A 72,089-nucleotide genomic window follows, 5' to 3' on the forward strand; every position below is an offset into this window, starting at 1 on the left:
GTTATTTATATATCTTACCATAATGTGTATCCAGCAGATATAGTTAGTACTTATATATATTACAATGATAAGTGAAAACCAGTGTTTTTCTAGCTATACTACAACTTATTAGCAAAGGTAGTGCTGCTTACCATATCAACCCAACTAATTGCAAATACGTATATATATGTACAACAAAATGAAACCACTTATAGGGTGGTACATATTAAAAATGGACTGAAACGAAAATCTTATAAATTAAAAGATAATTTATTGACTAAATAGCTGCGCTCTGTATACTACTATTATTCACCTTTAGGTGGGCACAAGAAATTCGTCTTTTATTCGTATATGCCAACTTAAATCGGCCTGGAAATACAATGCATGTACATACTGTGACATCACGCAATGATCACCTTTGTTCAAATTTGTACGTACACACTTGACATTGTTTAGCCATTATATGCTAACAACAAAGTAAGGAAATATTGTAGTCGATTTTATATATCTTCAAGGGAGATCCCGTTGTTTTTGTAAAATGTTGTATAAGTGCACTTGATTCCTCATAAAGACTATAAGAACTTTCAAAGAAATATTAATACAAAGGAATAAGCCATGAAGATAATTTTGTGTCTGTAACGTAACCTAAACAGTATTATGCCTTAGTCATACTGAGATCTATAGATCTAACATATATGCTTTGCTGTGATAAAGACAAATAGCATTGCGGCTTGTAATGCCTCAACAAGATTTCACTTTCTTTTTGCGAAGTAGATCGATGCATAATGATAAAGGATCCTGAAATTAATAGAAACAGACAATACCGAAAATTATGATTTGATGGGTGAAATGAAATAAACATATGAACTCGCTTTTAGAAATAAGATTTAATCTTATAACTTGATTCACATTGATTTATTAAAAATACAGTATTCACAAAAATAGTAACATGTATCACTGCAGATTCCACTTAGTTGGTTGAATTGAAATCATTCACCCACACACGCAGATTATTAAGTGCACTAGTTGTTTCCACCAGTTTCACTAATGATGAGGAATTAATCACATTGGCGTTATGCTGGCCACCAGGCGGTCACAGACAGGTCTCAAATATAATAAAATAGGCTTCAAATAACGGTAGGAAGCTTAATAGCAGCGTTTTACCTTACAATAAAACGCATATTAAGCGAAGTACCTTATTTGAAGCCTATAGTTTTTAGGCCGCCAGTGGCTAAAGTACTTCGTTGCAATAAACCACTTTACTTTTATTACACCCATGGAGGGTAGGTTTAACTCACTAATGTATTTTATCACCTTCACCATTCAGGTTGCAAAATCCAACACCTATACACTCCAATGTATACTGGTATGTCCCTGTTTTTATTTAAAATGTACATAATAAAAATAATTATTGCAACCTTTTAGTAAATTGTACACTTATTGCAACTTTGTCTTGGTTATAATTTGAGAACCAATGAGGCAAACGGCGCCCGCAGGCGCCACCGCCCGGTGGTGAGGGGATAAAACTGGAAAGGTAAAACTGGTGGTGGGGATAATGGCGACTACTGTCAGCTAATATTTGAACCGCTACGTCATCTGTTAACAGGATTGCTCTCTCAAATATAATAAAATAGGCTTCAAATAAGGTACTTCGCTTAATATGCGTTTTATTGTAAGGTAAAACGCTGCTATTATATCTAGTCTGTGGATTTTTCTTTATATAGAAAAATAGTCTAGCTGTGATTTATAAGAGTGACATCAGTATACACTTACTGAGTCAGAGCCAGTATTGTAATTAATACTTAATAAAAAATAGTCACCGTCAATAAAAAAGTCATACAAAAAGAAGGCTGCACAAATATCTGACACGCTCTTATGGCTATAAGGCTTACTGTCATGCGGACCGTACGCGCGGTGCGGTACGCGAGGCGTAATTCGTCTGAGTCAATGGTTACGTGCACCGTGTGCAAACACCATTTAAAAATGATATTTAACACGAGAAAAAGATATATAGTTTGTTTTTATTACATGTCAGTAGGTATACATATAATATAAAATAATTACTCTAACCGAAAATCGAAGCGATTAAACAAGAACTGTAAAAAATCCAATTAAAGCATTTATTACTCAGAAAATTGTCATACAGACCAATTTATAGAAAACATACTATCACAATTAATAATTTCGCCATTTACCTAAATAATATCTTATATACAATAATGATTATAAGAAAGGCATCAATTACCCTACTTTCGGGAAATTATCCCATTTATCTTACTGGTCACACTAGCGTGCTGATATATGAACAATAATCAAATCGTGATTTTACGTACTTTTAAGTCATAATTGATAAACTTACCTGTGAAAAGTGATACCGTCTTTTTTTTTTCTTTTTATTAGTGTCATTTTTACACAGTTTCACAACGCATGTAGGCATTTTTCCGCATTTTTCCTTAACTGTTTTCGCCACTGGCGCCTCGATCCAACTGACAGGAGATTAGTGGATGAGGTCATAGACAAAGCTGTCAATGTGGATCATGGAATCACAGTTTTTTAGTACTGCGTGTTACGTCTGGCTATTATATCTAGTCTGTGGATTTTTCTTTATATAGAAAAATAGTCTAGCTGTGATTTATACAGTGTTGCCAGTTCGGAGATTTTCCTCCGATTTTCGGAGAATTTTAGCCTCTAGCGGAGAATTGGCGGAGATCAGGTACGATCGGAGAATTTCGGAGATTATGAAAAGGTCCCTAATTTTTTAAAGTTAAACCGCTCGGAAAACCTGAATGCATGAATTAAATATTTCAAATATTCTCAATGTTCTGTGCATTTCTGATATAAAAGCGTTAAGAAATAAAAAGTATGTATTCACTATAAACATTTTTTTTGTTTATAGACGGTCAACCAAATCTTGGCAGTAAAAAAGCCGGCCAATTAGTAAAATGTATCCTAAACATTGAAGTTGGAGGAATGGAATCATCGAGGAACTGCTGGCGTCCACTAGGCTCGCCGAGTCGAGCCTCGTTAATTCGTTTTCTGCATTTCTTATGAGACCGCGTCCATTAAAGCGGAGGCGGAAACAGCCGCGTCGAGTCGCATTCAAAATGTATGAGGACTCGATGTGATGCGGCTTGATTCCGCCTTAGGCCGGCAACAGACAGTCTTAGGCACGCCACAGACAGTCTGAAAAATTCATAATCTGAATTTGGATTTGTATGCAACCTGTCAGTTCAATTTGACAGATTTGTCAGTTTGAACTGACAAGTTTTATACAAATCCAAATTCAGATTATGAATTTTTCAGACTGTCTGTGCTGTGGCCTGCTTTATGAAATCAGATCTAGTGCACGGATTTCCATACAATTCACAACTGTCCGTCTTAGTTTTTAAGATTATGTTTTTTTTCTGATCGATCTGACAAATTGCGAATAATCTTAATTTTCAATGCACTCGATCTGATTTCATAATATTTTGATTTTTTAAGATTATGAAATGAAGACTGTATGCAAACTGTCAGTTCAAACGGACACTGACAGATCTGTCAGTGTCAGTTAGCATACAAATCTTTTTTCAGATTATGATTTTTTCAGACTGTCTGACTGTTTCCGGCCTTAGTGGATGCCAGGCTTAAGACGGAATCGAACTGTGTCGAATCGAGTTCTCATACAATCGAATGCGATTCGACGCGTCGCTGATGGACGCTATTTCATAAGAAATGCAGAAAGAAGCTTAGAGGGTGCGCTCACGGGCGACTTTTCGAAGTGACTTTTTTGTCGCGACCATGGGCTAGTATGAAAGTGCGCTCATGAAGCAACGCAACTTTTCATACAAATACGTAGGTCGCCGAGCAACTTTGTCGGCCGTGGGCGCGCACCCTGAATAGATAATATGTTGTAAATAAATAAAAAATATTTTTTTTAGCTCTGTCGGTGACACTGACAGCTACAAACTGCGCAGCTATTAAATTAAAATGCGAGTACAAAGCTTTTGCGTGTAAAATGTAGTCGGTGAACCAAAATTTGGCACTAAAAATTGGCGGAATATTTGAAATGTTAAAAAAGGGGCTCACCGGCCAATTGTCTTAATAAAACGCGTGCCGGTTAGCCAAATGTTGGTACAAAAAAAGACGCGTAATTCAATATGCCCCTATATTCTGGGTCGTTGATTCCATCAACGTTAAGGTTTCGAAAGGCACGCGCTTTTTTCAGACCCCCCCTCGCCGAAAAAAAAACTGGTTCTTGTATACGTTACGGAACATATGGATTGCAAAGGTCTGGCGGAGAATTGGTTGACATTTCGGAGATTTTTGCGACCGACTTCGGATAAAATCGTGGTTCACAGCTGGCAACACTGGATTTATAAGAGTGACATCGATTGACTTTTTGGCGGGAAGTCAAATTGAGCGGGTGATTTAATTTTCTCCGATTTTCAAAATTAATTTTCTCTGTATATATTTGTTTAGTTTAGGTGTAAATATAGATAATTTTGTACATATAGCATAGTGTAAATAAAAATGGGTGACGAGAGCTCCGGGGGCGAGGCCCCCGGTGAGAAAAAACCTGATAGGGAGCGAAAGAAGAAAAGAAAGTTTGCGGCTACCACGGCTACTACGCCTGAAACGAAATATAAGTTATATGTGAAACCAAATTACAAGCGTCAATTCCCGGACAATCAAACTACCGAGTGTGTTGTGTATGTAGAATCACAAGACAACGACAAAATAGGCAATAGGAATCCCATTGCTCTAACCAAATTGTTTACGGACAATGTAAAAGGCATAATTGGAGTACACAGAGTAACGCTCCGTCTTGCGTGAGCGACGGGCGACGCGACGCGACGCGACGCGATGCGACGCGATGCGACGGCGATGGCTCAAGGTCATCGCGTATCCATCGCGCGAAACTTCGGCACTAGCATTTTGGTGATTAGAATCACAAGATTCGCCGACTTTCACAATGTGCAAATGGTCTAGCGGGTTTGACTTCTAGGTGGAATCGTTTGCGCCATGAGTGTCGTGAGTTCGAATCTCGGCTCACGCAATCTTTTTGCATTTTTATTTACTTTTTTTCTTTTATGTTCTACTAGCTTTTGCCCGCGGCTTCTCTTGAAAGACGGACAAACAAACAGACACACACACACACTTTCCAGTTTAATCAGTATGGATTATTTGATTTTGTTTACCTGCTTATTTCTTTCTCTAAGATTCTACTTTCTTATTTTTTTTTAGAACTCCGGGTTTTATACTAACAAGGAAAGTTTTAAGTAGCACACAATAATACTGCATTTTGTTTTTATTAACTTAATGTTTATTTTAATCCATACTAATATTATAAACGGGAAAGTGTGTGTGTGTCTATTTATTTGTCCGTCCTTCACGGCAAAACTGAGCAACGAATTAACGTATACTATTTACTTATAACGGATGCTATTTACTTAATGTTGAAATGAAAAAATGTCATACAGTGTAACCCAGTGTTTTTTAATGCTGCCATCTAGTGTCGACTGGCATAACCACTACACTAAGAGCCCTTATTCCTTAGAGCGTTCATCAATTTCGTGAAATAGCCATTGATAGATGGCGTTGGCGCTCGGTACGCGATCCACCGGTAACGCAACACACAGGCAAGAATGATCTTGATAGTTTTGAATTTAATTGCTAGTAACAATTCTTTTGGTTTCATGTGTTAACTTTTTTGTAAAGTTTACAAGAGATAAGAATATATTATTATTATATGGTACCTACTAATTGTAAGTAACTTAAAATAAACAGTTTCAAAGAGCTGAGCTGTGTGCAAAAAATTACATGTGTTATTGGCCCGGCTAATGAGATCAAACATGGTCGAGTTACGATAAGTAGAATAGCAGTTCTGTTATTCATTTCCTGACTCGATCATGTGACCTTGGACATCATCGAGATCGACGCTGCTCATCAGCCCAAATGTAATAAGCCCAAAACAAAGTGGAGTTATTATGAGTAAAATAGCAGTTTTGTTGACCATATCCTGACTCCACCATGAAAACCAGAACCTCATCCTGGGGGCCGGTTTTTGAATCTCACATATGGGATTTGTCACTAAAATACCGGTTGAAAACAGTGAATTGCTTAGTATTTTCAGTGACAATTTTCTGAATTCGAACGCGTGAGACTCAAAAATCGGTCCCCTGGTCCCGAAATATAATAATAATTCAAACTCTCATCAGATTTCAAGTAAAATTTCTTGGATAAAATTGCATGTGTAAAAATCAGGCGGACCGTATGCCTGTTTGCCACCAACAGGATCAAGATTTGTTTAGTCGCAGTACCTATACAGCACTTCTCAGAACTATCTAGCTGCTTACGCTTACGAGAGCACGGTGCGCCGGACTATCGAACGTAGATCCACGGTCTATGAGCGCTGGGCGCAGACTGAACTGGGTGGCTAGCCGAATGGCACAATCGCTCACGAAACGCTCACGAAACGAAGCGCTAGTAGATATCTATCTCTATTCTCTATCGCGCTTGCGTATTGGCGCGACAGAGCCAGCGGCGTATCGCTTTCGTTTGGCGTCGGAGAAATGCCATTCGGCTACGGGGCCTGAGCAGTGAGCGGGCCCGTGTCAGCAGTGTATTTTATTCGAATTTTATGTGCTTTAAAAAATATCTATCGACACAAAGGTATGTCTTATACATATGTATTTTTTTTTATATGGCAACAAGAAGTTCTGGTTTAGGATAATATTATTATTTAAGAGTTACAATAAATGCAGGAATCGCAGGAATTACAATAATAGAAAATAAAAGAAACAAAAATAAAACTGCAAAAGCACGCCTCAGCCGAGGTTCGAACTCACACCGCTGGCGCGGCGTCCAGACGTCGAAAGTGTCGAAACCGCTAGGCTACGAGCCCGTTGTAATAACTAGTTAATTTTGTGATCCTATTCACCAAAGTCAAGTGCTAGTACATATATCGTAAGGTCATCGCACTAGTGTTTCATATTTTTAGTTCACACTTAAATTTTAATATTTTACGCAGACAATCTCGTATCACCGTGCACATAATCAAAGGCTGTCAATACAAGTTACAAAAGTTGTAATTTCCTTACTTTTTAGGCACATTACTCCTTTGGTCAACTTATGTTAATTTGAATATTTTGAATTTTTATTATAAGAAAATATAAAGAATGAAATGTGAGACTAGTAATCAATCGTTATTTCTCTAGTCCGACCTCTCTACGTATTGAATTTGCTTCTAAAAATCAAATAGCTTGATCGCGCGCCCATCGCCATCGCATCGCGTCGCATCGCCGTCGCGGGCCGTCGCGGGCCGTCGCTTACGCAAGACACTCCCATATGAACACAGCGGTTTGATCGCATCGCGTCGCATCGCGTCGCTTAACATTCGCATGTTCATCGCTAGTTCGTCGCGTCGCATCGCCGTCGCGTTCCGTCGCCCACCTAAGACAAGTCCATAGAGATAGAAGGTTTGATTTCGTCGCATCGCATCGCATCGCGTCGCCGTCGCGGGTTCGTCGCTCACGCAAGACGCAGCGTAAATGCCCACAAAGTGGGCATCACTTTTAAAAAACCCACACCAGCAAATACCTTCCTGAAAATGGACAGTTTTTTAGGAAAGCACAAATTAAAAGCTTTTGTCCCGGCGATGCTCACGGAGGCAATTGGCGTTATTCGATATGTACCTAAAGAGATGAGCAACGAGGAAATCTACAAAAACATCTCCTGTGACACGGAGGTCATCTCAGTCAAGAGATTCATGAGAAAAGTTGACGGCAAATTAGTACCCCTGGGAACGATTGCCGTTACTTTCGCTGCTACAACTTTACCGCAGTACGCATACATGCAGATGTATAGATACCCAATATCCATGTATATACCACCGCTGCTGCAATGTTACAAATGTCTGAAATTCAACCATTCAGCAAGAGTCTGCAGAGGGGAACAAATGTGTTCATCTTGTTCCGGCCAACACTCGTATAAAGAATGTGAAGTCGATGAGATCACGTGTATAAATTGTAAAGGAAATCACCTGGCGATCTCCAGAGATTGCCCGATTAAACAAAAGAAAATGGAAGAAAAGAAAGCAAAATATGAAAACCTCAACCGGAGTTTTGCCACTGTGGTGAGTACCGCACCATCAGCCCCAGTAGTAAATAATACAAAAGTATTTCCTAATATGACCAAACCCAATAAGACAGTAGGCGCAAGCCAAATTTCACCAAATTACGAACAAATACTGAATGACGACATTATCATGAATGCTTTTATTAAGTCCTTGGTCATGCTGGGAAATGACGGATCTGATACTCCAATTAATAATAAAAGAATACGAGAAGTGTTAAAATCTAACTTATTACATTAAATCATGGACACCTTTTTACATCTAGCACAGTTTAATATTCAAAGCTTATTACATAAGAGAGCCCTATTAAATACATTTCTTACAGAACAACAGATTGATATTTGTTTATTAAACGAAACATGGCTTAAAAATACATCCACAATTCCTAACTTTGCTCCATACAACTTTGTTCATAAAAATTCTAAAAATACTAAGAATGGAGTTGGTATACTTATAATACAATAAAACTTACAATACAGTATCATAAACACAACTTTTTATGAATGCATTCAAAACATCTGTGTAGCTATAGAAACATCTATCGGTAAGCTTTACATTCTTTGTATATATTGTCCACCAAATGGTAGTAGGTTTGATGTCAATAAGATGAAAAAGATATTACTTGAAACTCCAAAGCCATGTCTCATTACGGGCGACTTTAATGCTCATCACATATTATTTGGCTGTCAATCAAATAACAGTAGAGGCAATAGTTTATACAAAATAATAGATGAATTTGATTTTTGTATTTTGAACGATGGCAGTCCAACAACAGTGCAATATCCAAATAGGAATTCATCTGCAATTGATATAACTCTTGTCAGTCCCAACATAGCTCCACTCTGTGAATGGCGAGTTCATGATGACCCGATGGGCAGTTACTGTGACGGAAAACGTCACTGGCTGATATCTCTCAATATCTCAGTAAAGGTGGGATCGAGTGTAGTGGGCTTTTAAATGAAATTCAGAATACTCACATGGCTTTTATTGCCTGTATCGCTTTACATGAAGGACCATGTACATGGTCAAAGTAAAAACATAAAATTACATTTTATAGATTAAAAATGTCGTGCTCGGCCGAGTGGTGCAGCGAGAAGGGAGAGAAGAAAAAAAAACGTTCAAAGACATTATAGAGCATCTCGTCATAGACTATGTAATGTATTACTTAAGGGCTACACACACTTTCTGACACTTCCCCTTAGGCCTTATAGTAATAAATGATTCCTGCTATTCAAATTTGAATAAGTCCAATAATACATTATAAAAATGTCATTAAAGAATAATAGACTCTACAATATAGAGACGTTAAAAAATTATAAAGCTCTGCAATATAGAGGCATGTTAAACAATATTTATACAACTCTGCAATATAGAGACGTGTTAAACATTTTTGCAACTCTGTAATCTAGAGACATGTTAAATAACATTTATACATATAAGCTTAAGACAATTTTTGTCCTCATCATAACAACATTACGCAGTCAAATATATTAAGTTAGATAATAACTATACTGAGACATTATTTTCAATTATATTCATATCAGAAATGAAGCTACAATGTTTCTGCACACATAATGGCTTGGTCAATACATCAGCTATCATCTTGTCAGTTGAAAGGTACTTTACTAGAATACAATCTTTTTTAATTAAATCTTTCACAAAATGATATCTGATATCAATGTGTTTTGTCCTTTTGTGACAAAATTCTTTACATTCTAATAGTCTTTGAGCACTCTGGTTATCATTATAAACAGTACAATTTATAGATTTCTCTAACAATTCGGTAAGCAAATTTTGAATAAAACAAACATCTTTACAAACATCACCTATAGCTAGAAACTCAGCCTCTGTCGTAGACTGTGCGACACATCTTTGCTTCCTCGCCTCCCAAGAGACGGAGTCAGAACCAAGCTTTATGACAAAACCCGTATATGATTTTCTGTCAATAAGATCATTACCATAGTCGGCATCAGTAAATGCCTGTAAATTCCAATTAACACTTTTTATATAACATAAACAGTAGTTAATTGTACCAGCTAAATATCTAAGTACACGTTTTGCCGCTATCCAGTGTGATTTGTCAAAGTTGTTATTAAACTGGCTCAGCTGACTACAAACAAAGGATATGTCTGGCCTCGTGCACACAGATAAGTACATTAAACTACCAACAAGTTGCCTATATTTATATATCTCATCTTGTGCACAAACACTATCGTTTTTAGGAATACTAAGTTTACAATTTAAAGCCATAGGCGTTGCAACCGGTTTACAGTTTTGCATCTTAAAACGAATTAATATTTTCTTAATATATTCAGTTTGATCTAAACACAAAGTACCTTTTGACTTATTTCTTGTAACTCTAATGCCTAAGCAATTCCTCAATGGACCCAAGTTCTTAACATTAAATTGTTTCTCTAAGATATTCAACAATTGAACCTTAAATGAACTATTTTTAGAGTAAAAGACATAAAAATCGTCTACATAAAGTGCTATGATGACAAAATCATTTTCAGACTTTTTGGTATATATACATGGTTCGCATTTTGACTGATTAAAGCCGTTGTTTACAAGTACATGATTAACTTTTTCGTTCCACATTTTACTGGCCTGTTTTAAACCATATATACTCTTTTGTAGCAAACAAACTTTACTATTATTTCCATTACAAAAACCTTCAGGCTGTTCCATGTATATAACCTCATTCAGATCTCCATTTAGGAATGCTGTGGCTACATCAAGATGATCAATTTCTAAATCCATTTGATTGGCCAAGGAAAACAAAATTCTCATAGATGAATGGCGGATGACAGGAGCATATGTCTCATTAAAATCAATACCCTGTTTTTGAGTAAAGCCTCTGGCGACAAGCCTCGCCTTATATCTATCGAAATTCCCATCGGCATCATGCTTTAACTTATACACCCATTTACACTTGATTACATTTTTGTTAGGGGATCATCCACATATTACGTCACACCAAATTTCAGGTTTTTGGACCCCTCCCCCCCCCCTATGTCACGCTTTTTTGTATCCCTTTAACAGGGATTGTCACATTTAGTATGACCCCCCCCCCCCCCCCTTACACTGTGACGTAATATATGGATGACGCCTAGTGGGTCTATCAACCAAAGTCCATACCTTATTTGAAACCAACGAGTCATACTCACATTGCATTGCATTCATCCAATCATCATGATATGGCGATACAATAGCCTCACGATAAGACTGGGGTTCTTCAAATGAGGTACGTTGGGTTAACATTGAAAAATCGTAATCACCATACCTTTGTGGGGGTCGCCTGACACGGACAGGACGATCGGATGTACCAATTGAGGCTTCACCCTCAAGTACCGCTTCCCCTCCAGATGATGCCCGCTCAGACGATGGACAGCGCTCCACGCGCTCATCGTCAGCAGAACTGTCGCTGAAGTCGGGTACGGAATGCACCGCTTCCCCTCCACAAGATGCTTGCTGAGATGTAGGTCGCTCCACGCGCCCACCGTCGGCGAAGTCATCGGAGTTGGGCTCGGTCAGTGACTGGTACTCCTCGTCATCTCCATCAGATCCATCTGAAATTTCAGGAAAAGCATTGTTAGCTTCAACATTGTTATTTTCAGAAATTTCAATACGATTTTCGTGTGTCTCAATATTTTTATTTAAATCATTATTTATCAAATTGTCAAATGAAAACAAATAATAATTATTATTTAAATTACTAGGTCCATTTTTATAATAAAATTTATCCTCTAAAAATGCCACAGTCCGAGACAATATCACAGTGTCAGGACTAGAAGGTTCGCATAAACGATAACCCTTTGTAGTCTCACTGTATCCAACAAAGATAGCCATTTTGCTCTTTACATCTAATTTTTGTCTCTTTTGACTCGGATTCAGGAAGTACGCTGTGCAGCCAAACACCCGGAGGTGACTAAGGTCAACCTTTGACCCGGTCCAAACCTCTTCAGGGCAACGACCTGCTAAAGCAACTGTGGGGGACCTATTTTTCAAATAAATGGCAGTCATTACTGCCTCACCCCAGAAACGGTTGCACAGACCTGACGCTCTAAGCATACACCTGACTTTGTTCATCAAAACCCGGTTAAGCGCCTCACTTACACCGTTTTGCGGTTGACAATAGGGAACTGACTTTTGATGTATAATTCCCTCCTGTTTCAAATAATTAGAGAATTTATTATTAACATATTCACCACCGAAATCGGACCTTAAAATTCGAATTGACTTCCCGAGTTGCTTTTCTACTTGTGATTTAAAAGTAATGAAATGTGACATTACCTCTGATTTTTCCTTCATGAGAAAACCGAATGATTTTCTGGTGTAGTCATCGGTGAAGCAGACAAGATACCTCTTGCCTCCCCAGCTTGGCTCCTGTACAGGCCCAAGGACGTCGCTGTGGATGAGCTGCAGTGCTTCATCAGCCCGCTTGGCCTGTCCTTTTGGGTAAGGTGCGGCCGACATCTTCCCCTCAAGACAAGCAGTGCAGTTATTGATGGCTTCTTCCTGAAACATAATTCCGCATGCATTTTCCCGCAAACATTTCAAACCTTTAAGATTTAAGTGGGCCATTCTTGAATGCCAAAGTTGTACTGGAAGACTGGGAGGTAGAGTGGCCCTCGGTGACTCCTGGCTAGCTTCCAGGAACAAAGAGTGATCCACAGATGAGGTCTTGTTAGTCACACAGACAGGTACATTCAACTTATACAGACCATTACAACAAGTACCACATGCAACGGGGTTGTCTAAATCAGTGGCTTTGCTCTCATAAATGCTACAACCTTTTTTATTAAACCAAACACTATAGCCAGACTCGACTAATTTCGAAATTGAGATCAAATTACATGAAAGTCTTGGCACATACATCACGTTAGACAATGTCAATGGACTCACCTTATCTTTCAATGAAAATTGCAGCTTTCCTATGGCCTCACAAGATATTTTATTATTGTCTGCAACAATAACATTAGACTGGCAAGGTAATGTATCAGATAAAAGATTCTTATTATTGACCATGCTATTTGTAGCACCAGAGTCTAAGTAAAAATTTTCTTGTGGAGTTCTAGCCATAAAAGCAGCGACCATGTTGGTTCTGTCCATGTTAGGGTTAGACGACTTCCTCTTCTTCGATTTGAGCTTGAAGCATTGGGCCTTTGTATGACCTTGGCGCTTGCAGAAATCACAGGTGACTTGCTTTTTAGTAACAAAAGCAGCTGTAGATTCAATTGAAGATTTCCTTGAGAATTCCTGGAGCAGACGGGACTTTATCACTTCACTTTTCACAGTTTGACCTACTGCCGCAGTTGATAGACTTGAAACGACGGTGTCATATTCAGCTGGTAAGCCACTTAATAAGATTTCAGCGACCTCGGCATCCTCAATAGTTCGCCCTATGTCTTCTAGTTGCTGAACGATAGTTATTATGCTGTCTATGTAGCTCGCCATAGATGAATGTTCACTGAATTGAATTCTGTGAAGTTTTCTAAGTAAAAGTACCCTGCGATACAGGCCTTTATCTTCAAATGCGTCCTTTAGTTTGCTCCAAGCATCTGCAGGCGTCGTGCAATTCCTAACATATTGATACAGGTCCTTGTTCAATGAAAGACATATACGTGCCAGAGCACGATTCTGCCGATCGCCATCCGTTTCACGGCCCTCAACGGCATTCCACAAACCTTCTAAAATAAGTATGTTCTTAGTTGTGAACTTCCAAGAGAAGTAATTGGAGGCGTCGCGAAGCTTCTCGATGGACACGTGGTGGTTGAGGTTAGGTTGCCTCGACTCGGCGGCGGCGGAGTCCATTGTGATGTGATGAGATCCAATAGCCCAAACACTGACACTCGATCCTTACGTTTATATTCCTTTGTGCGATTTAATTGTAGTTTAAATTCAGCTCTGTTCCCATAACCTGTGACGGAAAACGTCACTGGCTGATATCTCTCAATATCTCAGTAAAGGTGGGATCGAGTGTAGTGGGCTTTTAAATGAAATTCAGAATACTCACATGGCTTTTATTGCCTGTATCGCTTTACATGAAGGACCATGTACATGGTCAAAGTAAAAACATAAAATTACATTTTATAGATTAAAAATGTCGTGCTCGGCCGAGTGGTGCAGCGAGAAGGGAGAGAAGAAAAAAAAACGTTCAAAGACATTATAGAGCATCTCGTCATAGACTATGTAATGTATTACTTAAGGGCTACACACACTTTCTGACAGTTACCACTATCCAACTCTGGTAGATATAAACGTGAAGCCTGCCATATATGAAGCGCAACCTGTAAATGAAAAATATATTTATAACAGAGCAGACTGGTCCAAATATTATAATTTATCAGAGACATGTTTTTCTCATTTAGACATTGATAATACAGAACCTCTTAATTTGTATAATAATTTTGTAAACATTCTGTATGATATTCGTTCAGAAACAGTTCCAAAAGTAGAGTCTAAACAATCCATGAAAGTCATGAGGAAACCTGTTCCCTGGTGGAACCAAACATGTCTAGAGGCTGTTAATAAGTCTAAAGAAGCCTTAAATCAGTATAGAACATCACCTAGCATTACTAACTTTATAAATTACAAAAAAGTTGATGCACAGAAAAAAAGAATATTAAAGGAGGAACGTGTAAAATCTTGGCATGAACTTTGCAGTACTTTTAATAGGATGACACCGGTTTCTAGGATATGAGGATACATGAAAAAGTTTAAAAGAATTGGCTCCTCCCATAATAGATATTTAAATGATGAATGGGTCCCAGGTTTTTTAGATAAATTATCAGATTCATCTCCATTAAACAAAAGTCATATACATAATATCATTAATCAGTCTCATGAAACTCCCAGTAACACCTATCTATGCAGACCTTTCACACTTAATGAGTTGTTTATATCACTTAAGAGTCGAAAAGACACATCACCAGGTTTGGACAATATATCATATATATTAGTTAAAAAGTTGCATCCTAAAGCTATAGAAATATTATTGCATATTTATAATAAATTATGGGATAGTTTAGTCATTCCAGATTCATGGAAAACACAATGTGTAATTCCCATCTTAAAGCCAAATAAACCAGTAGATAATCCTTCATCGTACAGACCAATTTCATTGTCATCTTGCTTAGGAAAACTTTTTGAAAATATGCTAAAATTACGTTTAGATTACTATGCAGAAACCCAAGGAAAGCTACCAGATGTTCAGTTTGGATTCCGAAAAGGCAAGAGTTGCTCTGAAAGCTTTGTTTCATTTATTAGTGATCTTAAAAAAGCTAAACTTAGTCACACAAATGTTATATGTGTTTTTCTGGATGTAAAAGGTGCCTTTGATAATGTTAATATTGAAAGTTTAATTTATGTACTACATCAATTAGATCTACCTGCTAAAATTTTAAATTGGATATTTGGTTTTTTACACGATAGGACTATATATGTAAAATTCAACAATAAACTATCTGGTCCCAGAACGGCTAACAAAGGAACAATGCAAGGTGCTACCTTGTCACCGTTACTGTACAACCTATACACATCTCAGATCCTTAATTTTGTTAATACATCTCAAGTTAAAATATTGCAATTTGCTGATGATTTGCTTTCCAAAACCAAAATCTAAACTTGGCTGTTGATAATATGAACACTGCTTTAACTCAGTTACAAAGATATTATAGTGACATTTTGAAATTAGAAGTTAGTCCAGAAAAAAGTAAAGTATTAGTAATTAGTAGAGACCCATTTGCACAGTCCAATGTAAATATTAGTTATAACAATAATTCAATTCCTGTTACTGGTCATCACAAATTTTTGGGTGTAATTGTAGATAATAAATTAAAATTTGATAAACACATAGATTACATTAGTCAAAATGCTATGAAAAGCATAAATGTTATTAGAAGTTTAGCTGGAACATTCTGGGGTTCTGACCCAAAAACGCTTAACATGTTGTACAAAAGCATAGTCAGAAGTCATTTTGACTATAGTTCCCTAGCATATATGAATGCAAGTAGCACATTATTAAGAAAATTGGATGTAATACAAAATATTGGTTTAAGAGTTATAAGTGGAGCCATGCGCACCACTCCCATTAATTCAATGGAAATTGAAAATTGTATACCTCCCTTGTCCTTGCGACGACTACAGCTGGCTGAGAGATTTTGTCTGAAGGAGTTGTCTTGCGAGAACCATGTTGTCTTGGATAAAATATTATACCCAGTAGAATTTGCTCAGCCAACTAATATCTCGGCGAATACTCTCATAACAGGATCATTACCTGAAATATCCACAATAATGATGAACACAAAAAAATTGGCAAAAAATATGTATACCAATAGCCAGTGGCCAATTTATCACTACCCATATAATACTATGCTAACTTATTTAAATATTAAGACTCATTTAGACTCTGTAAAAAACAAATTTGATTTCTTAGAATTTTTAAATGAAAAACACGACTTCTATACCATATATACTGATGGTTCGAAAACAGAAAATGTTAAAGCTGCATATTATGACCCATTTATGAAAATAACGAAGTGCATTAGATTAAACAGTAACTGTAGTATTTTCACTGCTGAAGCTTGGGCAATACTAGAAGCTTTAACATATGTACATACTAATGTAAATAATGTAAATATTCTTATTGTAAGTGATTCTCAGAGTGTTTTAACTGCCTTATGTAGTAGTTCCTTAGGTTATAAGCAAAATTATATTATATACCTCATTAAGGATTTGTTAAGAAAAATAGAGAAAAATGTAGAATTTGTATGGGTGCCCTCCCACAGTGGCATAACTGGAAACGAGGTTGTGGATCAGGCGACTCGTCAGGACCACGACCTGGACCTCACAGAATCATTTGAAGTGCCTTTTACAGACTATTATAACTACTTTAGATGTATTTCCAAAAGACTATGGACGGAATATTGGCACTTTAATACCGATGTACAAGAAAAAGGTAGATGGTATGCAGAAATACAAAAAAACTTACCAACAAGACCGTGGTACTATGGTTTTAAATACAGCAACAGAAAGTTCATAACCTGCATAAATAGGCTACGTTTTGGTCATTGTTTGGTTCCAGCGCATCTCAAGAGGAAGAATATTATCACTGATGATAAGTGCACTTATTGCTACAAAGAAAATGCAGATATAAAACATGTGATTTTTGAGTGCGAGTCGTTTTCGTTACAGAGGTTATTGCTTGTCAGTGTGATTAGTGACATTGCAGAAGAAAATTCGTTAAGTGTTCCCCGCCGCGTTCAGGATTTATTATCTAATCCAGTTTATTTTAACCCTGTGTTCAAATTCATTTTAAATACTTTAGAAACTGTTTAATTTTCATGTATTTCATAGTCATAGTTATATTTGTTTTGTAATTGTTAAGTTTGTTAACTCTAAGAATGCGACTGAAGGACTTGTATCCATGGTCATGAAATAAATTAAAAAAAAAAAGAGTGACATCAGTATACACTTACTGAGTCAGAGCCAGTATTGTAATTAATAGTTAATAAAAAATAGTCACCGTCAATAAAAAAGTCATACAAAAAGAAGGCTGCACAAATATCTGACACGCTCTTATGGCTATAAGGCTTACTGTCATGCGGACCGTACGCGGTGAGTGAGGCACATACAAATTAGTTAGTTACGACGTTGCGTGCGTTTAGCATGAATGTTATTAGCCCTAATAAGCTGAGTTTACACCTGCAAGTTATTGCTGCAAGTTTTGAAACAGAGGTATATGCAAGAAAGTGATGCAGATATTTGCCCCTTACTCTTACCCACAAACTACTAAGAAGATGTGAAGAAGATACTGCTCTTACATATAGTTGCAGCAATTGCAGCAATAACTTGCAGGTGTAAACTCAGCTTAAGACATATGGAATGTTGCGTAATCTGTGCCTCATTTTTGACATAAAAAAGTAAATAGGTGAGGATCAGTGCAGGGCAAAGGGGGGCAGGGGCATGGCGGGGACGCAGAAGTAGAGTAGAAACAAATCAATAATTTAGTAACTTTACGTTAACTTGTTGTGCATGTTTACTAAACTCAATTCCATACATAATCTACCAGAACCGTTACTTTGTGTACGTGAAATAACTAAAGTAAGTACAGTATTATACTTACGTGTTTATGTATACGTAGCTATTGGCACCGAATTGTAATAAAACTTAGTATGTTTTCATTCCAGCATTTGTGTGCCAGTCGATCATAATCATGAATAGGGACAAACGGGAACCGGAATATCCTGCAGAGTTAGAATCTCAGTTTATACTGAGGCTGCCTCCCGAGCCTGCTAAGGTTCTAAGCGAACTCTTGAAAACTGGAGAGAATCTCAAAAATCGTTTAACCATACAAATTGAGAACGATATGCGGCACGGAGAAGTGCGGTTTGACCACTGGCTCATGCACGCTAAAATCGTAGATCTGCCCACCATTGTAGAGGCACTGAAAACTATAGACAACAAAAGCTTCTACAAAACTGCAGACATTGCCCAGATGATGATATGCAAAGATGAACCCGATCAACCTTCCACTGAAGATGAATCTCCGTCTAAAAATAAAAGGAAGGACCCTTACAAAGTTGACAAAAAATTTCTGTGGCCCCATGGTATAACTCCACCAACAAAAAACATAAGGAAGAGGCGTTTTAGAAAAACTTTAAGGAAGAAGTTTGTGGAAGCACCAGAGATTGAGAAAGAAGTGAAGAGATTGTTGCGAGCTGACAATGAGGCAGTTAGTGTCACATGGGAGGTCATAAATGAAGAAGATGATCAATCACCTAAACCAGAGCCGGGCCCATCTGTTAGCACCAAGCCTGAAAAGAAGCCAAAGGCTGAGCGGCCAACTAAACGAAGTGAACCAAAATCTACTGCTCCAAATCCTGAATCTACAAAGCTAGTTGATATATTTGGTGGCGCTCTTAGTGACAGTGACTTGGAAGAGGATAACATTAATGTGGAGATGGAGAACTGTCGCTTGTCTCCTTATGACAGCCGGATGTCAGATACTGGATCCATGCATGGCTTGGCCGACATGCACAGTAAGGAATCAGATCAGTTTGAAGCACAAATGTTTCCATTTCCTGAAGCTCCTAAGGCAACTTTCAGTCATGCTTCTACTTCTGGCATGCAGCACCACTCTAGCACCAGAGTTTCAACAACACTGTCCGAAGAGGAGGATGGAGACTATCAGAGCTTACGTGATATGAACAAGGATAATATGAGCTTTAGAATTGAACAAGTAAAAGCAGAACTAGATGAACTGAAACAACGCCGACAGCGAACACAGCATGAGATTGCTGGCATGGAAAACCTAGCTCTACGACAAAGATTCCAAGATATTCTTCATACATTGAATCAAGATATCATGTATAAGGACATGGAGTACCAAGGCCTATTAACACTTCAAAATTCTGAGGTGATATAAATTAACTATTTTGGATCTAAGAATCTTATTAATGTATTGATGTTGTATTTTATCTGCACATATGTATCTACTTATGTGCAGGTTCATTATTAGTGTTTTATGGGTAATAGTTGTAAGAAAAGGTACTGAATGAAATATGAATTAATTGGAAGCGAACGGAAGTACAGGGAGTCAGCGGAGTGCTATTTGAATAAATTAAACTTGAGAAACGAGATGTCAATAATATCATATATTAATATGCTTTCTCTTTCTCTTCTCATATTATTGTCAAGTTCAATACTATTGTTTTGTTTTCATGTTATGTTAAGGTATTTCATTTATTTCAGTATACATGTTTTTTGAATGATAATGTCATGATCATGACTGTGTAAAGATCATCTTTCATATTTTGATCTCACTCATTCACTCAATGTATTATTGAATTATTTTTAACAAATGACAATTGAATTATTATGAAACAATTTAAGATTATTGTGTTAGATGTCTACTTTCTTCAACATTATATTTTTTTAATAGTAGGTCTTTACATTATTATATAATAATAATAGTTTTTAATGCCTGCTATGATGCAGGGTAAACATTAGTAGCTATTTAAATTTTAACATAAGTTGTTGAAACTGTTTTTACCTGTTTTTTTTTCTAAATTATAAATAATCTACCCCACCCAATACAACATTGTGATATTTTACTGTTATTGGGGCATATAATGCACTTTAGACTGGATGCCGGAAAATGCAATGATTTGATAACAATGATAACTGATTGAGTAAAAAAACTAAAAATGTCATTGTAGTTTATTATGTAATGGCTAAGTATGTTTTCTACTTCTAAGTCTGTGTTAGGTTAAGCGTTAAATTTAATGAATAGTTTAAGATACTTCAGCATTATGAAACATTTTATTTTTAATTATATTTATTATAATACTGCATTATTTTACATTACTTATACACATAATTATGTATAACTTATATTTACTTAGTAAAATAAAGAAATCTTATCTCATTTTCTTCCTCATTTGGTTTTTGAGTAGGTAACAGTGTGTCTTGAGATCTTTTGAAAGACAGTATGGTTAAGGTTGTTTCACTTTTAGCATTTAGCACCACCCAGGGATCTTGTCATGGTTGACTTTGAATTTCGGTTGTTGAGCTGATAAATACGCTACGAGGGAAGAGTTTGTTACTAGGGACTCTGTGTGGGTGAAATTAGCTAGGGCATGATCAGGATATTTAAGTAAATAAAGTCTTACATTCAGGATACAGTCATAAAGAACTTTTTCAGTAGAAAGAAGGGACGTAATTTTTTTTTATGGGGCGTTAGCCTTTCTCGCCATTATTTTTTAACATGTTCGCTACAACTACAGTCAAGGCAAGGATGCGAATGTTTATCGTCCCGTAAATTCTACCTCTATTCTCCCTGCGTAAAACAATTGTTTTCGCGCTTTTTTCTAGTGACAGACTTGTTTCAAACGATTGATAGACTGTCAACTAAAATTTTCTATGAGAATTTGCCTCTAAATTTGCGATCAATGTTTAACCCTTAAATGCATGGTGATGTATATATGCATCATATATTTGATGGCCCGTGGCTCGATATGTAGCTATCCAAAATCACATTTATTAATATAAAATTAAATAATATAATGATTTACTATTTATTATTTAAGGATTAAGATGAAATGGCGGAAAAGTGTGAAAAAACAGGACGATGGCGATTTTTAGTATGTGATTTTGGTTGATTTTTTAGGAGTTAGTAATTAGTTTATGTTTAAACATTTTGTCATAAAGGTTTCACAAATAGTGTACCTTTTTAATAGTAGTATTTTTTTTTAATAAAACTTACCAATACGATATATTTATATAAATAATATTTGGCCTATTTAACTTCTAACACTGATTTAGTATAAAAATCGATCTTAAATATTTTTTTTATTATTTTTCCCAGAGTCAGAAAACCATTGTCTATCACATATATTAATATCTCGTTAAAAGAAAAATTCATGCATTTAAGGGTTAGAGTGTGGCTAATGAAATATTGCCCCAACTTTTGGCGGGAAATTCAAAAAATCTAGGGCTGGTCACATTTGGTATAGTAGGAGATATAGTTTTGATACTAGAAAATATTTTTGTTTTCTGTGCACACTTATATTGAAAATCAATAGAAATTGCTAATATATGTACAGAAATTTGACAAAATCTGTTAGCATTTGACGTATTAACCTAAAAGTTTGACGATGGTTATTGGCATTTAAATATTAATAATTAACGTGTATTACAAGTATGGATGAAAAAATTAAAAGTGCCTGTTAGTATGTCTCACCACAGTTTAAATTAGACTACTATGCCAAATTTCAACTCCAACTTACAACATTTGCATTTGCTTGTTTGCTCACAGACAAGACAGAGGCCGAAAGATGTGAAGTCTCCAACCCGCATTGCTAGCCCAATGGAGACTATATAGCCCGAGCCCTCTCAGACATGAGAGGAGGCCTGTGCCTGGGCTGCTGGCAGTGGAACGTATATAGGCTAAATTATGTTATTTATTTTATTTTTTATATTTTTATATCAAATTACTACTGACCAGTCACTTCACTGATTTCTTCTAAATATTGGTTTTTCGTAAGTAAGTCGTTACGTTCCAATATTTTTATTTTATTAATGCTTTCCAGAGCTTCGAGTTTCTCCTTGTCTTTACACTCTTTTCCTGTTTATGAGATTTAAGTTTTATTATATTCACATACTTAATCAAAGTTATAGGCAAATGTTAGAAGTAGTACTTAAAGTATCAAAATATTAATAGAGCACCAACCTACTATATTGTTTACGACTTGTAAACATTGCAGTTTTTCATTATATGCCGCTTCACGTCGACTTCGCTCTTGGTTGTAATTATTTATTAGCTTAAACAGCAAATTGCGGACCTCGCTTGGTATCGTCATTGTTATAATATTTAAGATTTACCCTTAATAACCCGCGAACAATTTGAATAAGTGACATAAATTGACAGCAGACTTTTAGCCTTTTTTTTAAACCATAGACAATTGGTGATACCACAAGGAAATATCTGTCAACAATATTTGGCTAGCCAGACTCTAAGTGTTATGGCTATGGAGATTACCTCTATTCTCCCTGGTTATGGCTCGTCAATAATTCCGCCAACGTCAAGATTTTAGGCATGCGTTTTATGAAGACAATAAAGTTGGCCGGTGAGCCCTACATATTTCAAATTCCCCGCCTTTTTTAGTTGACTGTTTAAATCAAAGAGGATATTTGGTCTATAAAGTATACATACATATTTTTCATCACACCCGCACTTTAAATGTGCTATTGTATGCAGGCGGAGCGTGAGTTATAGAAAAATCGTTCTCCCAAGGGAATAATGAAATTTCTTGTACCGTACTTAACTTTTTTACATCTATTTACATATTTTTTACATTGCGAGTGTGATGAAAAACATTGTGTGTAACTCGGGGAGTATGAATATTACTAACTCGAGTCTTTAAATCGCTCCGGCAAGCCGTCGTGATTTAACTTACTCTCGTTAGTAATATTCAACTTCCTCCCCTTGTTGCACAATGTACTATTATTCTGTGGTTTGAGGTCAGTTTGGCTCCCCACAGACAGTCTTAAAAATTCATAATCTTAAAAAAAACTTGTATGCAATCTGACAGTTCAAACTGACACTGACAAGACACTGACAGATCTGAACTGTCAGATTGCATACAAGTTTTTTTTAAGATTATGAATTTTTAAGACTGTCTGTGGGGAGCCTTTGAGGTACAATAAGATCATTTTGACGTGATAACGTCTAATAACTTGCTAATAACTCGTTACTACGGGCAGCATGCACGAAAAAGATGACGTCATTGTCCCGTTTCCCAATATAGCTTAAGCGCCATCTATTGGCGCGCGTTGGAACTAAGCGGCTGATCGATGCGCTCGGTATGGTTGTAGCGTGTGGCCTGAGTAAAGCACCACAGCTGCGACAGATGGCGCGCCCGTGTTTATTATTTTTGAGTGTTTGTAATTTAAAAACATGAAAGATTGCATTAAAATAAGCATCTTTTATAGAATGAAGTTGTTTGAAAAACCTATTTATTTAGGAGTTAGAGCAGTACGAAGTTGCGAATTTTCCCATAGTATTTACTAAGGCGCCAGAGACAATAAATTTACGATGATTTTTTTTACCAATATAACCTATGTTAATATTGATAAATCATATAGAACACGTTTAAATAAGGATGTTTTGTTATATAAACTTTTTCTTCTCCATTAATATTTACTGAGATATTAGGGTTCTAAGATTAGTAAATGGCTCTAGCACTTTAAAATTAACGCGTGTCTCGCAAACGGTCTAGGATACAAAACACAGACCAACCCCTATAGACATCTATTACAAGACGACTCGCGGTGGCCAGCCTTCCTAGTATTTGCACTGATATAAGCGCGGGCGCTCGCCGTGCCCGATCAGTATCGACCAAGTAACAGACCCGAAAGCAGCGCGTGTTTTTCGCACAAAAAAATTGGAAAAGGGTATTTTGATGCCTTAAAGATGTCCACCTGTAGTGTGAAATGGTGTGGAAAGGTAACAAGAAGCTCAAATTTAAAAACAGACGGCATTACATTCCACAAATAAGTCATATTTATAATTTATTCAGAGCCGGCATAGGTCAACTTACATTGGCCACTTACGCGTCAGTAGAGGGACAGTCATACTTCTGTCCCTTTTCATCTGGCGCGACTGCCCGCCGTCCTTGAAACGGCCAATCACAGCGCGCTTAACACATTCCCCGCCCGCTCCTCGCACCCCAAACACTGGTGACTCGTATCGCGAACCAAATATACAAGACTGCCACTCTATAGGAGGTTCTCTGTGATACAAAATGACGACTTTTATATAGGTATTGGCCCCTGTACACATATGGCCAACGGTTTCACCAACCCCCTTGGCCAAGCGTGTAGCCACTTGACAGTCCTACGATAGCATAGTATCCAAAAAAAAATTCCGGTAGACAGTCCTACGATACCTTACTATCCAAAAGAGGGGATGGAGACACAGTTGATTAAAGTGACATCTAGCGAAATATTGCGGCATTATTTACTTATTCTCTTGATACAATAACGTAGCCTAACTACATAGTTTGCTACAAAAAGTATAGATGGCAGTGTACGCTCGTTACTTAGTGAATGAAAAAATAAATTCGGCAGTGCCTTGTCAAACTCCGCGTGTTTGTGTTTGATTTTGAATTTGTTTAATTTTTTTTGGATATCTTCATGAGAACTGTATGTGTTGGTTGTGGTATCATTATAAAGGTAAAATAGTATATTTCTCTAATACGTAATAAAAAAAGGGGGTCATCGCTCAAAATTTCCTGTAATTTAAGTAATAGTCAAATAAAAATTTCTTATTTTTTTTTTCGATTACATAAGTTTAACCTTGATTTATAGTATATGATCATACATATTTTACTATAACTATAATTTTATTTCAAGTACTGTACGTTCATTTATACCGAAGTATTTTTTTTTGAACTATACCTTGTGTAGTTTAGAAGATACAGACGTTTTTGTAAAAAGTTGTGAATGCGCAGCGCCTGTGCGCGTCGCTTAAAAACCCGGACGGTTGACCGGAATATGGTCGCGCGGGCTGGACTGTCAAGTGGGTAGAGGGCTACTTGGCCGTAAGTTGGCAGTTGGCGCTTGCGCTTGGCGGCCAACCGATTGGTGTCGGTTTTTTGTCCACACATCAAAGGATCTTGGCGCCAATGGCCAACTGCGTTTACACGTTGGCGCTTCATTCAGTTGCTCGTCAGCCGTCAGAGAGGACAGTAGTGAAATATTTACGAAAATAATAAGTTTATCTATGCCAATAATAGTGTAGATTTTAGGAAATAAAATAACCTTGCAAATGTTTAATGTATTTCCTAAAAAAGATAAATGTTCTTATCAGAATATTCAAAAAATTGTTAATATATCAAATAATTTAATTTTACTACGGGGTTATTATTTTTTAATCAAATTTTGCTGACAACGTAAAAGACCTAGAATTTCCTAGCCTTTTCCATTCCACGTCCATCTTTCATGAAGAGCCAATGCCAAGTGATTGGTTCGCCAATGTGTAAACAGCGGCTCTTATCTTGGCCAAGGGGTTTCACAAAGGGTTGGTGCCGTTGGTGGAACCGTTGGCCATGTGTGTACAGCGGCCATGATGTGTGGAAACCGACACCAATCGATTGGCCGGCAAGCGCAAGCGCCAACTGCTAACTTACGGCCAAGTAGCCCTCTACACGCTTGGCCAAGGGGGTTGGTGGAACCGTTGGCCATATGTGTACAGCGGCCATATAGGTTAGGTTCGTTAGGTATCTTCAAACGGCCGAAGGCTCCTATCACAGTATAAAACCAGTAATAACTCTTCTTACAAACTTCACGCCGCGCGGTGTGTCCCCCTCCCTCCCCTCGCATGCGGCGAAAACATGCGAAACTGGTGATTATTGGGCTGGACAGTCGGGGCCGCGTTTGCGCGCTGTGTTGACGTGTTGAGTTCGGGAGAAAATGACGTCAGCACCGAAGACATATTTTCGTTACTGTAGTGTTTATGGGTGTATGGAAAGTTCTCAAAATGCGGAAATGTCATTCTTTAGAATTCCTAGACACCCAGAAAAGTAAGTGGTTGTTATATATTTGCAGTGTTAGGTACATTATTGCTTACGTAAATGGCGTAAAAGTGAGATTTAAAGCTAGAATGACACATTAAAATCAATAAGGATTTATCTGTAACGACATTTAGGTAGATGCTGCGATCTATCTAGCTCGAAAGTTTGGTACCTACTTAAATATTGTGCAAACATCTATTCAAACATTTTATGTAAATATGATTTCGTCAGTATTTAAGAAACAAATACGTACTTGAATCTTTATTAGATAAAAAGGTAGAAAGAGCGTTGGTACTAGCATAGCGCCATACACAGTTACTAATACGAGTAGGACAGTAGGTACCTACGTTTCTAGTTCAAACGAATCTTTTTTTTATTGTGATGGATTGGGTGTATTCTAGAGAAAACATATAAAATGAACACTTAAATTAACGCTTTTGCAATTATTGTTACACAATCTACTATTGCGCGTATGAGAGTAATATATTTATAATGATTTTTTGTGTCTTCAATACTGACTAATGTGGTGTCATGACGTGGTATTGTTATACTAAAACCTACTTACAGTTAATAGTACCTATTAGATTTACAACAACTTACATTGTACGAAGTCGATTATAGTAACGTTGTACAACCCTGCGTGACCTTGCGCAGTAGTAACGACCGCGCCGCCGCTGCCGGAGATTAACTACTGATATATCCTTATACTGTGCTCCTATTCTGTGCAGTTTCTGTAATAAGCGGGGCTCCGTCGATATCGCTTTCTGTCTCTGGCGCCTTAGTAATGCTACGGGAAAATTTTGCAACTTTGCACCACTCTAACTCCTAAATTAGTAGGTTTTAAAAAAAACTTTAATTTATAAAAGATGCTTATTTTAATGCATTCTTTCTAATAAGAACAAAACACTATTTTAACTATAAATCTCCCGTGAGACTCATACATATTTAAAAATATTTTAAGCGGGTTACTCACGTATTAAGTCGATATAGCAAACATGTCGAACGCTATATCGACTTAATACGTGAGTAACCCGCTTAAAATATTTTTAAACAAAACACTATGCTAGAAAGAGTGCGGAGGAAGTTCTGTAGGCACATTTACAAACGACTGTACGGATATTACCCATATATGTATCCATCTCTATTCGTAACAGGAATGGTTGGTCTTCAAACTCTAGAAACCAGACGGAAACTGCTGCATATTATGCATTACCGCCAACTGTTTCACCATAGAGTAGATGACGCATCCGTGCTTGAGAGAATGGGGCTGCAAGTGCCAAGAGCGAATGTGGTGGTTGGCATGCCGGGCGCGGTGCCGGCGCGGCGGCGGCGGCGCCTGTTCGCGGCGGCCGGCGCACCGCTCGAGCCCGAGCTGCTCTTAACCGCATCATGTTGGAGACAGACGATATTGACATATTTGCTGATAGTGTTGGTGTGTTTTACAGAAAACTCTTAAGGTTCATAGACTCTACACTCCTTAGGTGATTAATGTAATAACCATAGTTTAAATTTTAAGTGTGTTTGCTTTTATTTATGTCAATTTAACATGTACATAATTATATTACCACATAAGTGCTTTGGTGAAATACTGTTAACTTTTGTGTATTTTTAATAAATAAATAAATAAAAAAACGTGAAAAAAGTCCCAGAATCGGGCCCCTTTTGCTATACTCTGACCGCCCCTGTCTATACTACTGTAATGTTTGACGTTATACGTAGTATCTTCTTAGTAGTTTGTGTTATCACGTTAAACTACCGTCCGTAAACCGACTTTACAGACAACCAGACAACCAATTTTTTTTTCCATTCTCTTGGGTTAATTTCTGAACGTAACTTAAATTTGTCTGTCAAAATATTGTGTCAAATTTTATGCGTTCCGATTCCAATCCGCACCTTTGACTTTTTAGCAAGTGCAAGTTATTTAGCGACCTTATCATTGTATTTTATTGGTAATACTGTATGAATTCAACTGTAACTTTAAACAAAAAAGTGTTATTGAATGTTTAAGTTTATTTGAAATAGGATAGAATGGAGCCAGCTTTAGTAACAAATTATTTTTCGGAGGTATCCGAATGTTTATTCGCTCGATTTTCATTGCTAGCATCCTTCCAATACAGTCCAAATAGTCCAATAATCAGAGTCGTCTCGTCGCGATGAACGATTTATAATTATTATTTCCCTTGTGTCATATAGTTTATCATTTTTATCCAGCAGGTGAACCCCGGTCCTGTTGTATTAAATTATATCTTATGGTTTTCGCGTACACAATCTATTAATAGATGTAGGTGGAGTGGAGCGTTAAACTTTCTGCCTCCCGACTGGTATAATTTATTTGACTGTTTCTATTTGAAAGATTAGCCCGCGTGAAAGGCAAGATGGATTTTAAAATGCACGAATATACCCACGCCGTGGTAGGCCGAGTGACGCCGGCACTGCGTGCTACAGACCGGGCTGACTTGAATGACGCGCGGAGACAACACGAATGCTACCTGCGTCTCCTCAGCGAGCTGAATGTGGAAGTGATAGAAGTCGATCTGCCAGAATCTTTCCCGCACAATGTCTTCATTGAAGATGTTGCTGTAGTTTGCCATGGAATAGCTTTATTGCCAAAAGGACTGACTACTGCTGAGCAAGTAAAAGTAAATATCATTGTTTTTAAACTGTATATCTAAACTATATTCTAACAATGTTGCACATTTATTAGTATTTTTTTAGATTATCTGACTTACAATATTGCACCAGCCTGCTAAGCGATTATTATGCCATGCCATACCAATATCCTTTTTTTTGTACTTGTTTCAAATTATGTTCCCTTCCACAAGCTTTATATTAAATCATGTGTGTTATGCTCATGCTGAAGTTAAGTTTTTGAACCGTGCCATGCAAGATCATTTTAAAATTAGGATGACACTTAATTTCTTCTCTCAATGTAGTTTTCAAATTGGCTTATTTTGGGTGGCATCCACAATCTTCATTAATTTGTTAAATAAATTATAGTATTGTAAGTAATTCCATTTTGAAGAAAGGCAAACATTTTAAATTTTTATTTTTTAGAATGATATTTACGTTTATCAATAAGCCCCATTTACTGTGGTTCCACAGTTTCAAGGCACAGCCCTTACCTTGTCAGGAAGTATTGGGATCCTCGGAGTCGACATTTCGAGTAGCGTCCAATTCCGTTGTCACTTGGAAGGGAAAGCTGCGTTGGCATCCAAAAAGCTCGGTGTGCTCAACAGAGCGAGGGGATACTTTACTCCGGGGCAAAGACTGCTCTTGTACAAGTCGCAAGTTAGACCCCACATGGAGTACTGCTGTCACCTTTGGGCAGGAGCACCTGGATACCAGCTTGGACCCTTTGACTCGATCCAGAGACGCGCTGTACGAATTGTCGACGATCCCAAACTCACAGGCGGTATTGAACCCTTAAGTCTAAGGAGGGACTTCGCCTCCTTATGTGTGTTCTATCGCCTGTACAATGGGTTGTGTTCTGAAGAACTGTTTGACATGATGCCAACGGCCACTTTTCATCATCGCACCGCTCGCCATCGACAGGGCGCTCATCCACACACCTTGCAACCTAAATGGTCGCGCACCGTGCGGTTTCAGAGGAATTTCCTCCCACGAACGCTCCGGCTGTGGAATGAGCTCCCTGTCGAGGTATTCCCGATGAACTACAGTATGGGGTTCTTCAAAAAAGGAGTGTACAAGTTTCTAATGGGTCGGCAACGCGCACGTGACACCCCTTGAGTTGCGGGCGTCCATAGGTTACGGTGACCGCTTTCCATCAGGCGGGCCGTATACCTGTTTGCCACCGACGTGGTATAAAAAAAAAAAAAAAAAAAAAGCCCTTCTTCCAGTTTTCTTCCAGTTTCAGGCATTTTCTGATCTCTTTAACTCTCTATCACATATTATTGTTCCATATTTGGCTGTTATAAATGTTATTGTACTCTATTGACAACTGTTATAGTCCAAATTTGAACAAATGTGTTGCTTAACTTCAAACTCGGGTAAATCCATTCTGCTATGAGGTTGATTCTTTTTAATATATTTTATTATATGTTTTTTGTTTATACATAATCTATGAATGGATATACCTGAGTTAGAAGTTAAGCAACACAAATATTATATATGTCACATGCGGTTAAAGGTTAACATGGATCATGTGTTCTACTTCCATGGCTGCGCTTAATAGTGGATGACCCCAAATTGACGGAGAAGTCTCAGTCAAACTAGTGGCAATGCTATTCTAATGATATATTATTTTGTTTATTTTGAAATATAGCCATTATACTAAATTTCTTTTGTGATATGGGATAGAAATGACGAACCTAAACAAGAGTACATTAGATAACTGTTTTTTTTTTTCACCCTTCATTGCATTTTAACAATGAAAAAAATCTTTGACATTGTCTGTACCATGTGGTGTTTATCACATTACAAGAAGAATTATTTATTCATTTCCTGTTTCCATTATTATGGTATGAAATGTCCAGCTTGATAGCTATTTAAATTAATAATCATATTTGTTTTTGGTTTAGGCAAAAGCTGTTAGACGAGTTCTGGAGAAAGAGCTGAATCACACAATCATTGAGTTGGCAGACCCTGAAGCCAGGATTGTTGGCTCTGATGTACTTTTCACAGGTAAGACTATGTTTTTGATTAAAGCTGGAAATCCTGGCTTAGATTGCCTATCATGGAAAGTCAGAAATGCATAAATTTGTCAAATCAAATCTAACTGAAAGCAGCACTCACGGCTTCTAGACGCTGTACGCTCCTGCCTGATATTAGTTCTCCATATGACACGAGTATATCCATATATTAAAAAATATGTTATCACAAAAGTTTTACATTTATAATTGGAAGTAGTGGTTGGACACAGGGGGTTCCGGTTCTGTTCTGCATGCTAGTAATTGTTAGGATTGGCATAACTTGCCCTTGTGTGTGCCGAAATAAATAGTACCATTATTTAGTCTACATGTAAGGCCAGGGGCCCGTTTCTCGAAAGGTACAAGCCTTGTATTACAAGTGCGCGAACTGTCAAATCGTATGGGTTGTCATGGAAACACACTTGTAATACAAGGCTTGTACCTTTCGAGAAACGGGCCCCTGGTGGGATAAAATGGACGAACACATACTTTTATGCAGGCAAGATGTGGCATATCATTAAAGTGAATATTTATTGACGACCGGTCTGGCCTAGCTTGTAGTGACCCTGTCTGCTATGCGCGCCGCGGTCCCGGGTTCGAATTCCGGTAAGGGCATTTGTTTGTGTGATGAGCAACAGATAATTCTTCCTGAGTCATGGATGTTTTCTATGTATATAAGTATTTGTATAATGTATATTGTTGTCTGAGTACCCCCAACACAAGCCTTCTTGAGCTTACTGTGGGACTCAGTCAATCTGTGTAAGAATGTCCCTATAATATTTATTTATTTATTTATTTTTGGAATAAAGCTTTAATAGAGTTTTTTTTAAATCGACTTAGCTGCCCGAAGGCACGGAACCCTCCTTTACGCGTGGTGCGACAAACAAATTTAGTTATTCATATTAGTATTTTGCGCCTTCAACAATCTCAATATGCGGGCGTCTGCGTGAGTCATGAATAATAGCAATAAAAATAATTAGGTCAGTACATTCGTTAACCTTCTAATCTATTGTCAACAGCCAGGTAGAGTTGACAACGTAATTCATTTCATTAAGGCCCACTTGCGCCAACCACTTCTCAGGGTTAGCGGGCTGTCATCTGTCAAATTCCATATAAAATGGTGGGTTAACCCTCCGTTTTCTTTGGTGCAAGTGGCCCTAAGCGCGCTTAATTCATTATTAAGGCAAGGATTTTGAAAGCAAATAATTTCATTGTCGTAGTCCTGTTTAGTAGACAATGTTTTCCTCAAATACCAAGTAAAATTCATGAAAAAGAGTGCAATATGGATAAAGAGAAAGCTAGTTGCGATTACTACTTTAGTGTATGCAAATGTGACATTGGCTAGGCACCTTATGTACCTACCTTGTCAGCTCAATGGGCACAGAAGCTGGAAAGGTTCTTATACTTAATAAATGATAAACACTGTTTTAAAGGAAATCTGGGTCCGTAGCCGAATGGCACAAACGCTCACAAAACGCTCACGAAACGAAACGCTCGTAAATATCTATCTCTATCGCTCTTGCGTATTGGCGCGACAGAGCCAGACTACCTTTCGCGGCGTTTCGTTTTCGTTTCGCGTCGCAGAAATTCAGTTCGGCTACGGCACCTGATAAGATGTTGACCTGAAGCATAGATATACCGTTCTGTGACGAGAAACCTTTATAGCTCCTCCACATTTGTATCTCCTCGTATGATGGAGACAAAATTAAATTGACCTAATGCAGCCCGTGGGCCTTCTCCAAAGTGCTGTATTGTCCGTCAATCATTCCACCGGAACGATTTATTATATGTATAGATTTAACTATTTAATATAGTTTGGTACGAAGACTATTTAATTTAGACTATCCTATAGTAGCTACATTTTGTTGTAGTCTACTATTTTCTAGGACTTTTCAGGATGTTAATCGATAGCCAAAACTAGACAGTGCTGCATTTGTATATTTTGTTTACGCTGCTGACTGTCCTTAGACTTAAGGTGGCTCGCTTTCCATACAAAAAACATCTACCATTTATTTAGTCACCGCACACTACAACTAAATAAAAATATGCGCATACATCTACTATACATTATCCGTCGTCGCGGTAGTGAATGAAATACATTGTTTCATACAGAAATCATGGACAAATCCATGTGAATTTTTTATTAATTTTACGTAAATGTGCGTGCCAAATTTTGTGTACAGACACAGAGCCGTCATATTTCGCGCATTTTTAGTTGACGTCATCAGTGACATTTGGCTCTTTACAAATAATAATTTAAAGATATTGGTTTAGTTAACTCAAGCAGACTCAGAAATAATGACGCATTTTGTCAACAAAGATACATATCGTGTATTTCGACACTGCTAATGTAAATCGAAATGGCGTCTCGGTCAAACGACCGACTATGATGCAGAAGATCGTGGGTTCGAGTTCGAAGTTTTTTTTAATCATTTGAACTTTTATGGATTTATTAAGTATTTTTTATTTTTTTAATGGAATATTTGACTATTACTATATTGCTTTCCTATTTTTTATTTTCATACAAAAATACAATACAATCCTTTATTATGCCTTTGTTGATAAAATAAAATATTACACGTCTGGTATAATACATTATACCAATACATAGGTCATAGTGTGGGCATAGTATTAGTAAAGTATTGCATTTACTGAGCTGGTTGACCTATGTTATTGTTGTGTGAATGTTTTTCTTCAACAACTAAATGGTTATATACAAGAATATGGGTAGCTTTTGCACATTGTAATTTTTCCTCAGTCACCCGTTGACCACGAACGCTGTAAAGTGTTTGAAACATCGGGATGAATTTTAAACTCATTATACGCGATTTAATCCGTTTTCATAGTTTTTGTTTCATGAGTAACTATCGCGGTAACTGAAGACAATATTAACTAAATGGTTACAAATAATAATTATCATCAATATAATCTGGTCCAGGCAGGCAATTATAGTCGCGCGATAAATGATAAAACATCTGGTCGTCCCTATAATCGCACTTGCTAATAGTGCGACAGGGACGGCCTGATATTTTATCGTCTATCGCGCGACCATGCTACCCGTGCTGTACTAGCTTTTGCCCGCGGCTTCGCTTGCGTTAGAAAGAGACAAAAGTAGCATATGTCACTCTCCATCCCTTCAACTATCTCCACTTAAAAAACATGTCAATCCGTCGCTCCGTTTGGCCGTGAAAGACGGACAAACAAACAAACACACATTATCTTTGGTGAAACAACAAATTCTTCCACTTCAGATAATAGAGTAACCAGCTTTTCCCATTTATAATAAACTAGCTTTTGACCGCGGCTTCGCTCGCGTAAGAAAGAGACAAAAAGTAGCCTATGTCACTCTCCATCCCTTCAACTAAATCCCCTTAAATAATCACGTCAATTCGTCGCTCCGGTTTTGCCGTGAAAGACGGACAAACAAACAGACACACACCCTTTCCCATTTGTAATATTAGTATGGATTTGACATTATTATTTATATTTAAATAATTATATATGTATAGCCCAATTTCATCGGTAACAGCGTGTTATGTAATGGCGTCGTTGGTGAACAGTCCGTCTGTCACGCCGTGAAGGTGCGTTCGATTCCCAGGATTCTATAAACTTTTTGTATTTTTTTGGATATAAATTTCGTATTTTTTATTGACCGAGCAAGAATGGAGAGCCGAAGGTATCAATTTTATCTTAGAGAACATATTGATTTTTTTATTGTCATTTTGATTTTCTATTTATTAAGTTGAGATATAAAACACAACTTTTAATACCCTCGCTAAATATAATATTAAATTACTCCTTAGATAAAAAAAGTCCACTTGAGTTTTTAAAGCATTACGTTATGAGTAATTGCAACTATTGCATTTTCATTTACTAATTTAAGATTTCAAAAGCGATTTGAATACCCTTGCTCCATCGAAAATAAACAATTAGAAAAAAAAATCATTCGAATCATAGTTTAGAAACTAAAATTTATCTATACTTTTTTGGAATTTTTAAAAATATCAGATTAGGATAATTATGTTAGAAATTCTGAGTTCGACGAACCCAAAAATTATTACCACGTAAGAGAATAGGTTTTTTATCTTTTTTGTGGAAAACGCTCAGTAACTACTGTACGAGTACATATACATTTATGTATAATAATAAAACAAAAAATAGTGTCTCATAGTGTTGTGTTCCTGCCGGTGAGTAAGGCTGCCAGAGCTCAACGAGGGTGTGGGGTGCTGACGACGGGAGGACTTACGGAATTAATTTGTTCCGTCTATTGTCCTTTGAGTCGTCGGCACACCAAACCCTCCTTTAAACTTGTACACTCCTTTTTGCTGTGCACACGCAGCAAAGGGGAGTGTACAAGTTTCTAATGGGGCGGCAACGCGCATGCGACACTCTTTGAGTTGCAGGCGTCCATAGGTTACGGTGACCGCTTTCCATCAGGCGGACCGTATGCTTGTTTGCCACCGACGTAGTATTAAAAAAAAAAAAGAGAAAAAGTCCTGGATTCGAACCCAGTACTTCCATGCAAATCATGCGATGGCACGTATTTACCGCAAGGCTATTTAAACAAGCTATCGCCGCGTGAAATTATCGACTAGAAGGAATACAAAAACACTGTTTGTATGTGTGAGTGGTGCTTAAAAATAGTGTAAAATAGTAAATTTATCTACATTAAGGGGATTAACGTTACAATGAGAAGTTGAATGTTTGTTGTAATACGTCAATTTTAATATTAAATGTTCGCGAAGCATAATTGAAAGTATATAAATGCCTGTACGACTCCACAAAAAAAATAAGACTGGTAATTTGCAGATTGACGCCATCTAACGCAGCCTGAGCTTCGGGTAACCTAAGCGAGCCACCTTAAAAAGTACTTATGATTAAAAACGTGATCACACACACAGACCGACTGCAATAAAAAATTGCCTATTACAGGTAGTTAAAGTATTTCAAGGTTGTTCAGTTGACCGAATTGTCCTCTATTGACGTAATGTGATTCCGAATGCTTACAACATGCTATGGAATCCATGGTATAGAATTACATTCTTAAAATTAAATTAAATTAAATTAAAATTAAATTGTTTTGTTGATAATGTGTACAATATTCATTATAGGTACCTAGTTTTGCAAGATAATTTTGATGTCTTGTTTTAAATTCGTCTTTTTAGGGTTCCGTACCAAAAAGGTACAAACAGGAACCCTTATGGTGCGACTCTGTCCGTCTGTCTGTCCGTCTGTCACATTCCTAAATATCTCGAGAACTACTAATGCTATCAACTTGAAATTTGGAATAGTTATGAACATTGTAAACCTCTACAAATAGAAAGTACATTTTTTTTTAATTTATGAATTTTAATTGTAGAAAATGACCAAAATGAATGGGGGGCAAACTGTAAATTTCAAGTTACTAGATCAAGTGGGATATCGTTAGAAAGAGCGCAAATTGAACGTAAATAAACTGTTTTTTATAATTTTTTTGTTGTGGAAAAAAAAAGAATTTTGAAGGAAAATGTAAAAAAAAATACCGTTCCCCCCCTTATCTCCGAAGTTTACCAAGTAAAAATTATGAAAATTTTAGGAAACATTGGTTTTATGCTAAATATTACAGGAAAAATATAATCGTGTTTGTATCTTGGAAACTTTTTTTTTAATTCACAAAAAAGTTTTCATATTTTTACTTTCAAGTTACCCACCCTTGCGAATGTATATCGTACTTCAAATTAATACGAGATGTTACGTAAACCGTCTTCTTTCCAATAAAGTAAAAACTGTTTAAATCGGTTAACATTATAAAGAATTATCCCTGAAAAACCAACATAGGTCGCGCAAATTAGTTAGCGAATTCACGAAGAGATGGCGCTATACACAATAATGCTCATTAGTACCTATACTTTTGTCTTCTAGTCAAGTAATTAGAGTTATATGAAAACATGAGATTATTTTAACTAGGTAATTTGAAAGAAAGTTTGTACGGGACCCTCGGTGGGCGAGTCCGACTCGCACTTGGCCGGTTTTTTTTAAATTATAAATGGGCTTACTTTTGGCCACAGACTAGCCGAAGGCAAAGACGTGGCCTACGATGGAGTGAGCTCGCCCAGAAGATGCCTGTTCACTCTTGATTTGAAGGTTGCCGGGTTATATGAGCTTATTTAAAGTCCGTTCTTTTAGGGGGCTGTTTACTCATGAGCTTAATTTAGTTACTTTCTTTAGTAGATGACGACGATAGATTTGTTTAAATTAAGTAACCAATATTTTTCGGGACCAGGCAAGCCGGCACTATTTGTAAGTGCGACAGGGACGGCCCGATGTTTTATCGTTTATCGCGCGACCATGCTATCGGTGCTGCACTACTTAAAAACTAGGTAATTCCAGCTTCCAAAAAAGGTGGAGTTAGGTACTAGGCGAAGAGACGCGGTTTTAGGGTCTCCCCAAACATATCGACGTGGAATCGGCTTTCGCTGACCAAAAATCGCTCGATAGTATGAACATGCGTACGCATGCGTTCAGCGACGACACATAAATGTCTTCATACTAAGTTTTGGTCGGCTAGGTCGGTTTTGGATGGGTTTGGGGAAATTCTTACGGCACCTCTGTCTTTCCAAATACTTACCCATCGTGCGCTATGAAGTTGGTCTGTTGATAAATTCTTACTCTAAATTCTTACCTACATTAACAAACGGACCGCACGCGAGCAGCCAACATTGAATTTTATTGCGCCGCGCGAAGGTCGTCGCCAATGAATGGGCCGCGAACTCGCGGCCGCTGACATGTAGTTGTAGCGCGGCGATAGAATCGCGGAGTGAGCCGCCCCTGACGATATGAATATTATTTTGGAAGGTTATTTTGACAAAACCTTAATCTTTTTTCAGGCCGTGAGTTCTTCGTGGGAATCACAGAGGCCAGCAACGAGGCCGGCGCCCTCGCCGTCGCGGAGGCTTTCCCGGAGTTTCCCTGTACCCCTATTAAGGTAACTACGTCTTCTTCAGTGCGACGTTTCTAAATATTTTTTTATTAAATCGTTGGCTCATAAAGTCACTGCTCGCTAAGCGAAATCAAATGAAGCGTATTTTTGTTAAAAATAAATCCCGTCCTCGTATTGCGTGCATAGCTTTGCTCACAAACTAAACTAGCCCTGTTAACAGTACCTAATACTAAATATTCTAAATAATCGATGGAATCAGGCGTCACGCGTTGAATTGTATGCGATCAAAGCGGGCCGCGCGGAGCGGATGGCGGCTCGTTCTCAAAACGCTCCTGAGTGGCGAAGGCTTAAAGCGTTGTAAATAACGCGTGCGAATTTGTATCCTAAATAAGTATTGAAAGTACAAACAAACATACAATCACGCTTGTTTCCCAGAGGGGTAGGCAGAGATCACAGATTTCCATTTGCTACGATCGTGACAAACCACTTTCGCTTCACACGCTTTCGTATAAGGTACAGCGGGGCAAATCTCGACTGGGGGGCAATTGTAACTAATCACTTTATTCCATTATTACACTATAATGTTGAGTTCTACTTGTATCCACTGAACACGCCTGCCATATATAACCGGTGGACACTCTATTTAATAATTTAAACATTGTAAAACATGGAAAAAATGGACCAGTTACATTTGCCCCCCAGTCGAGATTTGCCCCGCTGTACCTTAACGTTTCTCATACATGCACGTCGATTTCGAGTACTTCTGACCTGGCCCCGTAGCCGAATGGCATTTCTCCGACGCCAAACGAAAGCGATACGCCGCTGGCTCTGTCGCGCCAATACGCAAGCGCGATAGAGATAGATATCTACTAGCGCTTCGTTTCGTGAGCGTTTCGTGAGCGATTGTGCCATTCGGCTAGCCACCCTGGTGCCGTAGCCGAATGGCATTTCTGCGACGCGAAACGAAAACGAAACGCCGTGAAAGGTAGTCTGGCTCTGTCGCGTCCATACGCAAGAGCGATTGAGATAGATATCTAAGAGCGTTTCGTTTCGTGAACGTTTGTGCTATTCGGCTACGTACCCAGGCCTTTTTGCAATATTTCCCCGATTTGGTCGAGAAAAGTTCGCCTAGGTCTTCGACTTCCAACTGACCCTTCTTCCACTCTTTTTTCATATACTTTCTTCCTTTTAGTATTGAAAGTAATTGTCAAAATTGGTATTTCAGGTAACAAAGGGAGCGCATCACCTCAAAAAGTACGTGACTGTCGCCGGACCAGACATTCTCTGCGTCGGCAACAGCAAGGAGGCCAAAGAGCTCCTTAAGCGAATGGAGAGGGAGGCCAATTTCGCTTATCAGACACTGACGGTGCCCGAGGACGACGCCGCTAATTGCATGTACGTGAATGGCACGCTCATTCACAGGGCTATTGAAGAAATACCAGACTCTTTCAAGGTGAGATTTTCAACTCACAATGAGGAGGCACACTGACATTTTATCCCGCCAGGCGGCGCCTGTGCAAGTGTCTAGGCATGACAATGTCATATGTGTGAGAGAGAAAAAACATGTCATCTTCTCGCTCTCACGTATGGACTAATAGGGTGGCGCCATCTGTCATAACCTGTGAGTGTGCCTCCTCATTAAGGGAATTCCCTGCGCCAATGACCTTCGATTTGAATCCATTGATATTATGATAGTTTCTAAAGCCTATCATATTAACAGCAACGTCTTTAAACAAAATAGTATCTCATAATTCCTTCACAGCTCATTGTTTCTCTGATATTTGCTATCAAATAACTTTGAACAAGGGGTCAAAAACAGATTTTTTTTGGGTAATAATTTTTTGATTTTTAAAATTAAAACCTCTCTTGTACTTTAATTACTTTAAAATTAAAATCTCTCTTGTATTTTTAGAAAAGTCGAAGGTGCAAAGTCAAAAATGTCAAATCTAAACTAAACTAAAATCAAATTTCGATATTATTCTTTTTAGACCATGTTTAAAAAAATCATAAAAAATAAGTATTTTTATGGCTCTTACGAATAGAGTGTGTGTCGGTCTGTGGCATCGTAGCTCCCGAATGGATGGACCGATTTAGATTTACTTTTTTTTTCTTGTTTGAAAGCTGAATTAGTCGGGCGTGTTCTTAGCCATGTTTAATGAATATCGGTCCAGTATGTATCGGGGTTTTTTCAAATTTTTAATTTTGTGGTTAGGTTATTTACAACTACCTGACTATCAAAATGTTGGGTTGGTAAGAAAGTAATGAGCGATCGATTGAATTCCACATAAAATTTTTGAGAGAGTTCTAGAATCTTCTATGGTCGAAAGTATATAAAGGGCGAGTCGCACAGTTTCTCGTCAGTCATTCACTAGCTGTCGCCGAGCTAATATAAGGAAGAAAATGGACTAATTAAAAGTGCATGTAAGGCATTGCTTACTATATGAATTTCAGTCTGGCCATTCAGCCGCCGAAGCAGTGCGTAATATATGTCAGCGTGTTGCTCCTGAAGTTGTGTCTGAGGCCACGGCGAAACGATGGTTCCAGCGGTGTCGTAGTGGCGACTTTTCATTATCAGATCAACCTAAGTCTGGTCGACCGGTGAAGATTGATGTAGCCAAATTAAAAACCTTAATTGAAGGAGATCCGAGGCTAACGAGTCGTACTCTTGCTACCGAGTTAGGCTGCTCTCATGTCACCATAGAAACACATTTACACGAGTTGGGAAAAAACTACAAATACAGTTTTTGGATACCGCACGAACTTGATAGAGATCAACTAAACCGCCGTGCCGATATCTGCATACAACTTCTGTCTTTTCGCCGCACATTCAACTGGTTGGACCATCTTATCACTGGAGATGAAAAATGGGTCTTATATATAAATCACACACGCAAACGTCAGTGGCTAGCTCCAAACGAAAAAGGAATAGAGGCAACAAAAACAGAGCCTCACTCGAAAAAAGTTATGCTGTCCGTTTGGTGGGATATTCATGGTATTATTCACTGGGAACTCCTACCAAGTGGAATGACTGTTACCGCATCAGTATACTGTAATCAGCTTGAAAATTTAAACCAAAAAATCTGTCAGAATCGTCCACAGCATGCTAAAGTTTTTTTCTTACACGACAATGCTCGCCCACACATTGCAAAAGTGACTCGGCTAAAGCTATTGGAGCTAGGTTGGAAAGTGATACCTCATCCACCGTACTCTCCAGACTTGGCACCTACGGATTACGCATTGTTCAGATAGCTAAGCAATGCCTTGAATGAAAAAAAGTTCGATTATCAAGCCCATCTACGACAGTACATAGCTGAGTTTTTTGAATCTAAACCTAAGAACTTCTTCGCCGATGCTATTCATTCTTTACCAGAACGATGGAGACAAGTAGTAGATAACGAAGGCCGTTATATTTTTGATAAATGATTAAAATAATAAATTAAATAAAAATTACAATATTGGTTATGATTCGCTCATTACTTTCTTACCAACCCAATACAACCTGGTTTCATCCTTATTTATTTGCGGGCTTTATAGTTATTAAACTGATTAAAGATATCGTTTATCATAAACTTAGTTAGGTACTTACATAATGTGTTTAAATTATGCAGTATCAAAGTCATACTGGAAATATATGTTGCCGCTTTATAATGGCTGCACAAACGCAATTTTTCCAGGTTTTCTGCGAAAGAATCGACTTCGCTCGAAGATCCATATGTTTCTCCGAACTGGCCAAAATCTCCACCGGACTCAGCTCTTGCAGTTTGCTCGTAAGGAAGATATAAGCGGCAGCGGCGTTACGTTACGTTACAAGTAATTCTAAACCATTTTACCTGAGCAGAGCTGCGTACCTACAATGTAATCTAATCCTCTTGCCGCCCAATCTATATTGAGATCTACCTAAATTTTGTTTAAATGGAATTTTAACTTTTAAGTGAACAAATAAAGTAAGTGTGTCTGGCAGTCACATTTAACCGTTTTACTCATTGTCACAAGTATTTTTGCGAGGTCATACTTTTGCTACTTGCTATTCTCGGTTAGTGGTAAACGTATGAACTCTCAATAAACACTGATCATTACTATCATTAGTTTAAATAGGCCAAATGTGAAGGCCAGACACATTTCGCCTTATGACACTCTTACCCGTATTGACCTTAGTATTTATTTGGTCTCTAACATGTTTCAAACAAATGAATGTCGACTCAATTTAAAATTCAACTAGGGTCAACATTCTCTAGCAAATTTTGTTTATGCTATGTATCACAAATATCGTAACACCCACTGTAACGCTTTGGTAAAGCAGTGTGTTCCGATAATTGTATTTTCCTTTTCGGCTATGATGTATTTGATGGCCACTATACAGTCACCGGCATAAATAAGTGATGATTTCTATACCTTATCAAGTTATCACAATAACACCTTGTTTGAAATATCATACGAAGTTGTCAAATGATTAAAAGCGACAAGGTACAGAAATCATCACTTATTTATGCCGGTGACTTTACTCGTACAAGTTACAATTCTATAGGTGGCTGGCGACATTAAGTGGCAAGAGTACTTTTGAATTGTAATAAATAGGTGAATCAGTATCAGTACTAGGTCGCGAAGTACTTCGTTATGGCGTTTATCCATACTAATATTATAAATGGGAAAATGTGTGTGTCTGTTTGTTTGTCCGTCTTTCACGGCAAAACGGAGCGACGAATTGTCGTGATGTTTTAAGTGGAGACACTTGAAGGGATGAAGAGTGACATAGGCTACTTTTTGTCTCTTTCTAACGCGACCAAAGCCGCGGGCAAAAGTAGTAAAATATAAATAAAACATAATTTAGTGTCCCTATGTCATGTTCTGTATTATCTTGTAGTAAAATATCAATTTTAGACATACCGTATACTATACCAAAATATTTACATGCAATAACTAGGTTTTTTATATTAACAACGTCAAGATGTTATACGTATTATGACTTTTTTTTCTCTGAAATAAAGTAAGGGAAAGTTTAAGAAAATATAGATACTGAACGATACATTTGGACCAATAAATTATACGAAAAATTCTAGAATCTTCCTATACCTGTCACAAAAATGAAATGATATCTTATTATTTACATCACTGCTGCTTTATCTATAGTCTGTATCTTTAGGTATTTAATAAATGTAAACAAAATCTCTCCCCTCCCCTCGCCCTCAAAAGGCCAACCAAACAGTTGAGGCTAAACGAAACGATTATACACACAAATAACGTGGTTAAAAACACTGTGACAAATCCGTTTGCTGTTGTATTTGTTTACCAACAAATGCTGTAATCATCCAAAAATGTACCAATTATTTGTTTACGTTTTAATGTGGTCAGTGCGGGCAAGACCGGCATACTTTATTTGAAATAAAGTTTGAGTGGATAAAACTAGACTATTAAAGTAGTCTGGCGTGATTCGCATGGTCCTATGGGCTAGCAAATTTTATATTCTACACAGCTTTTATAATACTTTGGTGAATTAAAGTAAACTTATGTGATAAAAATCACTTTTTTTAAGGCTCGGCGGGTTGACCGTCCCCACGCGCTGAGTACGGAAAGACCGTCTAGTGCTCGTTGTCGCGTAATTTCATATGGAAATAAGTATCAAAATCATGTTCATTGTTATATTCTGTAATAACAAGGAGTAATGTGATAGATATTAAAACAAATAACGTTGATATTTTCAACATATCAGCATTTTTCTATTTATAAGGCAAGACCGTCATATGTCCCGTAAATGAGGTTGATAACCTTCTTTTTTCAGGTCCAGACAAAAGCAAAGCCGAAACTTATAATTAAAATTAACCTACAACACCCGTTTAAACTCGACTTATTTCCCATAAAGCCTAAAAAAGGTGCCTTACTCTTATATGCCGGTCTTTCCGACTAGGCACAATTTCGAAGTTACATATTTCAGGACATAAAACAATAAATTGAACGCGTTTTAAGAGCATTAATTGTACTAGACAGGAAGAACGATTATTAAATTAACACGTTACATACATAATGCACAAATATTCCAACTGCTTCTATTTTATTTTAATTTTTTGCGTAACCTTGTTGAACTCGATGGTCGAGTTCGAAACACGAATCAAGTTTTTTGTTAACTAGTGTTCGTCCTAGGGATATCGGAGGTGTAAGAAGTGAAGACCAATGGATTAAGGATGACCTTACTTTTAAAAAAAACTGGTATACCTTCGGATTAAGTATTCGTATAATGTTAGTTATTCAAAGTGATAGATATATAAATACAAAAGTTATATTCAGTAGAACGGATCTTTCTAGAGATAGTGAATGAGTCTATAAAATGAAAAATAAATTAAGAATAAGTTACTAAATATTTGATACATTAAGACTTACTGAATCTCAAGAAAATCTCTTTTAGTTACTTATATTAGATACAAATATATATATATATACCACAATCTAATTGATATAGTTTACACAATTCTCTTATAATACATTCCCTTGTACTCAATACTGTTAAGACAAATTTTTTGTGTAAAAAAAAGTGTGTTTCTTTATTCAACTAATATTTTCAATTAAGATTATTTATTTATTTATCGTATGGCATTATATTTACATGTCACTGCATTATACAATTAAAAATTAAACCTAGAAGTCGAAGCAAAGCAAACAATCCGCCATATGGTGCTGGAATGCCCTAACACCAAATTCAATGGCAACGTTGAAGAGCTCAAAACCTTAAATGGGAAAGCCGTGGACTATTTTAAGACTTCTAGGTTTCAATTATGATAGAACCGTATAACGTGTAACTATAAAGGTAGCTATATAGTCTTATAATGAAAATGTCCCGAGACACGACGATGTTGGCGGTTTTATTAAATCTTGTCTAGGTCAGAAAATTACTGGCAAAAGGCGTTTTTTGTGCAAAAAAATCCGCTTATAGTTAGAATCTAACTAGTTAGATCAGTGTTTTTCAAACTTTATGGTGCCACGGCCCATTATGACCTCTCAAATTTTTTCGCGACCCCCATACCTCGTTTCTAATATTACCTATAACTTACTGCACAACATAACATCTTTCAGCACATCGAATCGAATTTAAAACTTTTATAAATAAAAGTTGTAAATTCGATCAAAGGTTCGCAAACTCGTCTATTGCGAATAGTATGCGTAGATATGGGTGTACTTTATTACTTATCACTCAGGGGTGAGATGGCTTTCGAGAGGAAGGGTTTTGACACGCGTTATAGAGCTTCAATCAGAATTATTAATGTTTTTACAATATTGTTGCTGCTTATGTTACGATATTGAAAGTAGCATATCTTGCCGGTATCTTTGACCACTTAAATGTTATGATCGTGCAAAGAAAGGGACGAAAACATAATTAGAGAAAAAGATAAAGTTAACGGATTTCTAGCAAAAATTGAGTTTGGACTGGACTACATTTAACACAGCATGCAGTTTGCGTATGCGTATGCAGTTTGATTGTTTCCCTTGCATGGCTAAAATCATTCAAGAAATATCATCAGATATAGTGGAGAGCTTGCAAAGTTTAAAAAACCAACTCCAAAGTTATTTCTCAACTGAAACATTGATTGGTGATGGAAAGTTGGATATTGAATTTTTTTTTAATATTAAGTCCGTTGAGCTGGCCGATGTCAACGCCTCGGTGAAAGAAGCACCATTTCAGTTGATGCGTTCTGGGTTAAAAGAATGGCTGCATTTAGTAAAAGAAGCCCTTAAAGTTTTGATCCCATTTGCTACTTCATATTTATGCGAGCTGACGTGACGTTTTCAACAAATAAACACAATTTATTTATTTATCATAAAATTAGTTTTTTAAGGTTAACCTTTTAATTTTCAAGAATTTGACTTTTTTAAGTTAAAAAAAAACATAACCAGTTTATCATAAAAGTTAGATGATCGAAAATATTATTAGACGTAACTACCTAATACAAACTTGTCTACAAAACAAAATATATGAGCGTAACTATCAGACTGTACATGTACAACTACACCCCCTTTATTTTTATTTTTTTAATAAGTGACTAATATGGTTTTATAAAATTAAGTTACATTATTTATAAATGAATCTCATTAATATGTACTTTTTATATTTTGTATTGCCCTTAATATTCGGGCAATCAGATCAAACCAATAAATTCATTACTTCACATATTATATATAAAATAGATATCTAAATAAAACGACTCAGAGACTTATTCCTAAAAATGTAAGTTAGTAGTTTGGTATTGTATTATACTCGTATATTTGTATAGCATTTGTTTAGTATTAAAATATCAATGTCAAAATAATAATTATCTGTTTTTAATATTATTATTTGTTAATTATGTTAAAGTTGCCTAGACTATAACACTGAAATATGACCTCGTGTGAATTATGTTTTAAATACTTAATTATCCTTATTTTGCGAAGCACAAATTATGGAACTTAGTTCGATTAAACTTATGAGTCATGAATAAGTATGTTATTTATTTTTATCATGTAAGCAATGTACTGTCATGCAGTACTCAATTTAGAAATCCAAGTATATTTTGACCTTATGATGTAAGCACTACTATATACATATACTAATAGTAGTCATATGTATAACATAAGTACAAGTATATTTTATTTCACTTGCAGACCTTTACCTCTTCTTACCTCTCGCGTTGCATAATGCTTCTTAAGTTACTTATCTTTGTATGGATTATCTGTCACCATAGATTAAATATAAGACTAATGTATCAAAGTAACAGACCAAATAACGCTTCAGAGAAGTAACTAAGAAAAGTTATTCATGATGTCACATACTTTTGGTGCGTTATTTCATTCGCTACTACATACTTATTAACTTTAATTCTTGCAAGTTTAACGTAAAATAAAATTGAACAAGAAACAATATGTAAAGACATTTTTTTTAAATTAAACCCATAAAAGAGAGTCGTGTAAGCAAATAATCAGTTTTTATTGATAAGATCGATTGTATGAAACAAGTATTATTTATTGATGTTTTGCATGTTCTAAATTCGATACAAACCGATACCGTTCTATACCGATTACTTATCTATTGTAAGTATTACAGATTAAATATTTAAATCATATTAAATCTGTAGTAATTCTTGATCATAATCGACTTATTTCAACGTGTACTTACTTGTAACTTCATCGAGTGTAAATGTCACAAGTAATAAGTACTAAGTAGTGAGATTAGTTGCAACAGTATCGATTAGCCGTGCTGTAGATAATTTTAAAGAATAGGCTAGTTTCCTACTAGTCAAATCAGCTTCTCAAAACGATTTGCTAATATGGAATTACTATGAAATACTGAGGAGTGACGTCACGGACGTCACGGTCAATTCGTTTACATAATATCTTTCTCTTTGACTCATTAAATAGAAATTATGTTTAAACATAACTACTGTCCATATTTTTCTTCTAATTATGTGGTGCTTCATTTCGTGCAATGCATAAAATATTTCATTTTAAACGTAGGAAACTAGCTTATTGTTATTGACCTTTAAAAATACGGTCGATGCTTTTGTAAACCAGAGTGGACGTGTATTATTTACACGTTGATAATTATACAAAAGTAGTATGTATAGTTTAAATAGTATTTTTGTAAATCAAAGCTTGTTTAAGCTACCCATTGATTGACTCTTTACAGTATTGTAATGGCCCTATTTCTAAGTTACACAAAATTTAACCCTATAACCTATAATAAATTAAGACCAAGTTTAGATTCATATAGGAATTATGTTCCCCTACCTTATAAAGGTTTCAAAAGTGTATAATAATGAATACAAAATTAAGTTATGTTATGCTGTAATGCTAATGATTTACATTCGGTATTAATAGATTCAAGTACTTTTATAGTAGGTCTTCCTAACTATTTTTGTAATCTCTTTTACGGTAATTTAAACAAAGTTTTATGTTTCATATGGCACATTCAAACTTTATTACCAAGTTCCCAAATGTGACAGTAAACTCAAATCCTTCATATTAAACATAGATTAAATATAAGAAGATCATACCATCCCAAACATTAAAATACGACCGCCTAAGGACGCGCATACACTACACCACACATAAATGGCGCCACAAAAAAAATGTCTTGTAGCTTTCGATTATAGTTTCAAAGATCTATGTGGTTTAGTGTATGCGCGTTCTTAGGCGGTCGCATTTTAATGTATGGGATGGTATGATCTTATTAATCTATGTCACAGAATATATAATAGTACAAGTACAGAAGGCCCACTGCTTTGATGTTCACGGCATTCCGCCTTTTTAAATGCCTACAAAATTCTTACAAAGAAACGAGCCGCACGTGCGCGGCGTCCGGCGATAGGGTTGCCTATGGATTAAAACGAATTTAATACTCCGATAAAATGTTATACTATTATATTCAAGTCTTGGGTACTTTCTAAGGTATATCTATAGTATTTATATATTTTTGTTTAAGTTCCAACATCACAAGCCTTATTGAACCTTTCCGGGGTACTTATTAATAGTAGATCTGTGTAAAAATGTCCTGTGGATTTATTTTATTCATGATATCTATTTAAATAAGCATTATTAGCCATTCCACAAGCGGACATCGCATAAGAACCTTATAAAAAACACTCGCGACGGAAAGTAACAATAGAACGTGCGAACGTGCGTTCCGTGAGAACGCGCGCCACCCCTGATTAGGCCGCGAACTCGCGGCCGCAAGCATGTACTTGCAGCGCGGCGATAGAATCGCAGAGTGAGCCGCCCCTGTCTATGTATTAATTTATACTACAGAATTATTTTGGATCTTGCATATTGCTTGCAATTAAATATCGCTTGTTCATTGTACTGTGTGTTAAATGTTTACTTAATGTATTATTTTCCTGTTGAATTGTAACTGCTCTCACTGAATATTTATTGATGTATATGGTTAAATAACGTACTAGCTAATTTGTACCTAAATAATACATAAATTAATTGTATCATTATATCTTTTATTAAGCCCTGATATAGATGAATTATAAGGTACCTAATATTTAAAAAAAAACCACCAAGCTGAGCCGAGCAGTATTTAAGTGATAGTTTAAAATGCCCCGCTCAAAATGCGATGGAGGCTAATTTTGACTATTTGGTAGTCTTAATTGCCCCGCCATATCTTATATGAAAATCAACAACACTAGTGATGTACTCGATTCGAGGTTTTGTATCGATATTAATACCTCATTTAGTGATACTGGCTCTGGAAAGGGCTATACTTTTATTTTATTGAACGTCATTGTGTATTATAGATTATTTTAAGCATTTAGCCCCTTATTGTTCTGATTATGAACAGAGAATAAAGCTGGGAACATACTACGCGGACGTCCGTCGTAAATCGACCGCGACCGCGACCGATCAGTGTACACGGAACAAAACATCCAGCGAGTCAGATTTCGATCGGACGTCCATGCGCTCAAGGCCACGTCCACGTCCGTCGACCGATAGTTTGCACGGTTATGTGTAATTTCATTGTCCAGATTCCCGTCCGCGGTCGATTTACGACGGACGTCCGCGTAGTAAGGTGACGGACCCAATCATGGACAGTTTAAGAAAAAAATTCGCCTGTTTTTGATATTTCACTGATAAATGTAAAAATTCTACCGCCAAGCGTGTTAAATCTTGAATGTCCCATCCTTCTTCTACATTTCAAGTGTATTGCAGAATAGATACTCTTATTGGTTTCTTCATAGTTAACAAATTAAAACTAGGTGTTTTTTCTCCAATTATGGACGGCAGTTCTCCAGTAATGGATCCCCCATTATGGACAGTGAAATAAGTTTAAAATTTTACTTTTAAAGCCAACTGATACGCAATGAGTCAATTTTATATACCATAAATACAATTAGTTTGGGTTATTTTAACATAGGATTGTTTCTTGTAAATTTTGGTTTTGTAAATTGTTCCTTGTCCATCATAGGAGGTAGGCAGTTTTTCGGGTCCAGTAATGGACACTCGCAAAATAACGTCATTTCTTTATATCTTTGGAGCAGCAAACTAGTATGTTTTATACCTTATCTCATGCTTAATGCAGTAAGTAAAACGCATTCAAGATTACACCGTGCGTTATTTTTTTATTATTTTATACATAAACTCATCTCTCTTAGCAACATTACTAAGAATTCGTCTTGATATTTTTTTCAGTAAACTGGTGAATTTTATCTTGTCTCCAAATCCTTCAGAAATAACCGAATTAATTGAAACTTCAAAATTAAACAGCTCTAGAACTCTAGTTTATGGTACATAGCCGTCAGTTTTTAGAAACTTATTTTAGATACTTATTTTTAAGGATTTGTGTTTTTTTGTCCATAATGGCATCACCGTCCATTATGGGGTATTTTACCTTATGTTCCTAGCTTTAGGTGTGCGCGGGTACACGGTATTCACCTATATACACAGTATCGACAGATTTCTAAAAGGCGCGATTCCCATCACTACTTAGTATGGAGACCAGTTTTAATTACTCCGCTGACATCTTGTAAGTGTTTTTGTACATAACCGGAGAGACTTACATAGAAATGAGTGTTTTATTTAGGTTCCTTACGCTTTGACAAACCACATGGTATCCGGTTTACCAGTGTAGGTTCACGGTAACGAAACGTATTATCAATAGTTGCAATTCCCCCTCGGCGGGGTAATTATAACTATTTCTGCCATCTCATATAAAAATCGCATTTTAAAGTATATGGAATCTATATTTTCGGACGAGATTCAGAAGAAATAAAACCTATATAACTAATCTAGTGGGTGGGAAGGCAATCAATTGTCATTAAAACTACCGTAGATAGTAGTTTTAGGCCGTCAAAATTGTATTTTATATTTTAGTAGTCGCAGACTCGCAGTTAACCCGCTTGACCTTACATAATTATTTTGACTACATTATTTTGATGAGTGTAACAGCTTTTTTGAAAAGGCTTAGTCATTTTACAGCACAGACATAACGGAGAAGAAACTCCACCTCTAGAAAACCCCAGCCAAATAACACTAGACCCATTGCGAAGTTATTGTCTCTGAGAGACTGAGAGTACATACTTTTTTTGCAACTAATTAGGTATATGACTTACATACTAAGTACTCATCGAGATAAAGAAGATAGTCGATTTGGGCAACAAGTTTACCATCGGTCCATCGCATATCTTTTACAGATTTAGAAAGGATGAAATTATATACTTACGTGTTTTATTAGGAAAAACAACGGGGACTCTTCAATGTGCGAGTGTGGCGAAGAAGTCCAGGCTATGGAGTATATAATTCAGCGATGTCCTCTGCACTCATACTCGGGAACACCAGAAGACCTGCTGAGCCTAACACCCGACCACAGATTAATAAATAGTTACTACGTAGCACATACTTCAGTCCCATACAAATGAGAAAATACCTACTCTATATTAGCCTACAAAACTTCAATAATAATACCTAGACTTAAACTTCAATAATAGACCAAGAAGAAATGTACCTTAAGTTTGCTTTAAAAAAATCATTCAGGATTTGGTAGGGCTGCGCCGTCGTGTAGGCCGAAGAAGAGTTAAATGTATGGCGCGTACATGTACCTTAAGTACGCGCAGAAAGAATCGAGACTGTCTTATGAATCGTTTCAGGTGGAACTTTTAACCCGTACATAATCTTTATTGTGTATACAGTGTAGTTTCGTTACATACACCCATCTGCACAATAATTACATACATGGATTCGGCATAGGTACACTGTCTCTCTTTAGAAAATAACAAAAATAAGATCCAATAATTACTTTATATTTTTTCGGGTTCCAGATTTATAAATACGCCAGATATTGTATTTTTTTCTGAAAATGCCAAATATTTTACGGCGGAAAGGTATGAATGGTATACGCATATGCAATCACAAGTTTTTCACTCTGGATTCATGTTTAATTGAATTTATTCTGGCAGTTGTTTCAACTTTATGCGCTTGAAACGGAATTGGGCCAAAACGCTGAACAAAATCACTAAACAACTAACATAGTAGTTAGGTACGCTGCTTTATTTCATTAAATACAGAGTTCCAATAGCAAGAAGCGTGCAAGTTGGGATTCGTACAAACATAGTGACTTAGTGTACGTACAGTTAAATAGAAACTTGTATCTATCAATAAATTGATAGAATATTTAAGGTGGAACTCTAGTGAGATCATGTTTTGAACCATACTGTTTTGTCCGCATTGATTTAACTTACGGCAGTAGATATACCTAGTACCTTTATGTTGTTAGTTCGATCTCAAAAATGTTAAATGATATCCTCTTTGGATTGTTTGTAGCCAGCCCGACTGCAATTTGTATGGAATTTACTATCACTACACCTTAAATATGTAATAAAATAAAGTCGCTGGCCGCGTCTATCTGTGTGTCTGTTAGTTCCCGACAAAAAAAAAAAATATGATTACGCCGGCTAAGATCCTTAGTCGATTACACTGACCATTTCGATTGAGATAGTATGTATATTATAAATAAACGATTGAGGATAGGTAGTGGATTTATATCTCTTTTACTGGCCTCCATAAAAGTCAGCGATTGGGTATGGTACATATGCATACCATCTTACATATGTGTACCTGTATGTGTACCTAACTATTACTTATTAGTTATCTTACAAGTAGCGGCACGTAACTTTAGCGCTGACCGTTATTGCGCAGAAGTCAAAAACAGGTCACTCAGGGGATTACAGGGTGCGAAGGGTAGGTACGCGTCCCCATGCGCAGCTATCCCCTCCACATTTCACTCAGCGATAAACTTACGTGCCGCCACTTGTACCATTTTTAACCCCCAACGCAAAAACGACGGGGTGTTATAAGTTTGACGTGTCTGTCTGTCTGTTTGTCTGTCTGTGTGTGTGTCTTTCTGTGGCATCGTAGCTCCCGAACGGATGAACCGATTTAGATTTAGTTTTTTTTATCTGAAAGCCGAGTTAGTCGGGAGTGTTCTTAGCCATGTTTCACGAAAATCGGTCTACTATGTTGCGGTCTGGTTTTTTCAAAATTTTAATTTTGTGGTTAGGTTATTAAACTTTACTCCCCGAACGAAGCAGGAGCGGTTGCTATAGTACCTATAGGTACAAACTGCTGCTGTGTTGATGTCCAACTGCATCAGACGTTAGAAATAAAAGTATAAATTACTAGCGGCTCGCTCCGGCTACGCACGGGGATTATCATAAGTGATCCGTAAAAGATAGATATAATATACCTACTCCCAGACTTGTTTATAGATCTATGAGAGAGACATAATATCGCCATACATTGTTTTTATATAGCTCAAAAGTTTGTGCAAAGTTTTCGATTAAAGCTCTCATCCAACGGGATTTTGTCCGACTTGATTAGCAAATATCGTCATACATATTTCAACCAATTCCAAAAAAATGTCAACAAATTATACAGGATGTATTTTGATAAGCTTTTCCTTCACTTTGTATGAAAAGTAATTTTTTTGTCTATTTTTTAAATATTTTTTTAATGTCAATCGATTCCATTTATATCCCGTATTAGTTTCCTAGAGGTAACTCACGGTAAGTAATGTACTAAAAAGACAAATTGAAGAAAACTTTCACCATACATTTACTATGGAGAAAACGTGAAAATAATGTAAAATACTATAATGGACGGTGATGCCATTATGGACATAAAAACACAAATCCTTAAAAATGAGTATCTAAAATTAGTTTCTAAAAACTGACGGCCTTGTACCATAAACAAGAGTAATAGAGCTGCTTAATTTTGAAGTTTCATTTGATTCGGTTATTTTTGAATGATTTGGCGGCCAGATAAAAGTCATCAGTTTATTGAAAAAAATATCAGGACGAATTCTTAGTAATGTTGCTAAGAGAGTTGAGTTCATGTATAAAATAATAAAAAAATAATACACGGTGTAAACTTGAATGAGTTATACTTACTGCATTAACCATGAGATAAGGTATAAAACAGTTACATACACAGTTACATAAAGTGAAATACCCCATAATGGACGGTGATGCCATTATGGACAAAAAAACACAAATCCTTAAAAATAAGTATCTAAAATTAGTTTCTAAAAACTGACGGCTATGTACCATAAACTAGAGTTATAGAGCTGTTTCATTTTGAAGTTTTAATTAATTCGGTTATTTCTGAAGGATTTGGCGACAAGATAAAATTCATCAGTTTACTGAAAAAAATATCAAGACGAATTCTTAGTAATGTTGCTAAGAGAGTTGAGTTCATGTATAAAATAATAAAAAAATAATACTCGGTGTAAACTTGAATGCGTTTTACTTACTGCATTAAGCATGAGATAAGGTATAAAACATACTAGTTTGTTGCTCCAAAGATATAAAGAAATGGCGTTATTTTGCGAGTGTCCATTACTGGAACCGAAAAACTGCCTACCTCCTATGATGGACAAGGAACAATTTACAAAACCGAAATTTACAAGAAACAATCCTATGTTAAAATAACTCAAACTAATTGTATTTATGGTATATAAAATTTACTCATTGAGTATCAGTTGGCTTTAAAAGTAAAATTTTAAACTTATTTCACTGTCCATAATGGGGGATCCATTACTGGAGAACTGCCGTCCATAATTGGAGAAAAAAGACCTAGTTTTAATTTATTAAGTATGAAGAAACTAATAGGAGTATCCATTCTGCAATACGCTTGAAATGTAAAAGAAGGATAGGACATTCAAGATTTAACACGCTTAGCGGTAGAATTTTTACATTTATGAGTGAAATATCAAAAACAGGCGAAAATTTTCCTTTAACTGTCCATGATTGGGTCCGTTACCTTACTAGTTTGTTACTTCAAAGATATTAAGAAATAGTGTTATTTTGCGAGTGTCCATAACTGGAACCGGAAAACCTCCTATGATGGACAAGGAACAATTTATGAAACCAAAATTTACAAGAAACCATCCTATGTTAAAATAACCCAAACTAAATTTATTCGGGGCATATAAAATTGATCCATTGAGTATCAGTTGGCTTTAAAAGTAAAATTTTAAACTTATTTCACTGTCCATAATGGGGGATCCATTACTGGAGAACTGCGTTCCATGATTGGAGAAAAAACACCTCGTTTTAATTAGTTAACTATGAAGAAACCAATAGGAGTATCTATTCTGCAATACGCTTGAAATGTAAAGGAAGGATAAGACATTCAAGTTTTAACACGCTTAGCGGTAAATTTTTTTACATGCATCAGTGAAATATCAAAAATAGGCAAAATTTTATCTTAAACTGTCCATGATTGGGGTCCGTTACCTTATATTATGTAATGTAATTACGCCAATTGGTCCTGTTACATTTAAGGACCGTAATAATGTATGAAGGCATAACAGTAATATAATTTTAATACAATACTTATACAATATCGTAAATTGACATTCTAGGAAACTATTGATAATGAATAAGAATGGAATCGTTTCGAATTATTGAAATTTGCGTGAAAAAAATTCATACAAATTCTATGGGAAATGTTATTTACTTTTAATTATTTAAATTGAAGATTGAAGGAAGGTCTTCTAAGACCATTTTTGAGTGGCAGCTCGGGATCTGGTAGCTGCCTTTACTGACCCACTATCAAAATACATCCTGTATACTTAAACCTTCCTCAAGAATCACTCTATTCATAGGTGAAAACCGCATGAAAATCCGTTCAGTAGGTTTTGAGTTTATTGCGAACACACAGACACACACGATGGAGGACTTTGTTTTAAAATGTAAGTTGTTGTACTCGTAGTGTAGAGATTATGATAATAATATAATAAAAAAAATAATTTAAAATACGCTGTCAACTTCAAACGTGTTTTTCGAGTCTCCTTTAAATTATTTTGTATATTATGTGTTTACATGTTGATTTTAAGTTACTTTTTGTGGAAATTAGTGCCAATTCATATAATTTTTACATACGATCAAGTATAATAAAATGCACTACCATAAAAATGTTCGACATGTACTGCAAGATACATAACAAGGAATGATAACGAGAAGCAAAACACGCAATCAATCAGCGTCTCTACAAAGCGCGCGCCCGCCTCGTCCGTCTCCTCGCAACCGCCGTCGAGCGACGAGTTCGCCACCGCCGCGGCCGACACCAGCGAGTCGAGCGACGAGAGCGGGCCGCCGCCACCGCCGCCACGACCACCTGCGCGACGAGGGCGGCCACCGCTGCCGGCACGCTTGGGGCCTGCGGGACATCCTGCCCCGCCCACGGCTCCCGCTGCCGGTGGTGTAGTGCGCCGCATGAGATGGTCTCAGTTGATGAACGAGAACGTCATGCGTGCGTACTATGGGGCTACAGAGGGGGGAACTAGGCTGTCAGCGTATCGTCCAAGAATGCTGCTTCTGTTTCAGACGCTTGAACCCACCACCACCGTATCGGAGCAGCGACTATCGGATCAGGTGCGCGTCATTCAGCGGTCAAAGCGGTTGGATGATGCCACACTTGATCGGCTTCGCCAGGAGGCTCTCGCTGCTCGCGCGGACCCCGCCGCGGGTTGATTCCGGTAACGACGGCGGGGACTTCGCGAGTCAGAGCGTGAGTGAGCCTGCTAATGAGCAACTGAGGAGGTCTTTGGAAGAGGCGATTACGCAGTATCGCTCCACAAACAATCCTAGGCCACGATTACCACGTCTGCCTATGAATAGACGCAATCTAGCGTTAATGGGAGCCTTAAACACTTTACTAGAGCCATTTATACGGACTAGTAAAGATCTAGATGATACACACTCGATCATGTACTGCGGAGCCATCGCGGCGTGCCGTGTTGCTCGAGTCAAGTTTCCGGACGCTGACCGTGCATCTAGGACCGTCGGAGGTGTCCCTGCATGGCAAGTACGGATCGAGCGTCGTATCAACTCGTTTAGGACTCTCATTGCAAAGCTGATCTGCTTCAGAGGGGGTAATAATCGCCCCCGAGTAATGCGTTTTATGAACCAGGCATTCGCGGGGACGGACATCAGGCCCCGCGACTATTTGGCCAATGTCACAGAGCGCATCGACTTCCTGAAGCAGAAAGTCTATGCATGGGCAAGCCGTATTCGCCGCTACAGAAAGCGTGTGGACCGATTCCAGCAGAATCGTCTTTTTCAAAGCGACCAAAGGAAAGTATACCGAAGGTGGGAGGAAACCGACCCTCGTGTGGCTGACGTGCGGCTGCCGGATGCTACTGCCATGTCTGATTTCTGGCGTAGCATCTGGTCGGTGCCCGTCGAACACACGGAGAGTGAGTGGATGACCGTTGTCGAACGCGAGTGCGAGAACATCGAACCTATGGGGGCTATCACCATCAGCCCCGACGACGTAAGTTGTGCTACCCGTATGGCCCAGAACTGGAAAAGTCCTGGACCGGACGGATTGCACAACTTCTGGCTAAAATGGTTTCGATGCTCGCACTCGCGTTTGGCAACGCAATTTTCGCGAAAAAATTTCGCGTCTTTTTGATATTTCACTCATAAATGTAAAAATTCTACCGCTAAGCGTGTTAAATCTTGAATGTCCAATCCTTCTTTTACATTTCAAGCGTATTGAAGTATGGATACTCCTATTGGTTTCTTCATAGTTAACAAATTAAAAATAGGTGTTTTTTCTCCAATTATGGACGGCAGTTCTCCAGTAATGGATCCCCCATTATGGACAGTGAAATAAGTTTAAAATTTTACTTTTAAAGCCAACTGATACTCAATGAGTCAATATTATATACCATAAATGCAATTAGTTTGAGTTATTTTAACATAGGATTGTTTCTTGTAAATTTTGGTTTTGTAAATTGTTCCTTGTCCATCATAGGAGGTAGACAGTTTTTTGGTTCCAGTAATGGACAGTCGCAAAATAACTTATATCTTTGGAGCAACAAACTAGTATGTTTTATACCTTATCTCATGCCTAATGCAGTAAGTAAAACGCATTCAAGTTTACACCGAGTATTATTTTTTTATTATTTTTTACATGAACTCAACTCTCTTAGCAACATTACTAAGAATTCGTCTTGATATTTTTTTCAGTAAACTGATGAATTTTATCTTGTCGCCAAATCCTTCAGAAATAACCGAATTAATTGAAACTTCAAAATGAAACAGCTCTACAACTCTAGTTTATGGTACATAGCCGTCAGTTTTTAGAAACTAATTTTAGATACTTATTTTTAAGGATTTGTGTTTTTTTGTCCATAATGGCATCACCGTCCATTATGGGGTATTTCACCTTACGTGCTAAATATTTTTTTACTGTAACACTTGAAAATAATGTTATTGGACTTATTGGTAAACCTAGCCCTTATCCTTACAAAAATAATACCCTAGTTATAATCGGCGTTTCGCTCAATGTGCCAGTTTAGGCCAGGAAGCTAGCTATTGTATGTAATCATAACTTCACAATTTAACATAAAAATAGCTACCTAGCTACCCATTACTTTCCCATGCGGGGTTCTACGGGACAGCGTTGAATTGTCCTAGCTAAATCTACATGTATCTGAAATCCAACGTGTCCGGTGTACGCTACTGCGGGTGTTTTAGGGTTCCGTCTCTACCTCTAACGTGTAAACCACGGGTGAATCTTCTAGTGAAATTGGTGTATCCGATCCTAGATCCTAGATCTCTGGGGTCTTGCCGCGAACCGCGACAGGGTGTTCAAAATACTTTCGATCACCCTGCCAAGGAACTTTTCATCTCCCAAAAGATACTAACACTACCCGCGTAGGGTTTCTGCTCGAGAGTCTCGAACTCGAGACTTCTCGAGAATTTCGGCTTCATTCGAGACGAGAAAAAAATGACAGGTACTCGAGACGTCTCGAGTCCCGAATGTAAAGTACGACCTGAAGTGAAATGCAACTTTTTACCTTCTGCCCGGTCTCATCGCGAGGCGGTGGGGACGGTGTCGAACGGCGGCCATAAATTATAACGAGATAAAGCGATCTAACCTCTCATTCCAACGTAAGCTGGCAGCGACTTTGGCTAGTTTTGACAGCCTCGTGTTATTTAAAAGCAATTCGTCATTACGAAAAAGTCAGCGCGTTTATGTATCTTGGGTCATTGATAACCTGCGAAGAGTGCTATGGCTAACTTCGACAAGATTTGGAAGACAGAGGAATCCGACGTCAAAATAAAGTGCGATTATTTCGATCTCTTGTCTTCTCGATAATCTCGATATTTATGTATGGTGCCGAAACTTGGACCCTGAAAAGTTTTGATGTGGCTAAGATTGACGCTATTGAGATGTGGTGCTGGCGAAGACTGCTACGAGTATAACTTGAAAAGCTAAAAGAACTAACAAACATCTCTATTTTACAAGAACTGAATATCACCACACGGCTCTCCAAAATATGCCAAGAGCGACCCTCAGATTTTTCGGACACATTATGAGAGCACCAATGCATAATATGGCGAATTAATGGTAAACATTCTTGGGGTGGGGCTCGTAAGAGATGGTCTGACTGTGTGAAGAAATCGTGTGGCGACAGCGTATACTGTGAAGTCCACATGGCTTATGACCGCGTTCAATGGAGACACGCTACTTGTGGTCGCGATCCTCGGCAATGAGGAAACGAGGAAGAAGAAGAAGTTATTTTAAACGTTTAATTTCAATGACATTATGATTTAATACATGACATTTTAATTTACTTAACCCGTGCACAGGCGGGGAAGTTAAAGGATTAGGTATTATTTTCAAGACTATATAATTGTAGTTTTCTTGTTAAAATTTGATTTATGTTTATTTCAAAGAAGATTTTTATTGCTCTTACGCATTTTTATAATAGTGTGGTGCAATAAAAACTACTAATCATATTGTTGTTTATTATTTTATAAAAAAATTACCATTTATAAAAAAAGACTCGAGACTTTGGGCTCGAGATTTCTCGAAACTCGAGACTTCTAACAGGTCGAGAAATCAGAAACCCTATACCCGCGGTTTATATATTGGAAGCATGCAAATATGTTAGAGCAAACCTTGTAACCAACACAAAGTCTTCCACTCGCTCCGAAAACAGCCGTAGGTTGCCCATGCTAGTTGCTCCTATCCAAAAACTCGCGGAGGTTCGAAAGTCTCTCAGTGTAATCGGGCCCAAAATATATAATAAAATTCCACATGATATTACAGCTTTAAGTAAGGATTCACTATTCGTAAAAAAACTTAAATGTCTACTCATAACTCAAGCATGTTACACTGTCGATGACTTTATGAAATAATGTAATAGAATGATGTATTAATCTATATTTACGAAATAATGTATTGTATTGTAATTATAGCATTTATAATGTATTGTAATTATAGCTTGCACACATATGAATTGAACAAAAGTAAATTTGACCTTAGTATTTTTCTTATAATTAATTAATGGATAATGTAATTTAGCATTTTATTGTGTACCTTTAACATGTAGTACCTACTTTCTGTGATTGCCTGCCTTGACCTGTAAAATGATTTACTTTTACCAATAAATAAACTACTAAATTAAAACTAGCTTGTGGTGGAACACTGGGTTGTTATTTGTTATAAATGTAATATCGAACGGGTCCTGTAACAAAAGCAAAAAAAATAACTGTAATACTTACTCCTTTAACTGACCAACATTTGTTCAGCGACTTTTATTTGTCAGTTCAGCCAAACTAAACAAACGAATTCCGCATTTTCTAAAACAATATGCATAACTTACCTGCATTTAAAAAAATGGAATTGAATGGTTTAGAGAAATTAATTATGTCCGAAGACCAAAGTTCGTTTAGAGTTGGTACTAAAAAGAACCCACCTCGTTCAAATCTGTATGAAATTAGCTGCGTTTTTTCTTCCCGGCTCACGCTTGTTGCACAATAACAAAGGCGTATTGTACACGGACGCTGGCAATGAATTCCATAATTAGTATGCATGCGGCATTTTAGGAAGTTGACTTTGTACCTTCCTAGCATCTAGTGACTTTTATTACGTAATAACTTTGAATAAAAACTTTGAAATTTCACTTGAATTGTAGACGTTTCTTCTATCTACTACATACGCGCGCGTTATTTTACCAACTACTTTTCTAAGGTTAGGTGAAGATAAAGATAAAAATACTTTATTTGCATTAAACATTACCAGGTACAAGGTCTTAATAATATTTAGTGGTAGGTTTACATGCTTAACCTCATTTGGTATGCAAATAAAAATGTAACGGTTTTTGACTTGACATAACGTACGCGAAATAGGATTGTGGAACTGGTCTTGAGTTCCGCAGATGTAGTTTCATTCGGGTTCAGAACGCAAACTCTAGTAACTAAAGTTTAACATAAATGAGTAGGTAGTCAAAGTTACCGGCAGTCTTGTGCACTATACATCGAGTTATAAAACAAATTTTAACAAAATGGGTCCGTAAAAAACAAATAAAGTTCAAGCAAAAAATACACGTACCTCGAACGCCGAGCACGTTCCGAGGTACGTAACCATAAAGAAAAAAATTGTGTTACATTAGGTATGGAGTTAATATTACTATTTAATAATTTAACATTTATATCTAGTAAAGGATATGGCTCAAGTTGTCAAAACCGATATTCAGTACAACTAGACTACAAAATATCCTTTCTCTTTACTAATGCAATATATTATAGGGTGGTCCTTATTTTGTCGATGTTATATTTTTATACGGGGCACCCGCTTAATGTAAAATCTAACCCTAAAAAACCAATGTATTTTTTTTTTCAGAATTTTTAAATACATTTTAGAGGTCGCTACCGCACTTTGAAAATTTGGACCCTCCATACAAAATGTTTTTTTTTTTTTTTTTTTTTTCGAATTTCCGTTGTGTGGCAAAGAGTCAGGGTGTATTAAAACCAATGTAATTTGTTTTCAGAATTTTTAAATACATTAATTAGGGGTCGCTACCGCACTTTTCAAAATTTGGAAGAACTTACTTTAGAAGTCTTAGAACCCCTAAAATATGAATAAATAATTTTAAAAAAATCAGCGGCGTTATTTTATGTTAAGTTGCACTTTAATACACCCTGACTCTTTGCCCCACAACGAAAAATCGGAAAAAAAAATAAAAAATAGCATTTTGTATAGAGGGTCCACATTTTCAAAAGTGCGGTAGCGACCCCTAAAATGTATTTAAAAATTCTGAAAACAAATTACAATGGTTTTAATACACCATGACTTTTCGCCCCACAACGAAAAATCTAAAAAAATAGATAAAAAAAATTGCATTTTGTATGGAGGATCCAAATTTACAAAGTGAGGTAGCGACCCCTAAAATGTATTTAAAAATTCTGAAAAAAAAAATACATTGGTTTTTTAGGGTTAGATTTTACATTAAGCGGGTGCCCCGTATAAAAATATAACATCGACAAAATAAGGACCACCCTAATATATTAAGTAAGTTTTCCCAACAAAATATATTTAAGCACCGGGCAATGTGTGCTATTTAGCATGAAGTGCACTGTGCACTACGCTTGTCTTAATTCAATTTTGCGAGCTCAGTTTCTGAGATTTGAATATTAGCCAGCGGTTCTGTGAACTTAAAGGCCATTTATAAAGGGCCGTAACTCAAAGTCAAAGTTCGAACATCGGACACATTGAGAATTCTCCGTAACGTGACTTAGGCCGTTTTCACATTATCCGATCCGATATCGGATGTCGGACCGACATCCTACATCCGATAAACGCTTCCGATAGTGTCGGATGTCGGTCCGATAAAACGCATTGTTCCAAATCAATGAAGTATGATTTTGTATCAAAAAATATAATGGTCTATCCATACTATCCATCCATACTAGTCCATACTAATCCATACTATCCATACTCCATACTAATATTATAAATGCGAAAGTAACTCTGTCTGTCTGTCTGTTACGCTTTCCCGCTTAAACCACGCAACCGATTTTGATGAAATTTGGAACAGACAATCTTTAGACCCTGAGACAGAACATAGGCTACTTTTTATTTCGAAAAAAAGGGATGAAGGGGTTGAAAAAGAGGTTGAAAGTTTGTATGGGATTTCTTAATTTTAAATGATAAAACCATGAAACTTTATATTTTAGCACTTGATAAGAAATCATTAAACATATATTTAAAGTCACATACAGGTCGAACGCGATTAATTAACATTATTTTTACCTTTAAAATAAACATGGTGGGAAATAAACATTAACTAAAAGCGGGTAGATTATATTTATTTGTCTACCCCGAACATTTATATAAATTAATATCGGGTAGTTTTGTGTTGTTTACATCTCCGGTGACATTTTGCTGGGACGTCAGTCTTCCGCGACCACGGCCAGTGCAACCTGGCCGAAACGTTGGGAAAAAAGGTAAAAATAATGTTAATCAATCGCGTTCGACCTGTATGTGACTTTAAATATGTGTACAAAGCGCGAGAACTTAAAGTGTTATATCATTAAACATCTTGATAAGGGATAGGGATAGGGATAGCGATAGGGATAGCGATAGGGAAAGCGATAGGGATAGCGATAGGGATAGCGATAGGGATAGCGATAGGGATAGCGATAGCGATAGCGATAGCGATAGCGATAGCGATAGCGATAGCGTTAGCGATAGCGATAGCGATAGCGATACGGATACGGATACGGATACGGATAATATGGGTATCGTTAGAGGGATACGGATAATCGGTCGGCGGTCTCTTTAATCAATGTGCTCTAAGACGATCGTTGTTTGCTTGCTTGAAGATTACGTTTGCGATAAGTATAAGCAAAATGTAAAAAATTGTAAGGGATAATAGAAAAAAGTACTTTTTACCCACCGATCATAGTGTCGAAATACGGGCTATGTGGGATGTTTATAAAGGTTTCCCCAGCGTATATAGAATTACCTACGCTGTGGTCGATGTGTAATATTTCTACAATCATTGCAAGCAAAAGTATTATGTGCAATCGAAATAATCGCAGATAAATATACCTACAGAGAAACCTACGGTCCCTACGGATCCAAATGAAAATCTTAATGAATTCTTTTATTACGCGGGCGAAGCCGCGGGTAAAAGCTAGTATTTAATAATTATAAGCAGTTAAGCACTATATCCTAAATATTATATTGTAAAATTAAGATAACGAGCATAAAAAATACTCAGAGTGTCAGGCAAAATAAATAATTTTACATTCAACTACATCTACTAAAAGATGAAAAAACTAGTATCCGAAATTCGGACCGATGCATTACAACCTTTTTTTTTCAATGGGAATTTTCAACTAATTTGAATTTCGATCATTAGCAGCTGTTTAATAGACGCCATTTTTGTCACGCACACTACTACAAACGTATATATACATTATACAGGGTGTAAACCTAATACGGGCGAACCTCTTAACGGTGGTGAGTATAGGACATAAAAAATGGAATTAGATAACTTTTACTTAAAATTGAAATATTTTTTTTATCCATACAAATAATTCGGCCCGCAACGTAATGCAAATACACTCGCGTTAAACGCTCGTTGACAGTTGTCATTGATTGTCATCGCAACCACTTTTACAGTACATTGCTGCTGGGAAATTCTTCAAAAATTAATTATGGGCTGAAAATTAAGAGTAACTCAAAAACACCTCTTAATTAATGATAACAATATTGAATTATATGCCTGGTTTCATTTATCGCCCTTATTACGTTTACGCACTGTATACGCACACAAACAAATATTATCGGCCGACAACTGGCGGGGGGTCCGGCATGCCAAAAAATGTCGGAAGCGTCCTGCCGATATCGGCAGTTCCATGGTACCTCGGACAAAAACTGTTGTAGGAGAGTGCCATCGGCATTAAATTCGCAATGTTTGCGTTTTATATCGATTTTTAGTAATAATGATCTATTAAATACATAAATGAAGACATGGAAGCGCATAAATCTTACATTTTACATCCTTCCTACATCCGATATCGGATCGGATAATGTGAAAACGGCCTTATCCATAGCTTTATTATTGGTAATTAGTATAAGTAATAATACACCCAGTAAAACGTAGGGGTGCAATTAGTTCAAGTCTATCTGAATCTGAATGCGAAATAGCGAATCCCTGTCCCCCTCCGATTTGATTGATTTTTATATATGTTATAGAGTAGTCATAAATAAAAGACACGTATTTTTTTTATAGCGGCCCAAACTCATCCTGTTGGGAGAAATTGTCCTTCAAAGTCCTGAAAAGTGACAAAACCCTCTAATTTCTCCAGGGAGACCCCCTTTCTTCCCGTGGGTGTCGTAGAAGGCGACTGTTTGTCACTGCAATGTCAATCATATTGATAATTAATTAACGGCCCAAACTAGGTAATATTTGGTAATATGCATATGCAGGCATTAAACGTCGATACGAACTCTACATTATCCCAAAGTTTCATCTTTGAGAAAATGAAGAAGGTCTGGCGGCTCTGGGCTCTTAGTCCATAAGTACAAAAGGCCATCGAGACTCATTTGTTTTGTTTTTCATCACACCAATTGGTAAAGGCTCTCTTGTGTAAAAACGCATGGGAAAGTTGCGTTTTATCCACAAGAGAGCAAAATAATTTCATACAAATTTTAACCTGATGTAAGCAATCTGGTAGAATTGACCTTTAAATGAAAATTTTGAATCATAATGTTAAATAAATTGCTGGATTTCATGATTTACAATTAGCAATTTGGGTAGTAATCGTGTTGGTGTGATGAAACATTTTTGTGTTTCATTCGGTGGCATTTATTAAAAATCTTAAATGTAAATAGTTATAAGTAATTTATTCGTGACTTACACGGAACCTACAACCTACATATAAATAATGAACGAACTCTTAATATTCCTGCCCTGAAATACTCGCAACGCTTAAAATTTCCGCATGGTCCGGTAGGTAGTTATCAATTAGCACGCACGGTTAAACAACAACTTAGTCCTCTTGTAAAACAAATAACTATTATTATATCATACTAAACTTATCCATATCATACTTAGGTAAGTACATACATTTTTATGATGCGTTTGAAAAACCGCAAAAACACAGCCAGCACAAAGATGAACTGTCTTATTGGATAAATTGATTCCATTAAGTTTCGAACTATCCTCAAAAAGAAAGCAAAGTGCGTCACATAAATAGAGTTAACATTATAGTATATTTCGTAATCGAGCACAACATGGATGTTTATATTTAAGCGAACTTACAGGAGAGCGATTTTTGAATCTCGCATACGGGATTTTGTCACTAAAATACCGGTTGAAAACGGTGACTTGCCTATTATTTTCAGTGACAATTTTCTGAATTCGAACGCGTGAGACTCAAAAATCGGCCCGCTGATCTGTTTCTATAGGAAACTAAGTAAATATTCAATAACTAATGAAATAAAACTATGGAAACAATATTCAAAAAAAATTACCATTATTATTGAATATTGTATAACTAGCTTTATTAATAGTGTCTGAACCTGCCTTAAAAATCTATATTATTTGTGGTCATGGTTCGTTAATATTTCTTGTATGTGGGTAGCTTTTGCACATTGTAATTTTTCCTCAGTCACCCGGTTGACCACGAACGCTGTAAAGAGTTCGAAACGTCGGGATGAATTTTAAATTCATTATACGCGATTTAATCCGTTTCCATAGTTTTATTTCATGAGTAACTATCGCGGTAACCGAAGACAATATTATATTCAATAACTAATTATTTAGTTGATAATAATGAATACCTATCATAAACCTAATTCAATCGAACAGAAACAATAAAGCTTTATTTACGCAGCGTAATAGTCATAACAAATAAGAAAACAATGAATGTTCGGATGATACGATATTGTATAATAGGGTAGATTAGAGCTATAAAGCGGATAGTTATTGTGTTACAGCTGCGAGGAAGGCGTCGTTATTGGTCACAATCTCACAATATCAGTAATATCGTTACCACTTCCTGTTGACTCAGTGAAAGCTAATAGATCTGACGCGTTATTACATTTTATTGGTTTCAGGGCACGCCATGGCTGCCGATATAACGAATATACGCGCGTGGACCACACTCTGGACTTTCATTTTAAAAAGAATAACGAAAGTTTTGAACTAGTATAGTTTGTTCGACTCTATGTATAAGGTTTTTATGACGTAAGGAAGCTCTATGGTTACCACAAGTTTAAGTTCTTCTTTAACAACCAAGCATCGGCAAAATATTTATTGAGCAAATTAGTAATAATTAAACATGATTTTCAGGAAACTCGTGTAAGTTTAAATAAATTCACAAACAACATATTAAAATATTAAAAGCACTCGACTGGATACAATGTAAAGAACTCAAAACTTGTAGCAATATTAGCCGCTATACATAATTATGTATGTGTGTATGGAAGTAGTAAGTAATAGTCACGTTTAACTTACAATTATTTTAAGCATATTAATTATTAAAAGTTTGCCAAGAGGTGTTAGTAGGTAAAAGGTTATTGACAATTCTCCGACACTTAGTCACCCAAACTTTTATCTCTAGAAGCGTTTTACAATAATTAATACCAATGTATTCTAAAGGTAGATTTTCTAAAGGCCTTAATCGAGTTAATACGACGTTAGTTAGTTAGTTAATAGTTCTCTAGAAATCTGTTGGCATCCTTAATTCAATAAGAAAAATTGGTAAGTACTTTTAAAAATATTCACGCATATTGACATAACAAACCATATAAATATCACCAACCTTACAGTAATTAATTAGACCACCTCTCTGGGTAGATTAAGGGCAAAGATATCATAAAAATGGGGAACAAAAACTCTCACTGACTTGTAAAATATTTTCGCCCACGTTAAAATACCTACAGGGAAAGGAAACTCAAGTACGGTCAAGGCATTTAATATCATTTTACTGGGACCCCTTAGGAAGGTTTCACTTAATTCATTTTTCAGAACGTTGTCTCAGCTAATTAAGATTTCTTTTTATTCCCTCATTTTTAGGTAATGCCATTTGCTTTTATAGTAATCGCTTATTGAATTTCCAAAGGGTTAACCGCATGAAATTGCTTAATTGAGGGAAGGGTCCATCTTCGGACCTTTTGCTAAATTGTCTTAGTTAGCGAGTTATACGGGACCGCAGTGAGTACCGGCACCGCAGACTCTTTCATACAAAACGCCGCCGAGGCGTGTAAACAAAATGGTTCAACACCTTCTACCTGTTTTATTGTTTCCTTATTCTTTAAAAAGGTTTGTTTTGTACGTTAGGAGGGCACATTGGGGTTCCCTTTTTCAAAAGGTAGGTACGGTAATTACGAGTTTACGATACATGAAAAGGTCGACTTATATTTTTCTTTAAAACCGCAAACATTGTCTGGCGAACAGGTTAGAATAAATATCAGAAAACAACAATTTTCAGAAAATGTAATAAGTCGCTGGTACCTAAAAAATATAGCTTACTTTACTGGGATTGGTCGCAAAAGCAACGAGAGATTATCTACTATTCCGAGACGAAGTGTCCCCTGGGCGTCTCGTGATATAGAAGTTTGCTTATTACAATTCAAAAATAGAATTGCACCCAAGCCGACGTTTAAGGGTTGATTTCATGAGAATAGCCTTGTTGTCAAACTGTGCTGTTTGTATAAAAGTTGCTTGATAAAAATGTTATAACACGGTTCATTTGCGGCTATTGGCTGTGTTATCTAGCACCGGACCAAAGTTATTGAACGTGCAGCAGCTGAAATGTTTATTTTTCACAGTATTACCAGACGTGGTCTGTTGCAGGTTGATCGTAAAATGTTGCACGGCACCGGCTCGTCACGTCTCCAGTGTCAAATAAAATAACAGATTATCGAGCGGCTGCCGTGGGTAGAATAACAAAGCCATAATGGCTAAGAGCGTTTCCAGGCGAGGAACCGTGTTGCGACGCTTATAAACTTCTTAACAAAGTATTTAAGTCCCGTATCCGAAAATAGGAATCCAATAAGATGATAATGTTGAAGAAAATTTTGTAAAATGTGTTTTGACAGGTCGCTGTTTTATATTTCAAAGTTTTTCTACCATATCCTTAACCCAAAGAGGCATAGAGCACACAAAAATAATACATATCACGAAAGCAAAGGATGCATTGATACACGCACTCATAAAAATGAAAGTGGGCCGGACATGTGGTACGCCTACGAGATCAGAGATGGAAAAAAAAGGCGACTACGAGTACATAGACAGGACCACAGGGCAAAAGAAGGAAAGGTAAAAAACCGGTAGACTGATGGGAACAAGAATTGAAAAAAGAAAACATTCAGCCCCAACTGGATTCAAATAGCCCAATCTAGAGAAGACTTGCTATCTTTGACGGAAGCTTTCACATGCAGAGGGGTTCTTTTCTTAAAAAAGAAATAAATATCCAATTTAAAAATAGTGTAAGTGTGGGATACGTTATTTATTACTAACATATCTACAATTTTATTTTATTTTCTTGACTTTCTCTTGACTTAATATTTTTATTTCGTTTTCTTTTATTATTATTTTATTTATTTTATTTTGTCACATGGAAAACCAACAGCGCTATATGTATCTAAAAATTACAATAAAAATACAAAACCAATTACAGGTTTTCATTTATAGCTACATAATAAATTAAGAAAGAATTATGTTTACATATTTAGGTACATATAGTTGTTGTTCCATAATAGGAGCTATTGATGTACCTTTTTAGAAATGAAAACTTAGAAGAAAGGAATGTTAACATATAGGCACTATAATTACCCATAAAAACTATAACTAAGTATATCTCTGAAGTACCTGATACCTCACTGAAACATGAAAATTTTGAAACATGTCGCTATAGCGGTGGCCTAATTAAAAGCTTAACAGAACCAGATTATGATACTAGAGTTAGTATCATAATGCCATTGCATGCCTGGAGAAGAGATTGATAAAAAACCTTTGACAGACATTTCTGCATAAAGCCAAGTGTTCATGTTATAATTCAGACTTTTTGTTAATGTTATACCGTACTTATACTTTCCTAAAAAATATTTAGAAACTCATGAGTCTATGTCTAGATTTACAGTGGGATCTAAATGAACAATTTGGTTACCAAATTGAGGCCGCCGTAAAGAGCCTGTGCACCACACTATATGGTATGGTGCTGTTCGCACTATATTCAAGGACGCGGCTGATGCGGCATTAGCGCAACGACGTCCGGTTCCATCTTATTGGATACATTTCCAGTATTTGAAAGATAAAAGGCCCTAGGATAACTATTTGATAAATCGATGTACACCATTTTTCGTTTTATTGTTATCTCCAGAAGTCGCACAGGTGAACGAGGCCCATTTTATTTTAAACTAGTTTTCAGGAATAGATAGTATTTGAATAAAACACACGAAATAGAACTTTTGAAATTAAAAAATCGACTGCACTCCTGCGGAATTTAGGTACACACCATCGCTCCGAGGTCAGGGTAATATTTCGTACGTTTCGGTAAAAGCCATTAGCTCCTATACTTTTTTTGGTCACGGATTTCAGTATCAGCCAACAAAGTGAACGGCTAGATACATGCGATGCGAATTCTAACCCGCCATATATTTCTTGCCAGATTAAACTGTAAGCCGTGCAATTTTCAACGAATTTCAGTGGGATCGGTAATTTGTGACTTTGTTAAAATTATGTTCGGTGGACGTGGCAAACCGAAACGATTAATTTCACAAGGGATACATAGTATAGCGTTCAATATAATGTACACAGTTCGCACTAATTTGTCAAAGGACAAGTACAGTGAGCTGCAAAATTGCATGGAGAAATTATGAATGAATTCATACATGCATAAATTCGACATGCAATTTTGCAGCTGATAGTACATACATAAACCAGAAACATCAAAGGAAATCACTTACACAATTACACATGTAAAAAATAATACTGCTGGCCTTAGCGTTTATTGTGTTATTGTACACTTACACATAATTATATCAATACATAAAAATCGTACAAAAAAGTACAAAACGGAGAGATGAATTGACGTGATTTTTTAAGTAGAGATAGCTGTAGGGATGGAGAGTGATATAGGCTACTTTTCGTCTCTTTCTAACTCCCCACTTCCCTAAAATGGGGGTCGGAAGTTTGTATGGAGCATTTTCCGCAATTTTCGAATTTAACGCGGCTACGCTCGCGCAAAGCAAAAGCTAGTCTTTTATATAAGAAAGTTGAAATTACCGGAGAAATTGTCCCCTATATCAATTACCTTAATCCTACTTTTTAGGGTTCCGTAGTCAACTAGGAACCCTTATAGTTTCGCCATGTCTGTCTGTCCGTCCGTCCGTCCGTCCGTCCGTCCGTCCGCGGATAATCTCAGTAACCGTAAGTACTAGAAAGCTGAAATTTGGTACCAATATGTATATCAACCACGCCAACAAAGTGCAAAAATAAAAAATTTAAAAAAATGTTTTATTAGGGTACCCCCCCTACATGCAAAGTGGAGGCTGATATATTTTTTCATTCCAACCCCAACGTGTGATATATTGTTGGATAGGTATTTAAAAATGAATAAGGGTTTACTAAGATCGTTTTTTGATAATATTAATAGTTTCGGAAATAATCGCTCCTAAAGGGAAAAAAAGTGCGTCCCCCCCCTCTAACTTTTGAACCATATGTTTAAAAAATATGAAAAAAATCACCAAAGTAGAACTTTGTAAAGACTTTCTAGGAAAATTGTTTTGAACTTGATAGGTTCAGTTGGCCGGTTTTAACCGTCGCCTCAAATCTCTCAAGAAGGACGGTTCTCAAGTCGTCTGTATGTTTTTTTATTTATTTTTTTTTGTTTGTTCCTCGATATCTCCGTCGTTACTGGACCGATATTGAAATTTTTTTTTGATTGAATGTATATGTATACAGATTGGTCCCATTTTTCTCAGAACCCAGTTCTGATGATGGGATCCTCGAGAAATCGAGGGAACTCCTCGAATCTGAAAGGCATACATATGGTGATTTTTGTGTTTTTAAAGGAACAGCATGCATTTAGGTACGGAATAGTGACATTTGGTGCAGTGGAACTGCTGATGATGGCCAGAACGGAACTCTTCAAATCTGAACGGCACGCTTATAGTGACTTTGGTATTTTTATAAGAACAGCATGCACTTTCGTCCAGAACAGTGACATTTGGTGCAGTGGAACTGCTGATGATGGTCAGAACCGAACTCCTCAAATCTGAACGGCACGCTTATAGTGACTTTGGTATTTTTATAAGAACAGCATGCACTTTCGTCCAGAACAGTGACATTTGGTGCAGTGAAACTGCTGATGATGGCCAGAACCAAACTCCTCAAATCTGAACGGCACGCTTATAGTGACTTTGCCATTTTTATAAGAACAGCATGCACTTACGTCTAGAACAGTGACATTTGGTACAGTGGAACTGCTGATGATGGTCAGAACCGAACTCCTCAAATCTGAACGGCACGCTTATAGTGACTTTGGTATTTTTATAAGAACAGCGTGCACTTACGT

The 72,089-nt window shown here is 36.8% G+C and overlaps 3 protein-coding genes across 3 annotated transcripts; 2 read left to right on the forward strand and 1 right to left on the reverse strand.

The window, feature by feature from the left end:
* Nucleotides 1-11,205: 11,205 nt before the first annotated feature.
* LOC125240998 lies at nt 11,206-17,564 on the reverse strand. Its single transcript, XM_048149253.1, has 5 exons — nt 17,088-17,564; nt 16,218-16,373; nt 13,001-14,385; nt 12,389-12,613; nt 11,206-11,664 (listed from the first exon to the last, which is right to left on the reverse strand). The coding sequence occupies exons 3-5, from the start codon at nt 13,907-13,909 to the stop codon at nt 11,626-11,628; spliced, it is 1,173 nt and encodes a 390-aa protein (XP_048005210.1). The 5' UTR covers nt 13,910-14,385; nt 16,218-16,373; nt 17,088-17,564; the 3' UTR covers nt 11,206-11,625.
* Nucleotides 17,565-18,037: 473 nt separating this feature from the next.
* On the forward strand, nt 18,038-20,531 carry LOC125241026 (transcription initiation factor TFIID subunit 7-like). Its single transcript, XM_048149300.1, has 2 exons — nt 18,038-18,199; nt 18,286-20,531. Exon 2 carries the CDS (start codon nt 18,312-18,314, stop codon nt 19,521-19,523), a length of 1,212 nt encoding a protein of 403 aa, XP_048005257.1. The 5' UTR covers nt 18,038-18,199; nt 18,286-18,311; the 3' UTR covers nt 19,524-20,531.
* A 7,790-nt stretch (nt 20,532-28,321) lies between these two features.
* Nucleotides 28,322-41,703, forward strand: LOC125241382 (N(G),N(G)-dimethylarginine dimethylaminohydrolase 1). Its single transcript, XM_048149842.1, has 5 exons — nt 28,322-28,811; nt 30,711-30,813; nt 37,685-37,782; nt 38,963-39,190; nt 41,412-41,703. Exons 1-5 carry the CDS (start codon nt 28,548-28,550, stop codon nt 41,517-41,519), a joined length of 801 nt encoding a protein of 266 aa, XP_048005799.1. The 5' UTR covers nt 28,322-28,547; the 3' UTR covers nt 41,520-41,703.
* Nucleotides 41,704-72,089: the final 30,386 nt, after the last annotated feature.

Source organism: Leguminivora glycinivorella, chromosome Z (assembly GCF_023078275.1).
Source record: "Leguminivora glycinivorella isolate SPB_JAAS2020 chromosome Z, LegGlyc_1.1, whole genome shotgun sequence".
Lineage (NCBI taxonomy): Eukaryota > Metazoa > Arthropoda > Insecta > Lepidoptera > Tortricidae > Leguminivora > Leguminivora glycinivorella.

Excerpts from the sequence above, each read along its gene's own strand:
- LOC125240998 (XM_048149253.1), bottom strand. The coding sequence starts at position 13,909 with ATGGACTCCGCCGCCGCCGAGTCGAGGCAACCTAACCTCAACCACCAC. Across the intron at positions 12,614-13,000 it reads AATTTTCATTGAAAGATAAG|GAAGAAGCCATCAATAACTG; the intron begins GTGAGTCCATTG and ends ATTATGTTTCAG. Across the intron at positions 11,665-12,388 it reads TCATGAAGGAAAAATCAGAG|ATGGATCTGATGGAGATGAC; the intron begins GTAATGTCACAT and ends CTGAAATTTCAG.
- LOC125241382 (XM_048149842.1), top strand. The coding sequence starts at position 28,548 with ATGGATTTTAAAATGCACGAATATACCCACGCCGTGGTAGGCCGAGTG. Across the intron at positions 28,812-30,710 it reads CTACTGCTGAGCAAGTAAAA|GCAAAAGCTGTTAGACGAGT; the intron begins GTAAATATCATT and ends TTTTTGGTTTAG. Across the intron at positions 30,814-37,684 it reads CTCTGATGTACTTTTCACAG|GCCGTGAGTTCTTCGTGGGA; the intron begins GTAAGACTATGT and ends ATCTTTTTTCAG.
- LOC125241026 (XM_048149300.1), top strand. The coding sequence starts at position 18,312 with ATGAATAGGGACAAACGGGAACCGGAATATCCTGCAGAGTTAGAATCT.